The sequence below is a fragment of the Haliotis cracherodii genome, unplaced genomic scaffold (assembly GCF_022045235.1).
Source record: "Haliotis cracherodii isolate W230 unplaced genomic scaffold, xgHalCrac1.p SCAF_9, whole genome shotgun sequence".
Taxonomy (NCBI): domain Eukaryota; kingdom Metazoa; phylum Mollusca; class Gastropoda; order Lepetellida; family Haliotidae; genus Haliotis; species Haliotis cracherodii.
In genome coordinates, this window is record NW_027266343.1 from 35,298,522 (window position 1) to 35,370,461 (window position 71,940).

General features: G+C 42.7%; 2 protein-coding genes and 1 non-coding gene across 6 annotated transcripts; 1 reads left to right on the top strand and 2 right to left on the bottom strand.

Moving 5' to 3' along the window:
* Positions 1-2,128: 2,128 nt before the first annotated feature.
* LOC139452435 (free fatty acid receptor 4-like) lies at positions 2,129-19,382 on the bottom strand. 4 transcript variants are annotated; one of them, XM_071233908.1, is made up of 2 exons: positions 19,028-19,382; positions 2,129-3,431 (listed from the first exon to the last, which is right to left on the bottom strand). In XM_071233908.1, exons 1-2 carry the CDS (start codon positions 19,044-19,046, stop codon positions 2,257-2,259), a joined length of 1,194 nt encoding a protein of 397 aa, XP_071090009.1. In that variant the 5' UTR covers positions 19,047-19,382; the 3' UTR covers positions 2,129-2,256. The 4 variants fall into 4 exon arrangements, with proteins under 4 accessions (XP_071090009.1, XP_071090010.1, XP_071090011.1 ...); XM_071233909.1 differs by lacking the exon at positions 19,028-19,382 and adding an exon at positions 14,086-14,271; XM_071233910.1 differs by lacking the exon at positions 19,028-19,382 and adding an exon at positions 12,331-12,394.
* A 9,300-nt stretch (positions 19,383-28,682) lies between these two features.
* On the bottom strand, positions 28,683-60,340 carry LOC139452482 (lysyl oxidase homolog 2A-like). Its single transcript, XM_071233974.1, has 9 exons — positions 59,687-60,340; positions 44,053-44,366; positions 42,250-42,435; positions 41,482-41,638; positions 40,211-40,351; positions 38,130-38,247; positions 34,294-34,451; positions 32,807-32,901; positions 28,683-30,260 (listed from the first exon to the last, which is right to left on the bottom strand). Exons 1-9 carry the CDS (start codon positions 59,964-59,966, stop codon positions 30,129-30,131), a joined length of 1,581 nt encoding a protein of 526 aa, XP_071090075.1. The 5' UTR covers positions 59,967-60,340; the 3' UTR covers positions 28,683-30,128.
* On the top strand, positions 35,154-35,226 carry Trnar-ccg (transfer RNA arginine (anticodon CCG)). The gene has a single exon. It is a non-coding gene; the product is annotated as a tRNA-Arg (tRNA).
* Positions 60,341-71,940: the final 11,600 nt, after the last annotated feature.

Consider the following 71,940-nt stretch of genomic DNA (forward strand, 5'->3'; position numbering starts at 1 on the left):
AGAGGTACATAATGTCAGTCGAATACCGCGCTTGCATAAAAGGAACGGATAAGTGGTATTTTACTGACGCTTCACTATCCACGGGCGACCCATTCATTTCACACACATTGTGAACAATCTGCAGCATGACAGAAGCGGTGTGAGTGAGTGAGTATGGTTTTACGCCATTTCTAAGCAATATTCCAGCAATATCACGGCGGGGACACCAGAAAATGGGCTTCACACATTGTACCCATGTCGAGAATCGAACCCGATTCTTCGGCGTGACGAGCGAACGCTTTAACCACTAGGCTACCCGACCGCCCCTGGTGTGGAGAGACTTCACACCAGTTTTATTAGACTGTATAGATCTATAGCAATGTGGATGCGTTACACTAACTGTGGTGCCTTGAAACCACTTGAAGCCTAACTCTTCGATGCGAGGATATATTGGCCGAGGTGGCTTGATATATGAAAATTGCAATGAAGCCCTAATACCCCGAACGGGACATGTAGATAAGACTTCAGTGTGAGAAATATTGAGTTCGTGTCCGTAGATATGTGGTAATGTCACGCATGGATGAGTGAATGTTGATTTACGCCGCACTTAACACTATTCAAGGTATCAACATGGGTTTTATACAAGTTTTCGACAGCACAAGAAATGAAAAGAATTCCCACATTGCGACACTCCCCTTGTCCCATGAGCCGACGTTTAGACATTGAGAGTGTGTTGTGTTTAGCGCCGCTTTGGGCAGTATTTCAGTTATATCACTCCCCGAGAAGATCCGGGGTAGAATAGGTCTTCAGCAATCCATGCTTGCTGTAAGAGGCGACTATGCTTGTCGTAAGAGGCAAATAACGGGATCGCAGGGTCAGGCTCGCTGACTTGGTTGATGAATGTCATCGTAACCCAATTGCATACATCGATGCTCATGATGTCAATCACTGGATTGTCTGGTCCAGACTCGATTAGTTACAGACCGCCGTCGTTTGGCCGGAATATTGCTGAGTGCGGCGTTAAACAAACAAAGAAACAACCTTCCGACAAGAATAGCTTAATGGTGATCAAACTAGTACAGACTGGTTAAAACAGGCCTGGAGCAGACACACCCGTTTCTGACAGTGCAAGATTCGAACAACGATTTTACAAAGGTGACCATTCATCCACTCTACATTAGTGATACACGAGCGGGGAAGTCATTCGCACCGCGCATTATTTTCATCAGACTCAGAAAACAAGATTACGAGTGTCGCGGAATAATGTTTATTATATCAATACATTTAACTGATACGATGATATGAGCTTAGTACATGCATGGATGATAATACATCATCAAGAAAACAACAGTGACACGGGGAATGCATCATCGGATACAGAACAGCCAATAATCACGATTAAAGGACATGAGTGAGTGAGTGAATATGATTTAACGCCGCTTTTAGCAATACTCCAGCAATATCACGGCGGGGGACACCAGAAATGGGCTTCACACATTGTACCCATGTCGGGAATCGAACCCGGGTCTTCGGCGTGACGAGCGAACGCTTTAACCACTAGGCTACCCGACCGCCCCTAATCACGTTTAAAGGACATGAGTTTCAAGTGTTTTTTAGCATTATTCCAGCTCTTTCACGGGTTTCATCACTGAGGCCTCGGTGTTATCCTGACTGGAAAAATAACAATCTCATTGAAATCAGATCTTATATATTTGTACTCCTAGACCATACCTTTCTGCATAAAGATCTGAAGACATTTCCATAGGATGTCGCGTCAGGTGAAATTTCTTAATTCAGCCAATTAGCGTTAAAGCTTCTAAATTCTCGGAACGAGTAAGAGAGTGAGTGAGTATGGTTTAAGGCCGCTTTTGGCATTATTTCAGCAATATCACGGAGGACGAGTAAGCGAAAGCATTCAGACAAGCATATCTCATTTCTGTATCTTAAAAACGAATAAAATCGGGGACATCCGAATGCAAAAGAATAAAGCCGCCCTGTTATATTGTGGATATTCTATACCATTGTTGTTTCTTAGCGCAACGGTATCTACACCAAAACAGGTGTACTATAGTGTATATTTGTGTTCTGTGGCGTTTTCCTTTGCAAAGATAAATAAATCCGAAATGAAGCCCAATTATATCAGAAAACACATTTTCAGGTTAACAGATGTAAAGTGAACAGAATAAATGTTTTTTATTTTGACGATCAGAACACGTCGTGTCGAAAAATGAAATAATTTATATAGATTATGATAATCATGATGCATGGGAGATCAAGTCAAGGGTCACGGAGCGGGTTCTGTGCGCATGTCTCTGCCCCATAACTGATAACCTGCACACTGTCATGCTTGTCGGGACTGACTTCCGGTTCCGGATCAGACGACCCTGACCTTGAACATGTGACACAAGACGTAAGTTTCGTCCGCAATCGCTCCATCATAATACCGTACACAAATGGATTGATGCAGGCGTTGCACACAGCGACACAGTATGTTGCAATGAATACTTGAGATGACATGATCATGGTGTCAGCAGCTCCATCATACAGGATGAGGATCATGGAGATGAAGATCGGCGACCACATGATCCCAAACAACAGGACCAAGAGGAAGAGGGTTTTTACAACTTTAAAGTCCCGGATGTCACGTCGGCGTCTTACGTTCAAAGAGTTCATCCATTTGCTCGACAGATTTCTTTGATTTTGTATAATAACGCCCCTTATGTTCCAAAACTTTCTAAAGATTTGGAAATAGCTCCACGACAGGAGAAGTAAGGGCAAGATAAATCCACAGATGCACACAACAGACGTGAAGAGGAAAGACACTTTGAACTTGTTCTGTCGCGGCCACACCAGCGTGCATATGTCGACCTTGGTGGTTCCCATGGGGACACTCCTGACGTTGAAGTAGACGGCGAGAGGGGAGAAACTGATGAAGGCGAATGCCCAGACAACACCGAGGATGAGTATAGATAACCTTGGGGTCAGTCTTGTTCTTGATCGCCGGACAATGCACATGTATCGGTCAATGCCAATCAGCGTCATCGTCCAGATGTCCACGAAGGCGCACACCGATCCCATGTACACTAAAAGACTGCACATTTCCGACCCGAACACCCATTTCTCCGTTATTCGTGTCACCGCAATGAAGGGTGCGACTCCAGTGAAACACAAATCAGCAATTGTCAGGTTGCAAATGAAGCATGTCGTGGTGCCTCGGTTTCGTCTGTGTAGCACGAGCTGCACGAACACAACGATGTTTCCGACAAGGGAGATAACTGTGAGTAGGAAGAAAATCGTGGCTTCAAGGCGGCCCAGACTCGGAGATGTTCGGTTGAATTCGGAGAAGAAGGTGAAGAAGCTTCTGTTTCCCCAGCCGTGCACGACGTCGACGTCGAAGAAGTAGGAGGAGTTGAGGTGGCTGTATTTGGAGCCCTCGGCCACCATAGTGCTAGCTGAAAGTAGACAAATGTATTATTCAAACCGCTCAATAAACTGATGTATTTGCGTTATGATGGGAGTCTCTGTTACATTGATATTAACGATGGAACATATGGGATGAGGCGGTATCAACCAAAATGTACATAAATGGTTATAGCTGGGAGTATAAATATACGGGTGGCCTAGCCGTCTAACCGTAACTCTTTGTTCGGCAGAAACATATGATTTTGGTTCGAATCCCATCCGCCCGAACATGTTTCTAGGTTCGTCGGTACCAAAAACGTGTTCGTGGGTTGCAGTATGATATGCGTCAGTATTAACCAACAAACTGATGTTCTTGAGTATAGCTAGGAGTCTCTGTTACATTGATATAAACGTACAGCATTTGTGATTAGTCAACATACTAATTTCGTTAAGCAGAGATGGGAGATATTAACATATATACGATGCGGGGGCACGGGTGGCCCAGTCGTTTAAGGCGCCGCGATTCGCTGTGCAGAGTTGCGTCCCTTAGGCACGCCAGAAACCTAAGATTGTGGGTTCGAATCCCGGTTCGCCCTGATTATGTTTCTAGGTTTGTCAGCACCAAACCCGTGCTCGTGGGTTTCACCGAAGTGGTAAACGCCTAGGACCTGCATCACGTCGGGCTTTCCTCCCACATTAAGCTGACACGCCGCGATATAACTGGAATAATGTTAAAAGCGGCGTTTAACCCAACTCACTCGCTCACATACGATACAAGGTGGCCCAGTCGTTTAAGGCGCCGAAATTCGCTGTGTAGAGTTGTGTACCTTGTACACGCCAGGAATCTATTTTTCTGGTTTCGTGTCCCTGTTTCTAGGTTACAAAAGCGGTAAACGTCTAGGACCTGCATCACTTCGTGCCTTCCTCGACATTAGGCTGACGTGTCGTGATATAACTGGGATCCTCTTCAAAGCCAACTCACTCACTCACTCACTCACTAATAACATACAGTACACTCATGTACAGCGTATAAATAGGAATCTCCGTTACATTGTCATCCATATCACGTTACTTAGTTATGTCCAAAATATCATCTGTGTTCCACGTGTAGTAATCTCAGACAACATGGTCTGCTGGAGAGCTGCAGTGTATCATTTCTAGTCTGTAACATGACAATGAGATCACGAAACTGGAGGAACCTTTTGTTACCATCGCGTTGTGCGAGCGAGCTCTAATATTCTTTACACAGATATCGCATTAAGCATACGGTCTACTAGACTTAAATCTCGTCTCTGAAATGAACATATTTTACAGAAAAAAGTTCTTAAATTATAGTTATAAAATATAATAAAATGGAGCCCAGAGACTTTCTCCCCGATACTGCAATAATTAAAACAAACTCTTGCCAAACATTATAGACTTGGATGGGTTATATTGGATTTATTTGTTTCAGGCTCTGTATGACAGACGAACGGTCTACCAGACCTCAACAGGCATTCTTCATGTATGTATCACCATGGGAAGTCTGTAATTGTAGGTTTATTTATAACACTATTAAAGTCTGTTTTACAATCCGAATGCCAAAGGTCCTCAAGTGCTTATTGAGGCATATGCCACACGCAGGCTGCAGAGGCTAGCAGGTGATGCATTTTGACATGTAGCCCAAACTCGCCCTGGAAGTACGGCATCACCACCTCCTCCCCTCACCTCCCCACCCAACCCCACCCCACACACTTCGGCGTCTCAAGCGGGTGAGGGGTAACTGACATCATTGCAATTCACATTTTTGTGAATAAAGATAATTATCATGAACGATTAATGTGACTTCAGTTTGTTGCGATGTTTCCCGATGTAATTTAAAACGATCTGAAACTTGGTCAATTATTTGCAATTAGAACCGGAATCTGTGGTCTGAGTTGATATGCACACCCAAAAACTATCACGACTATCCCTAGCGCACCCCTGTCGGCTGTACCTTGCACGTGGGCCCGCACCTTAAAAAAATGCCTTATTTACGTAAGCCGTTTTGAGTAATTCAATTAACGTGACGAAATTAGATACTTTAAGTAAATTAACTGTATACAATAAAACAATCTGCGTAGAACCATGGGTTGTGAGTCTATACTGGCCTAGAATCACCACGGTCAGACAAGCATTGGTTGTGAGTCTATACTGTCCTACAATCACTACGGGAAGACAAGCATAGGGTTGTGAGTCTATACTGGCCTAGAATCACCACGGTCTGACAAGCATGGGGTTGTAAGTCTATACTGTCCTAGAATCACCATGGGAAGACAAGCATGGGGTTGTGAGTCTATACTGACCTGGAATCACCATGGGAAGACAAGCATGGGGTTGTGAGTCTATACTGGCCTAGAATCACTACGGTCTGACAAGCATGGGGTTGTGAGTCTATACTGTCCTAAAATCACCATGGGAAGACAAGCATGGGTTGTGAGTCTATACTGTCCTAGAATCATCATGGGAAGACAAGCATGGGTTGTGAGTCTATACTGTCCTAGAATCACCATGGGAAGACAAGCATGGGTTGTGAGTCTATACTGTCCTAGAATCACCATGGGAAGACAAGCATGGGTTGTGAGTCTATACAGTCCTAGAATTACCACGGGAAGACAAGCATGGGGTTGTGAGTCTATACTGGCCTAGAATCACCATGGGAAGACAAGCATGGGTTGTGAGTCTATACTGACCTGGAATCACCATGGGAAGACAAGCATGGGTTGTGAGTCTATACTGTCCTAGAATCACCACGGGAAGACAAGCATGGGGTTGTGAGTCTATACTGTCCTACAATCACCATGGGAAGACAAGCATGGGTTGTCAGTCTATACTGACCTGGAATCAGCATGGGAAGACAAGCATGGGTTGTGAGTCTATACTGTCCTAGAATCACCACGGTCAGACAAGCATGGGTTGTGAGTCTATACTGTCCTAGAATCACCATGGGAAGACAAGCATGGGTTGTGAGTCTATACTGTCCTAGAAAAACCACGGTCAGACAAGCATGGGTTGTCAGTCTATACTGGCCTAGAATCACCACGGTCTAACAAGCATGGGGTTGTGAGTCTATACTGTCCTACAATCACCATGGGAAGACAAGCATGGGGTTGAGAGTCTATACTGACCTGGAATCACCACGGTCTGACAAGCATGGGGTTGTGAGTCTATACTGTCCTAGAATCACTACGGGAAGACAAGCATGGGGTTGTGAGTCTATACTGGCCTAGAATCACTACGGGAAGACAAGCATGAGGTTGTGAGTCTATACTGTCCTAGAATCACCACGGTCTGACAAGCATGGGTTGTGAGTCTATACTGTCCTAGAATCATCACGGGAAGACAAGCATGGGGTTGTGAGTCTATACTGTCCTAGAATCACCACGGTCAGACAAGCATGGGTTGTCAGTCTATACTGTCCTAGAATCATCACGGTCAGACAAGCATGGGGTTGTGAGTCTATACTGTCCTAGAATCACCAATGGGAAGACAAGCATGGGGTTGTGAGTCTATACTGACCTGGAATCATCACGGGAAGACAAGCATGGGGGTGTGAGTCTATACTGACCTGGAATCACCACGGTCTGACAAGCATGGGTTGTGAGTCTATACTGTCCTAGAATCACCATGGTCAGACAAGCATGGGTTATGAGTCTATGCTGTCCTAGAATCACCATGGTCAGACAAGCATGGGGTTGAGTCTATGCTGTCAATTAGTACCCCTTAGGTACAGTATGACATAGTACAGTCAATTCATACGCCTTTAGTACAGTCAACACAGATCGTATAGTACAGTAGGATAGTGAACAGTCAACTTGCACACATCTAGTACCGTAACATAGAGTGCAGTCAACTCGTACACATTTACTGTGGGACAAAGTACGTCATGTATACATCTAGTACAGTATGAAAGAGTACAGTCAATTCAAACCCTATTAGTACAGTAGGACATAGTACAGTCAACACAGATCGTACAGTACAGTAGGATAGTGAACAGTCAACTTGCACACATCTAGTACAGTATGATATAATACAGTCAATTCATCCCCCTTTAGTACAGTAAGACATAGTACTGTCAACTTGCACACATCTAGTACACTCTGTACGGTACAGTACATGGTAAAGCATAGCACACATATTACTAAAGAGGAGAAATAACACATCCAAACTCGTAATAAAGAAGACTCGAGACCACAGAAAATACACATAGGCTATACGAATAATCTACATCACCAAAGCGGAAATGTACAACACATTCATAATTCAATTAAAGACCAAAACAATAAATAACTGTTCTCCTCGATACGAATGTGGTCCATCAATGACTGTAGTGTTGTGGCAACACAAAGAACCATGATTTCACAAACAGGATCCATTAACGCTGTACATAATGATCGTAAATAAAATGTGACATCTCTCGGCAAGATTAGTCACTGTGAATGGAAAAAGACTTTAGCGTGTCTACATTACGAGTTTAAATTTTTATCAGATTTAAATCTAAATGCTTTACTCTGTCCAAATTGAAATAAGGGGTCGTTGTGAATCATATTGAGCCAAGGGCATATATTAGCTACAGCTTGTCTACATTTCCAGTTGTAACGTTTTACCACATAGGTATTTGTAAAATCTAAATAATTTAATCTTTACAAATGTAAATACGGGGTTGTTGTTCATTCTTTTGCGCCAGACGCATATTTTATCACACAGGCATACAGGGAGTCGCTCGCTTTGTTAAGATTCGCATGAAAGCATAATAATAAATGATATCTAACTGTTGTCAAATATGTTAAACTACGCATGAATAAAGCCAAATGTTCTCTATACTTCCCGTGGTAATGTTTTAGCAAATGTATAAAAATGCATATTTTCCTCTTACGTGTAGTTACATTACAGCGATGACGTCATCTTCCAAGCCATTGAGGTTTCCCTTTCATCTTGCCGAAACCAATACGCCGAAATGAGGATTAATTCACTTTTTGTTTGATATAACACGCTGTATCTTTGATGATTGTGTTTTAAGTCTTAAGTGAGTACACCAATTTGGTGATAGATTACGAAAAAATGCCTTTAAAGAATTCACGATGCATGACGACAGTGCGAGTTGCACAGAGAACAAACACATTTCAGAAGACACCCTTAAAGGGATTTTCATGACAATAAATAAAGAAGAAATCTTGCAAAGACAGTAATAACATAAACTAGAAGTGCGACTATTCACGTCGTTAACATAAATGTATATATCGGTAAACAATGAAAATAATTTCAAAATGCATGAATACATATTCAAAAATCCTACCTCGACATAAACACACATCTGTCCGTGGCGGCTCCACTTGAAACATTGACACGTGACATGACGTCACAAGTGTTTTTGGTGTCAATTTCGTTTCTTTCCGGAATTTAATTACACGCACCTCAGTCAAGCAAATCGCTCACACACAACCATTAAAACTCCACACAAATCTGTGATCGGCTGTGATACTGGGACACTGAACGCAGAACAAACCAAGTGATTATTTTTTTTCCGTTTGAGTGGTTTTATATATACCGAGTGTTTCTGCTTTGTCTGGTCCGGAGCAACTTCCCGTGGCGGCAAGCCGACAGGTTTGCACCAGATGTTTAACAGCCAGAAAAATAAACTCCTAGTCTAAACATACTCAATTTAAAGTTCTAATTTCTCAAGGAAGACATAATTAAAGCTTCGACACATGTTTGTTTATAAACATATGTCTGTCCAGACATTACAAACATTGATAGGTTTTCCATTCAAATGTGATTTAAAGTCAAGGAAGATTGTTTTTACAAGTTGACTATCCCTCTGTCCGTCCAAAACCTCAGATCAAAGGGATTAGCCTACGTTAGAAACTCGATACAGAAAGAGCCTTGCACAAAATGTAACATCGAAGAAATGGCTCTCGCCAGACAGACATGTGTCATGGATTGATAACGTGTGAAGAGTGAGTGAGTATGGTTTCACGCCGCTTAAAACAATATTCCAGCAATATCATGGCGGGGGACACCAGAAATGGGTCTCACACACTGTACCCAAGTCGGGAATCGAACCCGGGTCTTCGGCGTGACGAGCGAACGCTTTAACCACTAGGCTACCCGACCGCCCCTTACGTGTGAAGAGAATACTCAGTTCTACGGTATTGTATCTGACCTGGGTTTATAATATTTCATTCAAAACTTCGATACTCCTTTTGTTAATATTATCTTGATGTTGTGTTGGAGATATGTCAGTACGTTATGAATTTAAATAAGCAAACATCATCACGAAATGTGTTCACACAATTTGGAAATTTTGAAGTTAGTTTAATGTACATGTATATAGGTATGTAGAACTATGAACAATGACTTGGTATTTCATAATAAGTGGGGGCGGTGGGGTAGCCTCGTGGTTAAAGCGTTAAAACTTAAGTTTGCAGTGTTCCGGCGACTGATGTAAGCCTAGTAACGTTTTGATAACGTTTGTCATGTTTTGATCAAATCGATTTTTCAAGTGTATACTTTCTTTTGCCCGGCAGTTTATATTGTGTGCAAAATATGACGCCATACGTCGACATAGAGCAAACACATATGTTGAACCCTACCCTAACACCCTTTTTTTAGCCTCGCCAAAACATATATAACTAGTGTTCAAGTCTGAAACGATTAAATTGCAACACTCACAATTAATATGCAACAATGAAAGTTGTAATATTATATAATATTTTGGCAAGTATTCATAAGATTAATTTCGGCGAACTATCTGTGCAATACACACAGAAATAATTTGACCTGTGCATACTTGTCTAAAAATAATTATCCCGTTCTTGTTTTTAAAATTACTAACATTATTAAAGTAATAAAAAGTTTGCAACATCGGGTAAAATGTTGAATCTTAATCATGACACCTCGAACACACTTGAAAACACTGATAGTTGTCCTAAACCTATTGTTTCTACTTAATCATTATTCTTATTATGCCCCCGTAAAGATGCGGGTTAGAAGAGGCAACTTGATGGTACATGTCATCGTACCCCATTTACGTAGATCGATGCTCATGGTATCAATCATTGGATTGTCTGGTCTAGACTCGATTATTTACAGGCGGCGGTCATATAGCTGGAATATTGCTTAGTGCGGCCTTAAACAAGATACAAACAGTATTATCATGGAGAGAATATGTTTTGTTGAATGCCTATCACCACACCTTGAATATATGTGTCGTCATAAGCATGCACGCAATCTCTCAGCCGGTGTCAGCCATGTTGTATCTGCAAAAACCTGCTTCTTGTAAAATGATCTATGTTTTTGGCAGAGGTTTCAGAGAAAAACATGTTTTCCAAAAAACACACGACGACATTCAAACACGCTGAAGACTTTTAGTGCAGAGGAGCTGAACCGAAGTTACAATATGTCGTCATGCGACTCGTCACTGCAAATGATGAAACGTGTGTGTTGGTTGAACAATGCTTGAGGTAATGAACTGGTTCTCGCACTATAGAGCGTGTCCGCGGATCAGACACACCGTCACGGCCTAGTCTACTCGTCATAGAGTGCTTCCTTCCTGAGCTGCTTTGCCCTAATCAGATGAAACAAGGCAATACACGCGGGATCAACCACCCCAGAAGGAGAAGGGACCGAGTTCGTGATCGGGCATGCCACTTGACATCACCAGCTCACTTATACAATTATCGCATGGAAGTTGATCTGTTGTAAGAAGTCGGCTTCCTGAATAACCATAAATATTTTTTTTTACTTCAACTATCAGCTGTTATTGTTGTATTCAGAATGGATAACATGAATGACCTCCGGATAAGCCTGGTCCCCGCAGGAGACGGAATGCAGTCATCGGGTGGTCATCTGAGTGTGTCCAGACTGGGAGGGTGGCGAGCACGGGGAGGTTCACTGTGCTAGTAATCTGTCTTACAGACCCTGATACAAATATATATCAAATACAGCCCATGAAAGTCTATAATGTTTGGCAAGTCTAGATCACTGCAGTATCAGAAAATGAAGGAGTTACTGGGCTCCTTTTTATTATATTTTTATTAAGATAACTGAACAACTGTTTTTTATGTACGATATGTTCATTTCAGAGACTAGATGTTAGTCTACTGTGCTAGCTGCTAAGACTCGAGTTGTGTATTTGTTTTTTCGTTGCATGTAGATAATGGTGGTACATGTGCTACGACAATGAATGGTATCAACGAAGCATTATAAAAAAAATCGATTAATTTATTTCTCTTCCCCCAAACTTCATTCTCTCTCTCTCTCTCTCTCTCTCTCTCTCTCTCTCTCTCTCTCTCTCTCTCTCTCTCTCTCTCTCTCTCTCTCTCTACCCCTCCTCTCCACTCACTAACATTACTCCTCGCTCTCTTTTTCCCTCCTCTCTCTCTCTCTCCTTCCCTCTATCTCATTCCCTCTCTCCTTACCCTCTCTCATTTCCCCCCTCTCTCCACTCACCTACTCCCTACTCCCCCCTCTCACTCTCGCCACTCTCTCCCGTTACTAATCTGTCTCTTTCTTCCACTCCCTCTCCCCCCCCCCCTCCTCTCACTCTCTTTCCCCTCTCTTTCCCTCACACTCTGCCTCTCTTTAACCTCTCTCTCCACTCACTCACGTTACTCCTCGCTCTCTCTTTTTCCCTCCTCTATCTATCTCTCTCCTTCCCTCTCTCTATCTCCTTCCCCTCTCCCATTTCCCCTCCACTCACCTACCCCCCACTCCCCTCTCTCTCTCGCCACTCTATCCCTCTCTCATTCACTCTCTTTCCATCACACTCTGTTTCCCTTTACCTCTCTCTCTCCACTCTCTCACATTACTCCTCGCTCTTTCTCTCCTCCCCCTCTCTCTCTCTCTCCTACCCCTCTCTCCCCTTCTCCCCCCTCCCTCTCTCTCATAAATTATCGCCACATTCTCACAGTACAAAGTCGTGTTACTCACGTTTTCAATAATAATCTCCTGGCCCTCTAAACGTGTTCACGTTCTCCTATCAACTTTCCTTTCCTTTTAGTGTCAAAGACCAAAAGATCCATTACCTCCAGTTGTGAAAGACGTTCCGTCAATAACTTCATACACAGGCATATGTTCCATTACTGATATCAAAGCTCGTGGGACAATTTCTGTCCAGAATATGATTGACATCTGGTTATGTACAACCCCATCCATATGTCCTGCAAATGCCGACCAAATCTGACATTTGACACCCCGCCTATTGAGTTCTCTTGAAGGCTGGAGAAACACGAATAATATAAACTGTTGTGAAACGCGAGAAGAATTTGTCTCGATCGTGGTCTATTGTTTCTGTGGCTGTAAGGCCAGGGGTGAAGTTTGAGTGGAGAGTGACGGGTTTCGTCTCCTGTTTAAAATGATGCTCGTCCATATGCTGAACTTGCTTGTTTTTCTACTCCGTCGTGTTCAAGAGTCGGTCGTCTGGACACATGAAGTGGTTCGGTAAGGGCTCGCTAAAGTTAGAGGCTCGAATGTCTTGTTATGGGAAAATACTGCTTCAACCTCATACTTGCATTAAAATTATAAAACTTTGACATGAAAACAATAGAAAACCGACACGAAGAGACGTGCCATTTTAATATTCTGGCGCCTGAGGTTTGTCGACGACAGATCACTGCGACAATGCATATAATCTATAGAGTAGGAGCCGAACTATTTTTTTTCACACAACTGCCTTTTTTTCACCAGTGAGCTCAAACACTTTTTTTCATTTATGTCCTGTAATATCTTGAACAAAATACCCGACCCCACCCCACCCCACCCCCCATAAATCCACAGATGATAAGATAGACAGAAAGTTCACTCAATTTCATGATTAGAGATCTAGAGAAGGCGTGTGGGAATACTGCTTAACGTAGAAAGGATGCTGTACATAGCAAAACGGAATATCATATGGTATACATTATAGATGATGATTTCAATTGTCAACAGGTGTGTGACATCTTCGCATTATGTCACTCCAGCGCAGTACATGAATAGAATATTCCAGTGGGAGATAAAACTATCACAACGAAACAGAGTTGAGTAAGATGGATTCTACGTCGTTTTAGAAATATTCCACGTCGACCCCACTACGCTACCCCATTTCCCCCAGTGAAAGATTTGGACAACCAAACGACGATGTTTAATTGAGTGAGTGAGTACGTCTTTACGCCGCTTTTAGCAATATTCCAGCAATATTACGGCTGGGGACACCAGAAATAGACTTCACACATTGCAACCACAGTCGGGAATCGAACCCGGGTTTTCGACGTGACGAGCGAACGCTTTAACCACTAGGCTACCCGACCGCCCCATGCATTATTGTGAAATAGGTAAAAAAAACTATACAGATTATTGAGTTTGTATCATCAAAGCTCAATAAAAAGCAACTATAGTAACGTGTACTACACAAAAGAAGTTAAGGACCACCCGATTCTTTCATTTTACTCTTCTCAATCTGTGATGCCAAGACAGATTAACTATAGCAATATGAAAGAATGGCGTGGTTCTTAACTTCTTTTGAGTAGTATATAGATGAATATGTGTGAGTGAGGTGGGTTTCTCGACGTTTCCGTAGTATTCCAGTACCAAGGGACACCATAAATGGGCTTCACACATTTTATTTATGAGGGGAATCGAACCCAAGTCTTCGGCGTAACGAGCGAACGCTTTAACCACTCAGATGATACTTAAAACGACACTTACCTGTATTCCCCTGATATAACAACTGTAAGGCAAATATCCTGTGATCTTCCTATCACACATAACTACTGACTACAACGGAACTATACACAATCCATGCATCTATAAACCTCTCCTCCATCTATGAATACACCAAGTGCAACCTTTTGTCCCCCTCTGTACCAGACACCATTCAGAATTGTGTACTTTTGAACTGTATCATATCCCATTGACAAGTCTAAAGTTAATTTCGTTCAAACTTCGTACCAGCCCAGGTCACACTGAACAAGACAGGACTAATTACCGCTTCTACTTGAACCGGGTTCCATCGCTTTGGTCAGACTCGACTAGCTTCCCGGTTCGACATCGGTTTGACATCCTCATCAACAACGGCAGACATCCTCTTCACTGCCTGATGGTTAACACATTATCTTAGGGGGACGGGGTACAGATAACGGTGCCGATGGGGGACCGTATTGGATAACCCCTTGGGTAAAGCATGTGTTGAGGGGAATCTTTTGGTGAATGAAAGATGATGCTGACGTTAGTTCTGTTTTCCTCGTTATGGCGTAGATCAAGTTGACGTGTCACCCTAGATGGTGTGAATGGGATGGGGTACTTGTATTGGTTGTCACTGTTGAAGGCGTTAGGAGAGGAAAAATGGAACTGGCTCAAAAAAAATAATAAAAGGACTATATAACTACAACAAACTACCACATGAAGCGTATCATATCAACGTTACACGCTATACATCATGAGAACAGAATCAGAAAAACCTCACAGACTTTGCGAAGTCTTTAAATCTTGGAATAAAACAAAATGTAGCAAAATGAATACCGTTTGAAAACTAATGATTGTGCCAATTCTAATATGAAACTAATTACTTTCATTGTATACATACACCCAAAAGTTCACTTCCGGGTCGCCATGCCGGAAGACGACTGACAACATTATGCGCCTTAAAGCATGTTTTACGCAATTGTAGACTATACTCAATTTAATCTACACAGTAGAACACTTGCATAAGTTACTTTCAATGACTTAAATGACTATAATGTTGCCGTTCCCTGGGCTGGACTAGCGACCTATTTATTGCTGAAGCTTATTACTTGCAGAGTGTCGGAAGCTGGCTCGCCCTGAGGTGTTTTTTGTCTACTTTCCCTCATAGAACTTCAAAACACAAAACCTTGTTCCGCTACGACACCCACTTCCTTGTTGTGTAGGGCAAGGAATGTTTTAACTCCGTGTGATTCAACATTATTGTTTAAGTCAGATACGTGGCTTATCCTGGCGAGGTTATCATCCCTATGAAAATAATTAATATAAAAAAATATATACAATCCCTGCATTAAACTATGATAGATAATTTGTTTGCTTAACGCCGCACTTAGCAATATTACAGTTTATGTACGGTCTGTCTGTATAGCATCGATTTTGGACCACAGAAACCAGTGATTGATATATGCAACGTCTCTCGTCGTCGGATAGACTAACGCTTAGTCTCTGAAAATATATAATTGTGATAGAAATTAAAAAATTCATTTAAAATTAAAAGGAGCCCAAGTGAGATGGGTGATCCGATCTGACCCTTTGGGAAATCTAGACTTGCATCATTTAGGGCAAAATCATTACACTTAGGCTTGGGCGGAAGGAAATATAATACAGTTAAGGGAGTGTGACTAGCCGTCGGGGTACAATGACACAATCAGTTAAGTCACTGACTCTGACCAACCAAAAAAATGGCTTGATAATGGTCATCACAATGTGACGGAACACAATCTTAAAATAATGTTTCTAGCTTTTACTCGCTTGGTCGTAAGTGATTGAGTATTCGAGCCATTGATCTACAGATAAAAGAATTATTTGAATAACATGATTTTGGAATAAAATAGATTTGATAAAGGCGAGGTCTCTTAAATTTGATTTCTACATTGTCACCTAACTGCACGTAATTTCAAACCCAAGTATGTTATCTTTTATACAATTTGTCTCCTGGTTAATCCTGTATATGTGCCCCACCGGTGGCACCCGTCATAAATACACGCAAAGGCAGGTCAATTGTTCACGAGAACATATGGTACAAGTTAAAATAGAGAATTACATCAAACATAATTTCTGTCACTGATGCGTCAAATTTGGAAATGTGCCCCATATGTCTATATTGAACTTTTTTAAAGTTTTACTACTTCTTAGACCCTGAATGTTTTAACTTCGATCAAACAACTTATCATGCTAATATATTCATGTTGTACTGAAATTAAGATATATGTTTCATTAATATTTACTTGAACCATGCTGTGTGTCTACTTAGTGTCATTCCCCTGCCATGTGACTCTAGTGCCTGTTTCCGTCTTCATGTTCAATTCCACAGTTGTAAATTCCTGGAATTGTTGGCCATGAACCCTGAAGTTCTAGTGCCGTTGTTTCATTTACAGGCGCCATTTCATCTTCCAGTAAGACGTCATCGCCGACATACCATGACGATCAGAGGAATGTTATGAATGCTAAAAAACCTTCCCTAAAACACGAATTTATTTTTCTTCAAATCATAAATATCTTACGTATTTATGTAGAGTCAAATTAAGTCGACATCTTTTTTTACAGATTTCCCCAATAATGTTTAATCACGGGACGTAGGGACCTAGAATAATATAGAGTGAATCTGGAATTGATGAAGTACGTTGATATAATACTACCGTTGGAACCTGACACCGAATGAAAAAGCTGCGACTGTGGAATATGTGATTTTGGGTAGACAATTCCAAGAAACGCTCGGTGACATGTTTTGAAAGAAAACACATAGGGGGTATGTTTTGTCTGTACGGCGCGACGATTCCTGTTAATATCAAAGACATGTTATGGTAAAAGGTTCTTTTCGTGTTCCGTGTCATCTAGTTCTCCGAGGGGCAAAACAAACGCGGTCATTTATTTTTTAACCAAGAACTACTTTTTAGTTGTTAATTAAGTTACGTTCACGAAGGAGCGTTTCGTGAAAAAAAACACAAATATAAATGTAAAGCGGAAGTGATATGCTCCTAAAGGTTAATGTACATAACACACGACGGATGTGAACTGAGCACACAGTCATGCTGCAGATAAGCAATTACACGTACATGGACGATTCCTTTGTGAACATGTGCTGACTAAAGGGGACGAACCACGGATGTGAGTTTCATCACACTGTTAATTGTTTGGTTCGTACAAAAAACTTTCGCAAGAGGCCTGAGCAATGTTAATTAATACAGAATAAGGTCGCAATGAGGTCTGATTTTGATTTGTGCAGAAACAGGTAGCACAGGTCTAATATTAATTTGTGCATGTTTTCGCAATGGCGCCTAATATTAATTTGTGGATATTTTCGCAATAAAGGTCCAATACATATACGTGTATATGAAGACGCTTACACCGTGCTTAGACTGTCACTTTGTAATGAAAACATTTCTTTAAAATAATTATAATTCTTTTTCTTGGAAAGAATCTTTCCTCTTCTGCTGTGTTCATATCAAGAGAACTAGACTTGGTTAGTTTGATCTAGACTTGCCTATGCTTTTATTAAAAGACAATGCCTAAAAAATATAAATTCCACAGTCATGGTGCAGGACGAACAGCCCGCTCTATGTCTTAGCATGAATAATCGTTGAATAAATAATGGAATGTGCGTTATGCTTAACAATCGGGGCAGTCGGGTAGCCTAGTGGTTGAAGCGTTCGCTCGTCACGCCGAAGACCCGGGTTCGATTCCCGACATGGGTACAATGTGTGAAGCCCATTTTTTATGTCCCCCGCCGTGATATTGCTGTGTTATTGCTAGACGCGGCGTAAAACCATACTAACTCACTATGCTGACCAATCATAGAATAAACAATACCACGTGCGTGATGTTTTCCCCTGCACTATGTCCTAGTATGGGTAATCGTAGTACATAGAATGTCACGTGCATGTTTACACCCTGCACTACATATTACAATATTTAGGGGGCACGGGTGGCCCAGTCGTCTAAGGCACCGCAATTCGCTGTGCAGAGCTGCGTCCCTTGGGCACGCCAGAAACCTAGTATTGTGGGTTCGAATCCCGGTTCGCCCCGATTATGTTTCTAGGTTTGTCAGCACCTCGTGGGTTTCACCGAAGTGGTAAACGTCTAAGACCTGCATCACTTGGGGCTTTCCTCCCACATTAAGCTGACACGCCGCGATATGACTGGAATAATGTTAAAAGCGGTGTTAAACCCAACTCACTCACTATTAGAATATTTTCAGTAGCACAGATAAAGAAACTTTATAACGTAGCTTTACTCTGATAACTTACTATTCTGTAACATGTAAGTGCTGATTAGACTGAAGTAAGAGGGTGCTTGTATCAACGTTAACATAGACTCCTCCTACACACAATTTGATATAATAACGCTGGGATTATGTTTCTCCCATATGTTCAATGTTATAATGTAACACGACTATGCATGCATTCATCTACGTATGACCAAAGGTTTCTCGTTTGTCATTCATTAATTTTTCAAATCATATTCATGTGAACCGACACAAATACCACAACCAGCTTCAAACATGCGTGTGTGTGTGTGTGTGTATGTATGTATGTATGTATGTATATATATATATATATATATATATATATATATATATATATATATATATATATATATATATATATATATATATATATATATATATATCACGCATGACATGTACGTCTTCACATATGTATGTATGGTAGAACACGTGTTTGTATTTACTTATAACCATCCCATATGACTAGTAAATGTTTCGAAGTACAATTTAGGAATCGAAAACAAATATATCAACCAGATATGAAACAATAGACTTCCAGAATCACAAAAAAGCATTCATACTGAACCATACAATAAATGGAGTAATATAGAAACACAAATCAAACAACACTTCTGTCTGATATTCAGTGCTAAGTTGTAAACAGTTATAATGTCAAATCCTCACCTTCTGTAAACTCATACATAGGAAATCACGTGTACGTCAGCTTCTCTCAGTCACAAAACTTCAAAGCAAACTGCATTCAAATCCAAGAATAACGAAACTTCGCACGTCATTTCATCAACAATACGTGCTCTGTCAATGAACATTTCCACTGAACCGTGGCTACACCTGCTCTGTGCTCGCTCAGCCGAAGGTGTGTCGCGTGACGCGGGTCACAGCCAAGGTGTTCAACACGTGTGGAGGAACGACGGCACTGATGTGAACTGGTCTGTCGCTTCCTCTTCCAATAGCTACCAGGTGCTGCCGCCTGGCTCTGTAGCACCGCGTGGAGGACCTTCTGGACGGCGGCTGGTCGACCGCCACTGGCAGGGCACTGAGGGGGAGTTTGGGTGCATTTTGTAAAGGTCTACGATGTACTGTAGATATTCCATTTGCTGAAACGGATGTTCTGATTCTCTGGTATTGTCTTATAGACTTTGGTGTATCTTTAAAATTGTAAATGTTAAACAAATATTTTATCAGTAATTATTATTATATTTTGGCATATGGCATAAATATTCAGAGTTGAGATGAAATGGTAATTAACGTCGCGTCCAAGATTATTGTGTGTGTGTGTGCTTGTACTAGTCCGGACTATTCATATTGCTAGCCCTCTGAGATATCATGCCGCACTCAGACACAGTATACTCACTCCGAGCCGAACAGTACTTGTTTTAGCCTAACGCCAGACAGGATACCAACAAATACAATCTTTTAACGTCTTTTGGGCTAACGCAGCCGGGGATCGAACCTAGGAACTTCCGCTCTCCTGGCGGACGCTCTACCACTAGACCACAGAGGCGGTCTAAATATTCGAACGGCTTCGAACCCACCAGTGTCATTAACTGAACGGCAGTGATATAACTGAACATTGTTTAGAGCTCACTGATGGTGTATCTTTCAGTATCAGGCCGGCCCGTGAACATCCGGGGTAGAATAGGTCTTCAGAAACCCATGCTTGCCGTAAGGGGCGATTAACGGGATCGGGTGGTCAAGCTCGCTGACTTGGTTCATCCCAATTGTGTGGATCGATGCTCATGATGTCAATCACTGGATTGTTTGGTCCAGAATCGATTATTTACAGACCGCTGTCATATAGCTGGAATATTGCTGAGTGCGGCGTTAAACAACAAACAAACAAACAAACAAACCGACAAACACATATTAACTTTTGATCGTGGTCAAATTCAATACACGTATCCAAGCGGACAGTAGAAGCTACGGACAGACGCACTATGAAACGCAGCTTCGAAAGCTGTTTGCATAAAACATTCCACCTGCACTTCGCACACTGAACGCTAAAGATCAGCGTAATCATCATTTTTGTTTACTGAAAATACAAATGAAGTAAAAATAAACTTTGATAGTTAGCTAGATGTCGTCATTATGTTCAACAGAATTGAAGAAATATTCTATCAAATCGCTGTTTACTGTTTTAATGTCATTTCACTAACCCCTTTCATTTAGAACGACAATACCCTTGCCCCACTCGCAATAATGTTCATATACCTTGACAAACCACTACATTGAATACCTCAGAGGCATGTTGACATATATAATAGCGAAAACACTGTTTCCATATATAATCATAAGAATTCAAAGAATCCATTGTACGATTTCCAGAATCCTAAAAATCATATATCAAAAGCTGTGTTTATGAATCACTATCAAAATTGTGATGATACCAGGTGTTCGCAAAATGATGAGCGTATCCTGTGCCACAGGTGGCACCCGTAACAAACACATGCAAAGGCAAGTCAATTGTTCACCTGAAAAAACACATGAACATATGGTACATAAGTCAAAATAGGGAATTGCATCAGACATCATTTTTGCCACTGATGTGTTAAATTTTGAAATGTCCTCCACATATCTACCATAAAATATTTTGAAATCATTACTGAGGCCTTGAATGTTGTAACATTGATCAGGGGCGGTGGGGTAGCCTAGTGGTTGAAGCGTTCGCTCGTCACGCCGAAGACCCGGGTTTGATTCCCGACATGGGTAAAATGTGTGAAGTCCATTTCTGGTGTCCCCCGCTGTGATATTGCTGGAATATTGCTAAAAGCAGCGTAAAACCATACTCACTCACTCACGGTAACATTGATCAAACAATTTTTGAGTAAGAGTGGGATGAAAAAAACATGTTCTTTGGAGATCTCTTGGAGCATATCGGACATAAAAATAGACACATAATCACGTAAAACCATTGTCAATTGTGTTAGAAAATAACTATGATACGAGTGAGTGAGTGAGTTGTGGTTAACGCCGCTTTTAACAGTATTTCAGTTATATCACGGCGTGTCAGCTTAATGCGGGAGGAGAGCCCGAAGTGATGCAGGTCACAGAAGTTTACCACCTCGGTGAAACCCACGAGCACGGGTATGGTGCTGACAAGCCTAGAAACATAATCGGGGCGAACCGGAATTCGAACCCACAATCATAGATTTCTGGCGTGCCTAAGGGACGCTACTCTGCATAGCGAATCGCGGCGCCTTAGACGACTGGACCACCCGTGCCCCCACCATGATACGAAATAAATAGAATGGGGATTATAATACACAATGTGGCCTCAACAGAACGTTATCAGCAAACACCATGTGTTGTACATCATGTCCCGGCGAGACAACGATTCTTGGTTATGCAGTCGGCATCTTCCTATGTCACAACCAGAATCCCTGTTGCAGCGAGAGAAGTAGGATGATCAGCAGTTACTTGTGGGATTATTTACTTGCAGTTAATCCTGATGCTGTTCACGTCGAACCGTCGTTACATCAACTTTTATATAGGGGGATCATCCATTACGACGGTAACAAATCCTGCTCCATTACAACTACTTATTGATAATGTTAACATTAGTCAGTTGGAGATTAAGTGGACAAGACAAGGCTATTGATCACATTTGAAACTCGGGGCTAAAGGTGGGTAGGGTCGGTGTGGTCGAGCAGTAGTTAGTGTGTATAATCTCGATTTCGTTTCCTCAATAGAATCGTAGAGTTTTCACTAGATGAATTAATTTATCAAATATATCAAATATTTTTTTCAAATTGTCATATTTGTAAATATGATCAAACATGTATGTACAGCAGTAACAATAATAACCAGGTGAATCTGGGATGCGACCCCAGTATCAGAGGATCCTGACTTTGTTAAAAGGAGTCGGTGTAAAATCGTTCTTGAAAAAATAATTATGCTTCAGATTGTTGAAAAGAAAGAAATTGCCTGCCACAAAAAACCTCATCGTTTCAAGGTGTTTTCCTTTTTTTAAATCAGGCTTATGGTTTTAATTGAAAAAATATATCTGGTTTTGTAGCTGTAGCTGAAAAAACAACACTTATATCCCCCCGACTTTGCACCCTTCTTCATAAGTGTTGCCAGAATGCTTTTTGAAGAATATTAAAGGAATGTGTAATTATGTTCCCTGGTTTTCAAACGTACGTCCGTACGTCCGTACGTCCGTACATACATACATGCAGGCAGGCAGGCAGGCAGGCAGACAGACATATTTCGAACAGAATTATAAGTAACAATCCAGCATCATTGAAGGGAATTTATGCTATTTCATTATCAACCGAAATGTTTCAGGTGAAAGGACATTTATCAAATCTTCACGACAGAATTCGTCTAAGGACATCGACTCAGCTGAACAAATACACTCCGTCTCGTGGCCCACCACGATGTAAACACGGCCTGATTCTGTGTATTATGATAAAGTCCCCCTTGTCATAAACCTCTGCAATTAGGGCGGCAAACGTAACGGCAATATGGCGTTGAGTGCCGCCATAACGCTATCAAAGTAATCAAACCTGGCGGCACTTCACTTCAAGTAGCCAACCCGAGATGTGGCCTGACCCAGCCAACCAGACGAGTCCCGGCCTTATCTTGTAAACTAACATCTATCGTAATATTGTGATGCAGTGTTAATTAATTGGTCGAGATCGTGGGGCTGTGAGATATAGCCTCAAGAAAGAGCACTGCAAACACTGAAATGGTTCTGAGGGTACTTGCCATTCATCGTAGTGAATATTAGAAGTGTTTCTAGTTCTTGTTTTCCGTCTGTGAACTAGCTGAAGGAGACGCTGCAAGCTGGCAATCTTGCTATATTTGTTTGATTGTGATTGTGCGGAAATGATGAGTGTCTGTATCATTGTGTCAATTGATGATATGGAATTAGCATAAGTGTACATACCATTCAGTCAGTCAATCGTTGAGTACAAACAGTAGTAGAAGTAGTAGTAGAAGCAGTAGCAGTAGTAGTAGTAGTAGTAGTAGTAGTGGTAGTGGTAGTAGTAGTAGTAGTAGTAGTAGTAGTAGTAGTAGTCGCAGTAGTAGTAGTAGTAGTAGTAGTAGAAGCAGCAGCAGTAGTAGTAGTGGTGGTAGTAGTAGTGGTAGTGGTAGTAGTAGTAGTAGTAGTAGTAGTAGTCGCAGTAGTAGTAGTAGTAGTAGTAGTAGTCGCAGTAGTAGTAGTAGTAGTAGTAGTAGTAGTCGCAGTAGTATTAGTAGTAGTAGTAGTCGCAGTAGTAGTAGTAGTAGTAGTAGTCGCAGTAGTAGTAGTAGTAGTCGCAGTAGCAACGGCAGCAGCAACAACAATTGCAGTAGTAGTATAGTAGTAACAGTAACAGACATACAGTACATTTGTAGTGGTACTAGTAGTAGTAGTAGTAGTAGTGGTAGTAGTAGTAGTAGTACAGTGACAACAGTAGTAATAGTAGTAGTAGCAGCAGCAGTAGTAGAACAGTGACAACAGTAGTAGTAGTAGTAGTAGCAGCAGTAGTAGTAGTAGTAGTAGCAGCAGCAGTAGTAGTAATAGTAGTGGTAGCAGCAGAAGCAGTAGTAGTAGCAGCAGCAGCAGCAGCAGCAGCAGTAGTAGTAGTAGTGGCAGTAGTTTTTGTTGTTGTTATAATAGCAGTAGTGATAATAATAACAGCAATACTATTAGTAGCAGGAGCAGTAGAGGATATATAGAAGTGATAGAAGTGGTAACAGTGTCCTTGTCCTGTGCATGGTCCAGATGGCAGTTACCACAGATCGTCATCAGTCTTCATCCATCAATCTATCACAGGCAGGTACAGGAGTTAGTGAGTGATCATGAGTGAGGGACTGCTGTCGGCCGGATACGCTAGTGGTTGACTGCATGAACACCTATATCCCTATATCCTCGTGGCCCTAGTGCGATGAAATGCCACCACACAGTGTAACCATAGGATTCTCAAATAAACCCTACGAAACCCATTAGATTCAATAATAATATACCATATAACATATCCGCCAGTGCCAAAGAGTTGATCATTGTGGAATACGTATCTCTGTTACATGATGACTGTAACAAATTCAGAACAAAGACGAGACGTGGAGATTCAAAGATTATCTAAGCACCCACCCACCCACACCCACACAAACACAAACACGAACACACCCTGCGTATTAAAGAAAATGGCATCGTCAGATAACGTAATAGACGAGCCATGTAATGTCTAAGAGGCGGGACCCCCAATGTTATTATATACATGTATCTCTCCAACGTAAGATTAAATCACCTTTCAGCAATGACTGAAACGTCCCTTCCCTTATTTTAGTTTCGTATCGAACCTTTTTAAGTCTTATCACAGTTTTGATTAAACAATTTTGATATTCATGGAATGTCTTCTATCTTCTAAAATCAGTAATTCGCATCTTGGCTGTCGGTATATATAACTGATTGTATTATGATGAACTTGCTGTAGGCCACCGTGTTTCATCTTTCAGCGGGTCTCCCTCCCCATCTAAATCCCTCGTACCCCACCGTTCCTGCTGATGCGACATTGGCACAAAGCGAAATAAATATTTTCTATATTCCCGACTTCTGAAACCGTTGTCCCCAAATACCCTGTATAGCTGTACACAATCTCTACCCTGACATAGCGCCGTACACACTCTCCACCATGACATACCGCCGGACACACTCTCTACCCTGACATAGCGCCGGACACACTCTCTACCCTGTCATAGCGCCGTACACACTCTACACCCTGACATAGCGCCTTGCACACTCTCTACCCTGACATAGCGCCGTACACACTCTACACCCTGACAAAGCGCCTTACACGCTCTCTACCCTGACATAGCGCCGTACACACTCTCCACCCTGACATAGCGCCTTACATACTCTCTACCATGACATAGCGCCGTACACACTCTCCACCCTGACATAGCGCCTTACACACTCTCTACCCTGACATAGCGCCGTACACACTCTCCACCCTGACATAGCGCCGTACACACTCTCTACCCTGACATGGCGCCGTACACACTCTCCACCCTGACATAGCGCCGTAAACACTCTCTACCCTGACATAGCGCCGTACACACTCTCCACCCTGACATAGCGCCGTACACACTCTCAACCCTGACATGGCGCCGTACACGCTCCCTACCATGACAGAGCGCCGTACACACTCTCCACCCTGATCTACATAGCGCCGTACAAACTCTCTACTCTGACATAGCGCCGTACACACTCTCTACCCTGACATAGCGCCGTACACACTCTCAACCCTGACATAGCCCCGTACACACTCTCCACCCTGACATAGCGCCGTACACACTCTCTACCCTGACATAGCGCCGGACACACTCTCAACCCTGACGACATAGCGCCGTACACACTCTCTACCCTGACAGAGCGCCGGACACACTCTACACCCTGACATAGCGCCGTACACACTCTCCACCCTGACATAGCGCCTTACACATTCTCCACCATGACATAGCGCCGTACACACTCTCCACCCTGACATAGCGCCGTACACACTCTCCACCCTGACAGAGCGCCGTACACACTCTCCACCCTGACATAGCGCCGTACACACTCTCCACCCTGACAGAGCGCCGGACACGCTCTCCACCCCGATATGGTGCCGTGACCATACTTTTCTCTGACAGAGCGCCCCACTCATACTTAACCCTGACCAATCGACGCACGTATACTGTATGCATACTCTTACCCACATAGCGCTGTACGCCTACTTTACCCTGACCTAGCGATATGGTACATTCTACCCTCATATAGCACCCTACGAACACTTTTAACTCGGGGATGTGTTCGACCTCTGTGCGCTGAGTCGAATATGAGGAAAACTCTGAGGGTGGCCGAGGCTGAATTTCTACTTCAATCAACGAGCGTCGATATATTTGTTGTCAAAAGACACGAGAACGAGATCTTGTTTATTTTCCTGAGTCATCATAAAGCATTATTGAGGTTAATGAGGATTTAATTTGAAAAGCATGTTAATATTTAAGACCGTCTTACCATCAGGGAACATCCCTTTGAACGATAAAGTACTGTCGGCACCTTTGATGGTTTAGAGAAGCATCTTAAAATAATAAATATAATCAGTGTGCAGGAGAGGATACCTCGTGTTACGTCACAATAGAAAAGTGATGTCAAATTGTAACGTTGTCAATCTATGACGTAATACAGATGGAAGGTTTAGTAATCCAGAATATCAGATTCACCATACACCACGAATTCGACGTGTTGGTGTTTATTTAGTAATGTCTATTAAATTAATGTAAGTAAAAAATTGTCTTCAATAGAATATTGTGTATCTCATGCTAATCAGTCGGCAATCAGAAAGTCGACCAGACAACCGATGAATATTTTATGGAATCCGAGAAGAGACATTGTCGCGCTTAGATTAATTATGACACTTTTTGTTTGCTTTTGTAAAAGTGATAATGCGACAAAGTCCCTTCAAGGGTTCCATAAATTCATTGATTACCTGGTCGATTTTCTGATTTTACCCTACATATTCTATTTAACAAATCGACAATATCCCTTCTAGGATTCCATAATATTTAGAACAACTATATTTTTGACCATGCCAACTGGAAATGTCTTCAGAGATTTCACTCTACCCTGACATAGCGACGTACACACACTCTTTATTTGATGATAAATAGGGGGCGATCGGGTAGCCTAGTGGTTAAAGCGTTCGCTCGTCACGCCGAAGACCCGGGTTCGATTCCCGACATGGGTACAATAAGTGAAGCCCATTTCTGGTGTCCCCCGCCGTGAGATTGCTGGAATATTGTTAAAAGCGGCGTAAAACCATACTCACTCACTGATGATAAATAGGCATATCGAACATCCGTCTCATCGTGGCCCTTCATGTCTCCCCGACACCACCACAAGCCGTAGTGATGCGGGGGGAGTGAGGCTGCAGTGCTGGGGCGTGGCTCTCCAGACCAGCTGTGTCCATGCCATGTCGTATGAAGACGTCAGGTCTGGTTGAAAGTTTCTCCCAGCATTGCCCAGCTGGTGGCGCTATCATCACACACGACTGCCACTCTGGCATGAACCATGACTATCTGTGCTGATAACACAACAAATTGCCTTTTCGAGAAAAATATATGTTCGTGTTAGGTCACCACCGGTGTCGCTAAACCAAGATGTTTCTGATATCGTCAAGGATAAAGTCTGGAAAAGTGCTGAGTTAACGTTGATGCTTTGGTTTTTTTTGTGTTAATGATTGTTATACTGGAACAACATTAGCCATATTAAAATAAATATTTTTGGGATTTCTTAATTTACTGTAACACGAGAACAACAAACAGTCTTAGTGATCCTTTCTCCCATAGGTTGGGTGGAAACATTTTGCACACGAGATAAATTTCGAAATGTAGGGATTAACCTTCAATATTTAAAGTGCCGGGCAAAGAATGTATACTCCCATTGTCATTGATTGTTTGACGGTGGCTAAAAACGTGACCAACAAGAAATGGTTATTCGATGGTGATGTGTTTGAAACGGGTTTCATGGCTAAGTAGTGTTTTGTATTTCGGATACTATTTTCAACCCAGTAATATTTTGATAACGTTTGTAATATTTTGGTCAAATTGTAAACGTTCTTCTGCCAGGTAAATTTTAAATATGTTTAGAAATGTATGGATTACCCAATACTACGTGTGTGCGTGCGTGCGTGCGTGCGTGCGTGCGTGCGTGCGTGCTTTTGTGTGTGTGTGTGTGTGTGTGTGTGTGTGTGTGTGTGTGTGTGTGTCAAAACTGGCATTTACTCCAAGAACTACAGCTATCGTATTTACAAATATATATCAATATATATCAACGAAAGAAAAAAATCCAAATGGAGCCCAGAACAATCCTTAATTTCAGGCAGAGGCAATCTAGACTTGCAAAAACATTCTAGACTTGAGTTGGACTCCTTCTTTAAATTTTACTACCATAGGGTCTGGAAGACAGACGAATGTGTAGCGGGAAGCAACTGATTCCAACCAAATATGCACATCTTCTCTCGTTTTAATAACATTGTCCTATCTCCAAGTTGAATAGTAAACAGGGTATGGGACACCATGGGGCGGCGACAGGTTTTCTTATACGTATTTCAAGTAGGTTGCTCGGTAAGGGCCGCTATATGTTATCCCGAATGCGAGTGCTGCTGTGCGCTCGTGCATAACTGTGAACTGAATAAACGACATTGGCTGCACGTCGTTGTCCCCAATGGCTTATTTACGACCCACCAACCTCATAAACAAAAGCACTGGCATATTCTCACGTAACAGATGTGGTTTACATGCGACGTTTCTTCAGAACGTTGGAATGGAAAAAGCTAAATGTACACCATGACTTTGAACATTCATTTTTATTTGGACTAAAATACAACCGATCCATGGCTTATGTGTAGAACAACATCTTTGGTATGAATTGCATAACGATGAATTGAAAATTATTAATGGGCTTGGTATTGTGAAGGTATCAACCCGCTTCGTCTAACTTTTGAAAATAGGTAAACAGTAGCAATTGGACAACCCAGGTATAGTCCGGGATGAATGACTTTGCTGGTTAGATAAAGTAAGCATGTGGATCAACCCATTTTACTGTGAACAGGGATGCACGAAATTGAAACAAAAAGACACTTTTTTTCTTCTAGACGACCCGGATTGTAACAATGAAGCCTTTTTACGCAAATATGGAAAACTTTAAAACATTGTGATGAATAGAGAGTATTAGCCGGGTGTTTCCGTGTATAAACATATGAGTGTCCGAAATAATCATATAGGGTCTTTCTTAAAATAATCGATGTTTTAGACGTATTTTCAGTCAATCAAGTAACTTTGGTCACCGCGTATGAATACAATGTTTGTGTTAACTGCTCCGATTATCGTACAGTACAAAATGATTTGCAGCCAGGTTTGGTTTAAGAGTATTTGGAACGTCGGTCAATAACATACTGATGACGCAGATACTACATCGACGTCTGAAGGTGACTCATTTGCATAAATATCGGATCGTTATAACGCTATCCATTATATGATAAAATACCTTTCTTTAAATACTTGTAACATTTGGACTTATAAAACAAGTATGAATGTATAATAATGTGTTTAAAAATATCGATGTATTTAACTTGACTCGAGCAAGCTCTTGCCCCTAAATGAAATTGTCACATGTGCAGTGTCGTTGCTTTCATCAATGACTTCTAAAATCTCTTAATCTCTTATATATTTAAGTACACTGGTGTTGGTGCAACTGGTCAAAAAAAGTTATTTAGAAAATTTAGAGTCCATAATATTAACAATATTAACGTTTTGTTTTGCTTCGTAACATTTTAATATGTCAATTCTCGTAGGTCAAACGTGGTCCTTGCCATATCGTTAATGTTCTCATATAATGTAAGCATATTTGTTTAGTTCAGTTAAGTACATTCCATAATTGAATGAAGAAGAAAGCGATTCGTTATTTACTTCGCTGAGTATATTCATACAATGCATACGTACACAAACCAGCATTTAATGCCAGTCTGCGGTATAGTCTATTCAGTGGATGATTAACATACATACTTTGTACACGTCAATAACTAAATTCTCCATGATTAGTTTAACAAAATCATTCTAATCCTTTTCAATTGCAGGTATACATCGACACAAAATGATACACGTGAAACGAATACAATGGATTTAATCAATAAACGACATCTACCTGAACCGGATATACCTAAAGTAATTCGTCTACAAACGCTGTCGCCGGAAGATTCCAAAATCACAGTGCGCATGAGCGGAAGTGACGTAATCAGTCTGAAAGTAAACTTTGGAACTCGCAGTTGAATATTCTGGCGTTGTAGCCGGAGTACCACAGTTCGCACGACGCAACGTTGTTGTCGAAGTCCGATTCAGCCACCATCAGTGTTGGGTTCACCTCCATCTGTGGAGATGGAATTGAATTTGTGAAATAATAATAAAATTATTATATTTGTGAGAGGCGGAATATACACGCAGTCAGATCTGGTTCGATCCGTGGTAGCTCTGGATCAGAATAGGTCCTTGTAACCGATGTTTGATCGTTAGAATAGGTCCAAGTGACTTATGCTTGGTGGTTTGAATAGGTCACCATAGACATATGCTTGATGGTTGGATTTGGTCCCAAGTAACCTATGCTGAGTGGTTAGAAGAGGTCCCCAGTGACGTATGCTTGATGGATGGATTATGTCCAAGTGACCTATACTTGTTTGGTGATTAGAATATGTCCAAGTAATCGATGTTTGCTTTCTAGAATAGATCCCCAGTAACCGAGGCTTGGTGGCTAGAATAGGTTTCTAGTGACATATGCTTGATGGTTGAAGTCCCAAGAAATATATCTTTGGTTGTTAGAATATGTCCGAATAAAATATGCTTGGTGGTTAGGAACGGTCCCCATTCACCCATGCTTGGTTAGAACGACCTTAGTAACCTATGTCCGATGGTACATGTATGAATACGCCCCAAGTAGCCAATGCTTGTTGTGAGAGCTAATTGAATGAGATGGTCAGTCTCGATGACTTGGTTGATTGCATATATCATTGTATCACTAGATTGTCTGGTCCAGACTCGATTGTTTACAGTCCGTCGTCATATAGCTGGAATACTGTAACTACGACGGTGAACAACAGCTTTGAAAACATGTATCAAATTCACGACAAAATAGTTTTGAAACTATATATGTACATAAATACTAATATATTATCAACATTTGCCACACGTTTTCTGAACAGAGCTTTCCTTTTGCACATTCTCACTGCGTTACTATAACCTTGAGAACAAACTCGTCGGTTCCAAATTACAATATATTAATATATTTCATAGATGGTCCCCATTGTCCAATTATAATACGTTCATAGACTATTGTGGACCGAAGTGAAAAGATGTATGTCCTAACCTTCATTTTGCAGAAGATTAAAAGACAAAACCCTCTATTATAACATTTATTGCAAACTAACATCAGGGCAACATGTGTTATATTGTATTGTCTAATAAATACAGTTTTAAAAATCGTGTAGGCCGCGTTATCAGACGGCCATCAGTTGGCCACTAAACAAAGAAATCTGAAAATATAATAAAGAAAGCAACCTGTTTCTTATCTCGCGAGTATATAAACAAAGTGTATTTTTTATATTTTCTAAATCTTGACAGAAATTGGGGGGTCGAGTGGGTCGTGTCATGGCAATAACACACGATCAGTTCGTTAGGAAACCCAACCGGCGTGAATGAGGCGCGACGTCTCAGTATCTCCTCTTTCTGCAATCAAGTATAATGGGGTTAAACAAGGGTGTTCTTCTACAGCAAAGTACAATGGAGTACTGTGTATGTTTCTAGTTGATCTTTTTTAAGTCAGAACAGGTTGGGTAACGCTGAGTCCCAAAACGAGGAAAGGAAACGAAGGAAACACGATCGTGTTCAAACTTGAACGATAACCTTGCGACCGAGCATTAACGAGGATATTTTAGGTGCGCTTCGTTCACATTGTGGCCTGAATGAAGCCAGTTGTGACGAGTAAGATCAATGCAGAAGTTTTGTAGGAGCGAGAAATTGAGTGATAATAGTTTTACCCAGCTTTTGTGCTATTTGAATACGACAATACATTGTTCCAATGTAGGGGAGATAACCCGGGTTTTCTACAAGACGAGGAAACGCTTGTACACGGCTGTCATAAGAATTGACAATACTGTGCATCATATGTAAAAGGTGAGGTCAGGTGAAATGGGGTTTAACATGCGTGTCCAAGATTATTGCACTTATATAGCGACGTACATGCACGTGTGTGTGTGTGTGTGTGTGTGTGTGTGGCTGCTTCTACTAGTCCGGACTGATGCCGATTTTATAGTGCTAGCCCACTGAGATACCATGCCGCAGTTTAACATGGATACCCCACTCAGACACAGTATACTGACTCCGAGCCGATCAGTCCTTGTTTTAGCCCTTTAATGCCGAGCGCCAGACAGGGTAACAACAAGTACCAACTTTTAACAGTATGGTATGACGCGGCCGGGGATCGAACCCCGAATCTTTCGCTCTCCGGGCAGACGCTCTATCACTAGACAATGGAGGCGGTCTCAGATGGAAATTACACAATTACACATTCATATGACACAGGTTAATTCAACAAATAATAGCTGCACTGAATACAATAACTGTATGGAATTGCAAAGACACCAGCTGTTCGTATTATTGAGGGTGGCCCTGTCATCTGAGGCGCTGCAATGTGCGGGGTTGCGTCCTTTGAGTAAGCCAGAAACAAAGAGTGGGTTCGAATCCCGGTTCGGCCCGGTTATGTTTCGTGGTTGTCAGCAACATACCCATGCTCGTGAGATTCACCGGAGTGGTAAATGTCATCCCACATGAAGATGCCACGCCGTTATGTAACTGGAATACTGTTCAAACTGGCGTTGTAAATCGAACTCACTCAACCACTTGGTTGTGTAGGCGACCTCTCACCTGGAACCTGTACTGTCCGGGTTTGATGTCGGTGATGTCGATCCACTGACAGTCGATGTCGTACATGTAGTTGTCGGAGCAGTTGACGGACAATCCTGAGAAAGAAGATTAAATGGCAGGTGAACACGTAACCTTAAAGGAGAGAGCTATACCTCAGCTATCATTGTATATCTAATTATCTACATCGCTACAGTTCGCTGTGCAGAGTTGCGTCACTTAACCATGCAAGTATCCGATTATCGTTAAATCCCAGTTACACCCGATTATGAAGTCTGGTCTGTCAAGACCATTGCTTGTGGCATTAACTGCCAATCGTCATTTTCGATTTCCATGCCACATGGATTTGATATGCCGTATCTAAGTAATCGTTGTTTAAAGTAACTTTAATCAATTTTTTTCATCAACCCACGAGTGAATGGGAGTAAAAGCCTGGCTGTCGCTCATATGCAAATTGGGTACGAACTTTTTGAAGCGCCGTAAAGGCACCAGTGAGTTCCCAACCAAACAAGTCGCAGAGACAACTACCATGCTGATATTGTACCCTGCTCTCTACCCACCTTGATCTCGGAAACCCACCCTGTTCAACCTGGACACCACTCTACACCTGTCCTCTACCGACCCTGATCTCGGAAGCCCACCCTGTTCAATCCGGACACCCCTCCACACCTGCCCTCTACCCACCTTGATCTCGGAAGCCCACCCTGTTCAACCTGGACACCCCTCCACACCTGCCCTCTACCCACCTTGGTGTCGGAAGCCCACCCTGTTCAATCCGGACACCCCTCCACACCTGCCCTCTACCCACCTTGGTGTCGGAAGCCCACCCTGTTCAACCTGGACACCACTTCACCCCTGCCCTCTACCCACCCTGATCTCGGAAGCCCACCCTGTTCAACCTGGACACCACTCCACCCCTGCCCTCTACCCACCTTGATCTCGGAAGCCCACCCTGTTCAACCTGGACACCACTTCACCCTTGCCCTCTACCCACCCTGATCTCGGAAGCCCACCCTGTTCAACCTAGACACCACTCCACACCTGCCCTCTACCCACCCTGATCTCGGAAGCCCACCCTGTTCAACCTGGACACCACTCCACCCCTGCCCTCTACCCACCTTGATCTCGGAAGCCAAACCTGTTCAACCTGGACACCACTCCACCCCTGCCCTCTACCCACCTTGATCTCGGAAGCCAAACCTGTTCAACCTGGACACCACTCCACCCCTGCCCTCTACCCACCCTGATCTCGGAAGCCCACCCTGTTCAACCTAGACACCACTCCACACCTGCTCTCTACATGCCTTGATCTCGGAAGCCCACCCTGTTCAACCTAGACACCACTTCACACCTGCTCTCTACATACCTTGATCTCGGAAGCCCACCCTGTTCAACCTAGACACCACTCCACACCTGCCTTCCACCCACCTTGATCTCGGAAGCCCACCCTGTTCAACCTGGACACCCCTCCACACCTGCCCTCTACCCACCTTGGTCTCGGAAGCCAACACAGTCGAACTTGGGCACCACTCCATCCTGACAAGCCGAGTCCTCCAGACAGAAGCTGGCCTTCTGACCTTCCGCTAGCCTGTTGCCGTGCTCGTCGATCACGTCGTAGTGCGCAAAAACCTCCATACTGTGATAATGCCTAAATAATGATAATAATAATTATAAAGAACATGATGATGATATGTATGTTATTGTCGTACGTAAACTTCAGTCCTGAGGCTTGTGAAAAGTGCGGCAACTCACAGCAGTGAGCGAGTTAACATTATACATCGGCACATTCGGGACCAACTCATGTTATTCGGGACAAGCCGAATAGCGACTCGTGCCCCTCTCGTGGTTTTTTTTTGCGACTGGGTGGGCGCAAACGGACATAGTAAAAAGAATTCGTTGCGTAATGATTCACGTATATTTCCCCCATTTAATATATATTCCAGATGCTATTTAAAACACATCGGGACCGGCGGTATTTATACAGTATGATTGAACACATTTAACTGTATCTTGGGAATATTTTTAGATGTAAGACATGTCTATATAAAAAATGATGGTTTCTTCGACCGACGTCCTTGAAGTTATACGCGCATTCTGATTGGTTTGTCTTATTGTCGCACATAACATTCATCAATTGGGGGACGAGTCTTCTTGCAGGTTACGGAAAGGGGCGAGTGGTGACGAATGAGCATCGGTATATAGCGATGATAGAAACACCAGCAGCTAGTAAAACAACTTTGGTAATCATAACACTATAATTTTGATGACAATTATAACAATCGTAATCATCACGGAAGATATCATCATCATTAGATAGATTGACTAAATGCCTTCCATATAAACTTGCGTAGACCTTGTGGCCTAATGGACAAAGCGTCGGCCTCCGGAGCCGAAGATTATAGGTTCGAGTCCCATCAAGGTCGGAAATAATGGTCCACTTATTTAATTTTACGGGAACACGGGTGGCCAAGTCGTCTAAGGCGCCGCAATTCGCTGTATAGAGTTGCGTCCCTTGGGCACGCCATAAACCTATGAATGTGGGTTCGAATTCCGGTTCGCCCCGATTATGTTTCTAGGTTTGTCAGCACCATACCCGTGGTCGTGGGTTTCACCGAAGTGGTTAACGTCTGAGACCTGCATCACTTCGGGATTTCCTCCCACATTAAGCTGACACGCCGTGATATAACTGTAATACTGTTCAAAGCGGCGTTAAACCCAACTCGATCACTCACTATTTAATTTTACAGATTCTAATTTTCAAATCAAACTCTGAATCGCCGAAAAGAGAAAAAAAAACGTGGTGTTGAAATGTTTGAATGCACGAATGTAAAAACGTCAGAAGAGTAGAAATGGATAAGATTTAGTAGAAAGGCACATGTATCATTCTTTTAAACAACCTGGCATATGAAGTCTAACTCATCGCCCTATATACTGTTCAGTGCGCACGTGGTTTTAAAAACTGATGGCAAATATGGCCAGAAAACTATGGGGCCAAGGTGGGGACACTGTGACCGGCGACAACCTTCTTGCAGTCCAATGTGTTCAGTCTGGTTCTGGGGGAGAAGGATGTTTCCTTTCAGACCGTGTATAACACTTAGATACTTCTTTGTGCAATAATAACCCTCAGCTACCGGAGAACGATTCTGCCCATGTGTCGGAAAAGGTTACCGGAAGCTGCAAGGTCACGACGCATGCGCAGAAGTAGTGTTAGCGACGGAATTCGACCTAAGGCGGACATTATGATGGGTTACGACTATTGCTGGCGACACAATACGAACTGTAACATTTCAGTCGGGACATCTGGAACGCGGGCTGATCGATCTGGTGGCAATTGTGGAACGAGAACACGAGAACACACGAACACCTGTTTCTCAACACAGCTGTCCGTCCACGGCGGGAAGAGTCAACCACGGAGAGTTCAGATTTAAATTGATCATGATATTATTGACACTGTTACAGCATGGTGATTAATGAGGTTATTTATAAATTAATTATATATACCATCATCATATACATATTGTATACTCCCCAGGGAGCTGAGAATGGAAATCGCACGCTGATCCATTGATCGTGTAATGATGTAGCGGTTTGAGAAGGCTATAGGGCGTGTATCTAGCGCATTATACATGTGCACATAATTATATACGTGAGGGGGCACGGGGGGCACGGTTGTTTAAGGCAATTCACTGTGAACAGTTGCGTCTCATGGGCACGCCAGAAACCTATGATTCAGGGTTCGAATCCCGATTCGCCCGGATTATGTTTACAGCAACATACCGGTGCTCATGGGTTTCACCGAAGTGGTAAACGTCGGAGACTTGCATCATTTCGGGCTTTCCTCCCACATTAAGCTGACATAACTGGAGTGAGTGAGTGAGTGAGTGAGTATGGTTAAACGCCGCTTTTAGCAATATTCCAGCAATTTCACGGCGGGGGACACCAGAAATGGGCTTTCCATGTCGGGAATCGAACCCGTGTCTTCGGCGTGACGAGCAAACGCTTTAACCACTAGGCTACCCGACCGCCCCCGACATAACTGGAAGAATGTTAAGAGCGGCGTTAAAACCCAACTTACTCACTTACTCATATACGTAACGGCATTTAAAGATGATGCGTGAGTTTTTCATGTTGGAATCAGCAGTGCTCCATATTTACCCAGGTGGCCTGTTCAGAGCCCGATAAACCAGTGGCTGACATCATGAGCATCGACCCACTCCGGCAGGGTACAGTGACACACAATCAACTAGAACATACGCTGTGATCAACCGATTCTCAATACTCGCCATGCGAGATGAAATAGTACACACGTTCCTCTAAAAGCAGACGGGTTCCATTCCCTATATGTCTACAATGTACGAAGCCCATTGCTGTGTTCCCCGTGATGCTGTTGGAATATTGCTAAAAGCGGCGTAAAACAAAACTCAATCACTAATTCTAGCGGCTGCTCCTCATCTTCCCGAGTCAAGGGCGTTAACTGACTATAAAAAGTCCAGTTTCCACGGTCAGTCAACGCCCTTGTCCGGGAAAATGACCTTACCTGCTCTATGGAATCGGTTTCGGCAGACTGTCAAAACTGATTATTCTCTGGTGATTATTCTCTTAATACTTTGGATATTGATGCATCGCATCGTTTTGTTTCTTGTGACCTACATTTGACCTTCATGGCGCGTATTGTTGTTTCATGTGACGCTCATGTGGCATTCATGCCGTTCAACAATTATAGATCACTCAACGATATGCATCACGTGACTTACATGTGACGTTTACACCACTGAACGATATGTATATCACGTGACCTACATGTGACATTCATGCTACTCAACGATATTTATCACGTGACGTACATGTGACATTCAAACCACACAACGATATATCACGTGACCTACGTGTGACATTCATGCTACTCAACGATATTTATCTCGTGACTTACATGTGACATTTACACCACTGAACGATATATATATCACGTGACTTACATGTGACATTCATGCTACTCAACGATATTTATCACGTGACGTACATGTGACATTCAAACCACACAACGATATATCACGTGACCTACGTGTGACATTCATGCTGCTCAACGATATATATCACGTGACGTACATGTGACATTGAAACACAGAACGATATATATATCACGTGACTTACATGTGACATTCATGCTACTCAACGATATATATCACGTGACGTACATGTGACATTGAAACACAGAACGATATTTATCACGTGACTTACATGTGACATTGAAACCACAGAACGATATTTATCACGTGACTTACATGTGACATTGAAACCACAGAACGATATTTATCACGTGACTTACATGTGACATTCATGCCACTCCCACGCCGACTTGGCTCTGTATGGGCGGAAGTCCTCGAGACCCTCGTTGTGGACGACTGTTGAGAACCGCAGCAGACGTCTGTTGTGAGCGTGCCAGTCTGCAGATACAAGATGTCCTTGGTTACGCTTGTCAAACAACAGTCATGCCATTCAAACGCCTCCGCATCTCACATACTGAATAACATCAAGCCACAACATCACTGTACCACTGCCTCAGGCGAGTTGTGGGGGCACGGGTGGCCCAGTCGTTTAAGGCGCCGCGATTCGCTGTGCAGAGTTGCGTACCTTGGGCACGCCAGAAACCTATGATTGTGGGTTCGAATCCCGGTTCGCCCAAATTATGTTTCTAGGTTTGTATGCATCATACCGTGCTCGTGGGTTTCACCGAAGTGGTAAACGTCTGAGACATGCATCACTTCGGGCTTTCCTACCACATTAGTGAGTGAGTGAGTGAGTATGGTTTTACGCCGCTTTTAGCAATATTCCAGCAATATCACGGCGGGGGACACCAGAAATGGGCTTCACACATTGTACCCATGTCGGGAATCGAACCCGGGTCTTCGGCGTGACGAGCGAACGCTTGAACCACTAGGCTACCCGACCGCCCTCCTACCACATTAAGTTGACACGCCGTGATATAACTGGAATACTTTTAAAAGCGGCGCTAAACCCAACTCACTCACTCACTCAGGCGAGTTGTGTGCTTGAGCGTGTTGTTCAGTTTATTTACATTCACGTGTAGCTTTCCAGCCTCATTAAATTTGTTATGTGACTTATTCACTCCATAGATACAGATGTTGCCAAAATCACTCAACGTAATAGATTCTATTTGGACACATGTAACAGCAGATACGTTTTAATATTGACTGACTTACATAGATAATTGTACTTTTTCTTATTAAGGGGCCATGGGGTAGCCTAGTAATAGCCTAGCGTTGGGCTCGTCAAGCCGAAGACCCGGGTTTGATTCCCCACATGGGTATAATGTGTGAGGGCGGTCGGGTAGCCTAGTGGTCAAAGCGTTCGCTCGCCACGCCGAAGACCCGGGTTCGAACCCCGACATGGGTACAATGTGTGAATCCCATTTCTGGTGTCCCCCGCCGTGATATTGCTGGAATATTGCTAAAAGCGGCGTAAAACCATACTCACTCACTCACTATAATGTGTGAAGTCCATTTTCCGGTGTCTCCCGCCGTGATATTGCTTAAAACGGTGTTAAACCATACTCACTCACTCACTCACGCACTTTTTCTTATTTTTCTGACGTTTGAGGCAGGCCTCGTTTTATGGCTGATTGGCTTCCATGTCCAAAGAACGGTTCGCTGTATCATCAGCTTCTTCAATCACTCAAAATGATGCCATTCCTTTCTAAGGCTGATATGTACTTTTAACTGGCTTCCACAGGGGATATCGCTTGGGTGTGATCAAGCGATATCTCCTAGGATATATATATATCTGCAATGAAATTGCAGCCCAATGCTTTGCTGCCCATTTTGACGTCATCGTTATCATGACGTCACAACACAAGACATCACTAATATCTCTGCCTTTGAAGTGTATGTACTGTTTACACTCAAGACACTGGTTAATACTGTTTACAAACTGAAATAGTTGGTAAATAGATTTTGGATGATCAATAGAATCTCAACCTCGTGTCTTTTAATATCAAATATGTTAACACGAGTCAATAAAATGCCAGCCTCGGAGTTTAAAACTTTTATGGAATCGTGTTGATATATTTGACACGAGGGTGTGATTCTCTATGTATTCGGCGTTAATGATTTCAATTTCTTGAATGGCGTTTTAAAGAAGGTTTCTTACTTTTGCTTGTGTTTCGGACCACAGTGAACGACGTTAATGACTTCAATTTCTTAAATGGTGTTTAAAAGAAAGTTTCTTACTCATGCTTGTGTTTCGGACCACAGCGTACGACGTTAATGACTTCAATTTCTTGAATGGTGTTTAAAAGAAGGTTTCTTACTTTTGCTTGTGTTTCGGACCACAGCGTACGACGTTAATGACTTCAATGTCTTGAATGGTGTTTAAAAGAAGGTTTCTTACTTTTGCTTGTGTTTCGGACCACTGCGGCGGAGGTCGCCAGACAGTTCTCCTCCATGGCACACTGCAGGTAGTATAGGGGCCGGTCTGCCAGTCTCACAGACTCCTCCAGGATCTCAAGGTCAGGGATGAGGTCGGGTAGACCTAGGAGATAAGTCAATAAAGTATGGAGGGGCGAACATCGATGTTAATGGCTCGTGTTAAATAGGAACTACGACCAGAGCCCCGCTCCACAAAGCGACGGTAGCGTTAAGATGATCTAACTCCCATACTTGAACATAGGCTCACGACAGGTGTAGTAGATCGCTTTGTAGAACGGGACTGTGGCCTCTTGGCTGCCTCGGCTAAAATCCACACAATACGAATTTATATATTAATCGGATATGAATCGTGTATTTTTCGTATATGTCAATAGTGTATGAAAATGGCTTAGTTTTCAATGGGCAACATGTCGTGGAACATCGATCTTCTTTACTGTGGTTCAGAGCGAATGAGGAGCATTTGTGACGTTGTCAGAACATGTGGCACATGAATTGAGTGAGTGAGTTGGGTTTAACGCCGCTTTTAACAGTATTCCAGTTATATCACGGCGTGTCAGTTTAATGTGGTAGGAAAGCCGTAAGTGATGGAGGCCTCAGACGTTTACCACTTCGGTGAAACCCACGAGCACGGGTATGGTGCTGACAAACCTAGAAACATAATCGGGGCCAACCAGGATTCGAACCCACAATCATAGGTTTCTGGCGTGCCCAAGGGACGCAACTCTGCACAGCGAATCGCGTCGCCTTAGAAGACTGGGCCACCCGTGCCCCCTGTGGCACATGAAGGAGACGTGGGCAAATAGTCAAAGGCGCATCGATAACCATGGGTTCGAATCCCAGATTCGCGCTGATAATGATACTTTGCCAGCACCATGCCCTTGTTTTTCACAATTGTGGTAAACATGCAAGACCTGGAAAACTTTGGCTTTCCCCCCGCATGAAGCTAACACGCCGTGATATAACTGAAATACTGTTCAAAGCGCAGAAAAAAACTCACACACTCTGATCGGTTGCGCATATTATGATTTGACTTAACGTCGATATAAAATAAGTAGGTAGCCGAAATTATCAAACATCCTCTTGTGAACTTTTTACCACTTAATTCCAAACATATACGTAATTATATAGTCTTTGCGAACACTGAGAGTGTTGTGGCTATTCTTTTAGTTTGAAGAGTGTCGCGACTTTTCTTTACTTACGTTTGAAGAGTGTCGTGGCTTTTCTTTTACTTACGGTGAGTGCACACGATGCCAGCAACAAGATTGGGTTTGGAACATGTGACCCCGACGTCTGTCCGAATCTTCTCACACTGGTCCAGCCGCATCTCCCGTCCCTTACACTTGATCTGATAGTAGTGTTTGTCCAGGTTCTCCCCGCCGAAATAGTTCACCTGTATAATGACGTGTATATTTGCATTGGTCACACACATGGTGAACGCCGCTACACCATCAGTGTTTGTTTGTTTGTTTGTTAGTTTGTTTGTTTGTTTAACGCCGCACTCAGCAGTATTCCAGCTATATAACTGCGGTCTGTTAATCATCGAGTCTAGACCAGACAATCCAGTAATTGACATCATGAACATCGATCCACGCAATTGGGATGCGATGACATGTATCAACCAAGAAAGCGAGCCCGACCAACCGACCCGACAAGTATAGTCGCCTTTTACGGCAAGCTTGGGTTGCTGAAGACCTATTCTACCCCGGATCTTCACGTGTCAGCCTGATACGAAAGATACACCATCAGTGAGCTCTAAACAATGTTCAGTTATATTATGGCCTATCAATTTAATATGAAGGGAGCTATGTAAATCTCTCTGTAAATCTCTCTAAAGGAACCCTAAAGTCTCTAATTTCAGTAGAGCTGAATAGGTGATGGTATATGCTGCTCGATCTGATAAGGGGTTGGGAATGGAAGAAAGGTTTCGTTTTCTATAAGTATATATATGTTCTACAGTCTGTATGACAGGCCACTGGAGATATATCCTACACACGTCATCACCTGCAGTGCTTGTTTGCCGTACGTCTGACCGATCTCCCTGCACGCTACCATGGCCTCTCTGATTGACCACTTCTCCCCACAGATGGCACCCCATTCGCTGTGCTCCTCCTTGACCTCTATGCGACCTTCCCAGTCGTATCTGCCACCGACCATGCGCATGAGCAGTCCCGGTTCGGAGGAGTTGGTCTGAATGTACAGATGACACCAATTATCATATGTAAGTAATAATAATCAACAAAGGTAAAAAAAATCAATACTTATATGTTTCTAGGTTTGCTAGCACCATACCCGTGCTCGTGGGTTTCACCGAAGTGGTAAACGTCTGAGACCTTCATCACTTCGGGCTTTCCTCCCACATTAAGCTGACACGGCGTGATATAACTGGAATACTGTTAAAAGCGGCGTTAAACCCAACTCACTCTTGACTCTAAAGATAAAAAAATATTTCCCTGTAGAATAGAGCTAGCTTCAGCTGGCTAGACTTGCTTTTGTATGCGTTTCTAGATTATTATTATTTTCATAAAATAAATATATTCCACGGTCATGGTGCAGGACTAGTAGCAGTTCCCAATGAAACTATATAGATCACCTTATAAACACATTAATATTTAGAAGAATAGCTGTGCTCCTGTGCAATATTTCATCCATTGTTGTTGCATTTCACATCAACCACGACATAACTTAATAGGGTTGGGGCGCTGTTCTATAAATCTTGACCAGGGGTTACTCCCGCTGTAGTATTCTTGGAACCGTTGTACAAAGCGATCTTAGCGCTAAGGTGGTCGTTACCCCCATGCCTCAACACAGACTTAGGACAGTCGTAGCGCTAAGGTTGTTTTGTACAACGTCGCCCAGAGTAGGACTACAGCGGTGTGCACCGTACTCCTACCCTCCGCCTTAAAAAAGCATTCTGTGCATCCCTGATGCTTTATAACTGTTCCGATAAACGCAAGCCGCTTTGCGGGTTGTGTTTGTTTGTTTGTTGTTTAATGCCGCACTCATACAGCAACTATATTACAGAGGTCTCTAAAAAATCCAGTCTGGACCAGACAATCTAGTGATTGATGTTGTGAGCAATGATCCACGCCGTCTGGGACACGCAATCAAGAAAGTCAACGAGTCTGACCACCAGGGTGCCGTTGTACAAAACAACCTTAGCGCTACGACTGTCCTAAGTTTATGTTAAGGTATGGGAGTTACGATCACCTTAGCGCTAAGATCGCTTTGTACAACGGCACCCTGATCCATGGGGGGCCTCGCACGACCAGCAAATGTTGCATGATGCCTATTCTGGCCTGGTTCCACGTTGGGAGGATCACGAAATACACCCTTTCTTTGCCAAAGAGCTACATGTGTCTGCGCGGTCAAGGAAAAAAGTCGATTGCAGAATTTGCAAAGCACGTGTACCGCCAACTCGGCGTCAAAAGTAGTTTTCCAAATCTTTTCCTGCTCTTATAAAGGTGCTCACATAATTTGATGCACTTCGCGAAGTGAGACCCGTTTTGTCACAAAATAGACATATATTGATTATCGATCAGGTCATTTGACTGGATGCTGCTATTTCGTTTGAAACAAATACAAGTGACATGAGAGGTGGAAGCTGATTGGCCAATAGGAGGGACACAGAAGGGACATAACTCATAATGGTCATTGGTGGCGCTACGATCGAGCCCAGAAATTCAGCAAGGGTGGCAACCGGACTTTTACAGTAAGTTAACTCCCTTACCTCGGGAAGATGTATATCTCGTTCAGTATACTATGCGTTGCATAATACATTAAAAAAACAAGTTTGCAGCGACTCACCGATACGGCCGGCGCATCTGCCTGGAGTTGTGACTTTTGTAGAAGGCGATTGTCTCTGTCAATTAAATACTGTATGTGTTTTTTATTAGCTTGATTTTTTTTCGGCGTGATAATCTTCTTCAATGTTGTTGTTGTCGTGGCTCGAGTAGTTGTTGTCGTGGACACTGGGGTCGTTGGATGTGGACGACATACGACGCCAGCTGAATGAGTGCTCCCATAGCAGCCACGGCGCATGCGCCCCCACCCCAGGAACATGCAGTATTTCAGTTTGTCTTCATATCCGCTGCATCTCACATTTGACATCCATTTCCTGTCTGAAATGGAACGTATTTGAAACTATTGAGCACATAAATATGTCAAACTAACAGTCTAAATTTATTCAACTTTTTAAAAACAATTCTCTGCAAAAAAATTTTTAAAAGTATTTGCTAGGAGGACCCTAACTACAGAATCTGAATCTGGCATGCGAATTCCTTGCCCCCTTAAAAGTATCCTGGAATTCAAGAATGGTAGGGCTGGAACTAAATGAAGCCCACGAATAGGGACGGATCATTAGACTCTGTGTGTGTGTGTGTGTGTGTGTGTGTGTGTGTGTGTGTGTGTGTGTGTGTGTGTGTGTGTGTGTGTGTTTGGGGATGGGGGGTGGGGTGGTTGGGAATTGTTCAAAAAATGTCTGCAAAGATGGGAATTTCAAAAAATTATTTAGACTCAAAGGTTTAATTAAACATATCTGATTATACAGCTTTAGCTGAGAAAATATCCAGTCACCATACAAAACCCCACACTGACTGCACCGACTGAAAACCTTTTCTGCCTATGAGATATCGCATACGCGACAGTAAATAATTCCTAGTGTAGAGATCAACAGACCCAGGAAAACACATATCATAAGGCCATATTGAAGACGAAGACACATACTATCTTATGTGTTGGAATATTATTTGATACCATACAATAACATGACAAAGTATGATTACGAAAGCGTCTAGCCCGTAGGAATACATATCTCGGAACAAGGTAGCGACCTTGCAAACAGCTGGCCAACCACAACCACCAGAAAGTACTCAAAAGATTGCCAAGCTCGGGTGAAAATGTCTGTAAACAAACTGACTGGTCTGACAAAAGCCAGTTATAAAGTGGCACGTTTTTATCAACTAAAATGGGTCTCTTCAAACCGCGATGTGACAGAGACGCTTGGGCGGGAGGGGTATCTCTCTCTCAGTGGGATCATTCACACATTCACACATTCAGGGCGACAGCATATGGCCATTCCAATCATTACAGCAGTCATAGTGATAGTCACCTTGTCACCGATATGGTTCCCTGTCGCCAGGCTTGTCTGGAAGGCCCTTGATGAGAAGAACAGATCAGCAGACGGGAAACAAAGGGAAACAACTCTTTGGTAGGGGAGGTAACTCTTTATTCCGAAAAAGGTAGCACGGAGCGGAAGTATTATTATCCTCATGTTATAACATGTAACTTCACTCTGTGAAAATGTTTTTGATATTTTAAGCAATAAATATAGTCTCTTGATCCGTAAAAAACATCATAGGAATAGCTGACTAACAAGCCCTGTGAAAACGACTTGAATCAATTTGTTATTATTGCCAACTTCTCCCGAGCCTCCTGAATGATGAGAGGTGATGTTATGTCAAATGAAACGCTCAAATGAAAGTAGGGATGGTTACAAGCCGATTTGAAGTTGTATTCATTCTACAAGTGCCATGGTTCAGTGTGGGAGGGATAAGACAATCCATGCACAGAGAACTTGAGATATGCTTCCTAGACCTGTGAAGATCCAGGGTAGAATAGGTCTTCAGCAACCCATGCTTGCCGTAAAAACTCCTGAGTCATCAGCCAATCAAAGCAACTATCACTGGAATATTGCTCAGTGTGGAGTCAATGAACAAGCAAACAAAACAAAAAACAGCCAGTATGGCGACAATCCCAAGGAGTAATGGTCCTGATGTGAGTGAGTGTGATTTTACGCCGCGTTTAACAATATGTCTGCCCTGTGGCTGCGTGACACCATTTAGAAATCAAACATGGATCCAGTAGTATCAACACGCACACGCACACGCACACGCACACGCACACGCACACGCACGCGCACACGCACACACATATACATATACACATACACACCCACGCAACCACGCAACCACGCACGCACATTCGAACACACTGAAGTTAAGAACTCAAAAAGTGTCCCCTCCTTTCCTGAATCCGCCTTATAATTTTTTCAGTCAATCTTTGCAAAGCATTAACTGCCAACATTGATCAATGGAACCATTAGCTCGGGGGAAGAAGCATATAGCTTACAGAAAACAACACCAGGCACGTAGAAGCAATAAATCACGTTTCTTAAAATGACTAATTGCTTGTTATGACGTATGAGCCTCGTCTAACATTGGAGTCGTCAGGGAAAATAGAAAGAGAAAAAACGGGCGTATGCATTTCAAACCAAATAAGGACGAAAGTCAATAAACTAAAACTGTCGAGAAACAGTTTGACAACAAACTATTTACATAACAACTGCTCCTTGGGAAAAAAACTGAGTGTAATCCTAGCATTAACAAAACAGCTGCTCTGCTTCTACATCACGATGTCTTTGGGTAAAAATATTAGTTGCAACACGATGTGATTGACCACGTCACCGAGTATATAACACCATACTAGGGTCCCGTCTGCGGAATGTTTGGTTTTAAAACAGTAATCTTGTGGGTTTAGATGGGTGGCGTCAGCTTATCTCAACTGGCGCAGATCGTGTTGTGGGAACTCTTTACAGCGCGTTATGTAACGAGCGTGTACTGGAGCTCGGTGACATTATGCCTCAGGAATGTCTTCTAAACCTGCCGCACTTCCTGTTATCACGGGCGGTTCCGCGAGTGTTTCATTCATCGCAAGAGTTCATTCTATTTGAGTTCATTGAAACAATATACTTTTTTTAAATATTTGTACGGAAGCCAATATTTTTTCATTGAAATTTCAAGATGTTTTGTTGAAATTTCAAGATATAAACTTGAATTTTCAACTGATTGTCTTAATATTTCAAGATCATTATCTTGAAATTTCAACTAAGTATATATCTTGAAATTTCAATTATGAATCTTCAGCTGAGTTTCTTGAAAATTTCAATTGATGTATCTTTAAATTTCCAGTTGGTATCTTGAAATTTTAAGTAACATATATTTAAAAAATGACTTCCGTAATATTGGATATCTTCACGAAAGTTTTAAATGTACTTGGTTATGGTTATGATAGTGAGAGCGTTAGGGGTGGACGCCATTTTGAAAAGTATACCAGTCATATCACAGGGTGTCAGTTTCACAGAAATCGGAAGTTCTGATGACTATTAGCATACTTTGTGCTTTTTTATTAAACACCTCTCTGCATATAAACAAAACACTAGAAAAAAAGTGATCATAGAAATATTCACACACACACTTTTCCAAAAATGTATCAGTGCTTGAAGTGTAAGTAAGATGTCATAGTGGATAATTGGTTTTCCTCATTGAGTTTGCCAATATAACTAATATAGATGATAGACTTGCGAAGATCCGGGGTAGAATAGGTCTTCAGCAACCCATTCTTGCCGTAAAAGGCGGCTATGCTTGTTGTAAAAGGCAACTAACGGGATCAGGTGGTCAGGCTCGCTGACTTGTTTGATGCATGTCATCGATCCCAATTGCGGAGAGCGATGCTCATGATATCAATCACTGGATTGTCTGGTCCAGACTCGATTATTTACAGACCACCCGTCATATAGCTGGAATATTGCTGAGTGCGGCATAAAACGCCAAACCAGCCACCCAAATATAGATGATAATGCTGTTGTCGATGATGTGGCTGTAGTAACCGTTGAAGCTGATACAGCTAGAATATTGCTGACTCTGCAAACACACTATTTACTTGCTCACTTACCAACGCATGCTATGAATGAGTTGGCCGAGCTGTACTGTAGAACCTTTCCTCTCGATATTAGGAGCAGGGCGTAAAAAGGTAATGATGTTAAACCGCCTTCCGCATATAAAATAGATTTTATGTTAAAAAAATACATCGTGGCAGAAAAGAAATTTACTCTACTCCGGTTGCGAAAACGTCAAACGGCTCATTTTTAGATGTTTGAAATGTCACATTTGTCGTCGACCTGTGTAGTTTCTGCGTGTTTTTCCAGTACTTTGATACTCTCTAGATCTGTTTAGATTGTTTAAAAGTTCAGTTTTAATCTTCTGATGTTGCTACTTCACTTTTATACTTTGTTCCCCAGGAAGCCTGTTAATGCTACTTCGGCACAATTCTTTGATTCCGTCTGAAATTCCACCTACTTCCTACCAAAATGTTACCACATGGACTGCATTCCAGTTGTATTTCCGGTTTACATATTTACATGTCACCTGCTGACGTACTTTATCGTTGCGAGAGATTCATCTACGAGAACACGCATTGCTTATGTAACAGGCATACTTCAAACCGGAAGTGACTCCATGTAGTGGCGTGTTGCCACAGCTGGGGACTATCGCGCATGTATAAGAAGTCCGGTGTGTGATATTTGTCTCTCATATCACTACGCCGCGTGGGGCAAGTCACACAATGGCACGCTGGTGGAATTTCTCTGCAGAATACTTTTACTGACAATCAGTTCAGTTGACAAGCAATCATTACGCAATATTTTCAATTACATCGGAGCCAGTGGCGGACCGTTTTAAAAGTAGGCCATTTCCGCTAGAGGGCGTTGATCTAATTGAACCAGTTCATGTTTGGTAGCACACCTTTACAAATATGTCGCTTTATTTGATGGAAATGGCAAAAACAGAAAGGGTCATAACTGTCTTCATAAATCTGCGGGAATTGGGGGTGAAGACATGAAAAAGTTGGAATTTCTAACTGAACTGAAACGGACAACGAAAGAAGGAATGGGGAAGATGTATATTTATAGCTTGCAACTGTCAAGTCATAAAAAAAACCTATAGAGCCTTGTGTGACATATGAAAAAGAATTTTCTGTAAAATATTTCGTTTTATGGAAGCATAAAGGCAAAACTGATTGATTGCTTAGACAATCAAGTAACAGGAATTACTTGCTATATATATAATAAACATGTGAAGTACGCCTGAACACCTGTTCAATACATACTATGACAGTGTTTGAAACCTACTTCATCCCACAGAGTTTCTTTTTATACGGGCCCTGCCATGTCATGTACTGCTATTGCAATAAGAACATCCTGCTCTTAAACCCTTTTTTAAAAAAAGAATTATTTTAAATCCATAAAGTCGGCGTTTATTGTGAAAAACATGTTATATAGTGTTCATTCTACCATTTCTTTTTTACGTTGGCAAGATATATCAAGTGGCAAGATTGCATTTGTAATGCAGGGTTGTGTCCCTTTGTTTGTGGGATCAGCTAATTTGGGTTCCAAACCAAGATATCCCGATTATGAACATTTGTTCACCTGATTATGCCGGTGTTCATTGGACTTTTATAGAAATAACACACGTCTACGACCTACTCTACTGAAGGTGGTAGGTTAGCCTAGTGGTAAAAGCGTTCGCTCGTCACGCCGAAGACCCGGGTTCGATGTCCAATTTGCCTCAATTACTAATGCCCATTTCTGGTGTCCCTCGTCGTGATATTGTTGGAATATTGCTAAAAGCGGCGTAAAACCATACTCACTCACTCACTCATGCGTGTTCTTCAGCAACCTCCACGACGCAAATAGACGTAAAGATGTAAACCTTTCACTCCCTCACAAACTTATTTAGTTGAATAATGCTCATGGTAAGCAAACATTTGACCAAATACGTGTCTCAAGAGAAGAGAAACGTGGTACGCACTTGTTCAGGGCCCTAGAAGATATAATGTTACGCCGCAGGATTTTGTTCAGAGGTCGATAATAATGTTATTTATGATGGTGGATACTTAACCATGGCCCTATTTCGCACACGAGCTCCAGGGGGGAAAGGGTTACACCCTAATATTTTATTCAGGACTGGAAAAGAGAAAAGATTACTCATTTTTTATGCCGGGCTCGAGAAAATATAGGTTTAACGCCCTAGTATATTGGCAAGGACTAGGCAAAGAAAAGGGTACGCCCGGACGCTATGGTTAGGTTTCGAGAGGAGAAAAATGCTTTGCTCTTGTTCGGGATTAGAGAAGAAAACGGTGTTACGCCATTGTTCAAAAGTAAAAAAAGTGTCGTATGTCGAGTCTATACATAGCTCCTCGCTAACAGGGAATATAGGTACAGGTTGAAACAACACTGCCACCAACGTCTCACTGTCCCGGCCTGAAGCCGACAATAGACTGCCGTGGAGAATGTCTCGTTGACTGCTTCGAAAACATTCCAGGTCATTGACCGTGCATAAATGTGTCACCCGACCAATCCAGATTAACTACCCATGCTGCTGAGAACTATGTCACGACCGACGGAACCGTGACAAGAACCCTGGGTAACAGATACGTTATATGGCAGTGACGGACGTGACCATGCAGAACCTAAACATGGTCCAGTTACATGAGCAGACCCCCTTCTATCATGTCCCATGACAGATTAACTATGATAATATGAGTGAGTGAGTGAGTTGGGTTTAACGCCGCTTTTAACAATATTCCAGTTATATCGCGGCGTGTCAGCTTAATGTGGGAGGAAAGCCCGAAGTTATGCAGGACTCAGATGTTTACCACTTCGGTGAAACCCACGAGCACGGGTATGGTGCTGACAAACCTAGAAACATAATCGGGGCGAACCGGGATTCGAACCCACAATCATAGGTTTCTGGCATGCCCAAGGGACGCAGCTCTGCACAGCGAATCGCGGCGCCTTAAACGACTGGGCTACCCGTGCCCCCTATAACAATATGAAAGAATCGGGTGGTCTTTATATGTAATAGTATATATGTGTCTGTAAGGTGTTTTATAGAATAACTTTTAGTCTCTGAAATCTTATATTACACAATAGCCTTCTTGACTCTAAAAGTATATAAAAATTCCCTAGCTTGAAGTGGCTAGACTTGCTTTTGTATGCGTTTCTAGATTATTATTTTTCTATCAAATAAATATATTCTTAGGTCATGGTGCAGGACTAGGTGTTTTATCATGCAGTCGTATTTTTTAAGCTTTATCACGCGGAAGTAATGACGTTTGGACAAAACAAATGGTTTAGAGATTGAGCAACAAATCACTGCCAGATCACGAAAGGCAACACATCGCTTAATTTCGGTGACCCGACATATAATGATCCGTCTGGTTTCAAAGTCTGCATCATTCGTAGCCTGAATCGCACGATGATGCCGTCTCTATCTGACGTTATTTTTAGACATTGAGGAAATCCCCTAAAGTAGTTCTGTATTACTCCGCTCGATTGACAACGTACATTCGTCACCACTCGCCCCTTTCCGTAACCTGCAAGAAGACTCGCCCCCCTATCGATGAATGTAATGTGCGAAAATACGACAAACCAATCAGAATGCGCGTATGATTTCAAGGTCTTCGTCAAAGAATCCCTGAGAAATAATTGTTGATTTTACATATGTCTTGCATCTAAAAATATACCCAAGACACAGCTAAAAGGTGTTCAATCATACTAACTGTATAATTCTGCATGTCCCGATGTGCTTTAAAGTGCATCTGAAATATATATTAATATATGGGGAAATTTATGTGAACCATTACGCAACGAGCTGACAATTGGTTTAGGTGTGCCCGTTTGCGCTAAGACGGAACCCGGTTGGTTGATGCATGTCATCGATCCCAATTGCGCGGATCGGTGCTCGTGATGTCAATCGCTGGATTGTTTGGTCCAGACTCGATTATTTACAGCAAGCAGTCATGTAGTTGGAATATTGCTGAGTGTAGCGTTAAACAACAAACAAACCAAACCTGAAGAGCGGCTGTACTAAAATTCCATCGTCCTACCGTGTGTGCTAAAGGTGACAAAGAGAACAGTGTTCAATGGTTGTGGTTACAAAGAATTCCCCTCTTTCTATCTTTCTGTTACAATGAACCTACCGGACAGGTCAGTCGATCTCTCCATCTTTCGGCTGTATAGACTTTGAGTGACAGTTAATCAAGGTAGGACGTATCTGAATAAAGATACGTCAATATAGCTGTACCACCTGTACCCATATGTTTTAGACATTCGTATCACCTTCTCACCACTAACAGACTATACTCATATTCTCTTCACCTCTCTGACATACAGACAATGATTGACACGTCTACACCCACTGGGACTAAACTGGCTTGTGGCTTCCTTAACACACCGATGTTCTTTATGATATTATTATTTCCCGCCACGAGGTGGAAGGGGGATATAGCGATGGGTGTTGTCCGTCCGTCCGTCAAGTAGAACTCAAAAACCATGGCAGATATATTAACCAAACTTGTCACATATGTAGGTCTAGTGGTGAACTGGTTCCTTTTGATAGCTGGGAGTTTTGAATAAAAAAATGTTTCGAGTTTCCATGGCAACGTCTTTGACTTAGACTGAAAATGGCGGTAGTGCTCCTTTCCGGAGCAGATCTTGAAAACTTTACAATATCTCTTGCACACAACCGGATATGTCATATTGGCGGGGATATGGGTATTACATGCTTGTTTATATTTGACTAAGTCCAAGACTTTATTTAGGGGCTTGTGTAAGTGTAGGAACAGACAGACATGCAAGACATTGGCCTAAGCGGATGAGCATGTCACTGAGTTGTCATGTTGCCAGACATGTATGTGGATGGTAGCTGCAGGCTAGATTTGACTTATTCATTAGCAAAACTTTAACGATTTTCAAACATGAATAACTAGATAAACAGAATAAAACAGTAACGCCCTGATTGGAGAGCAGTAAATCAAAGTAGTGTAAACATGGAAAAATTGTAAAAGCAAACACTGTGTGTCCGGTCATATGGCAAGACTACAACCTCAGCATTCTCCGAGGCACTGATGGGAGTGTTGTGACTGACTCCCACTCAGTCCTGCCAGACTCCCTAGTGTGCCCTAGCCCGTAGGGTCTTTGACAGTTAATCTCGTTTACAAGTTCCCCATCTGGTAAAGTTACGTAAGAGTTCTCATTATATATAGAAACGCTAGACGTTCTTTGAGAAAATGTAATTGCTCCCCGCGCGGGACAGCACGTAGCTCCTGAGTTGGCGATTTTCGTCTCAGTGGGTGTAGCCGTGTCAACCATTGTCTCGTATGTGGTGCCGCCGACTAGTTGATGGCTGAGTGAGTGAGTGGGAGGGACACAAGTTGTCTTCATATGCTAGATCTCAAGTCGTCAGTGTGACGTACCACACACAAGTTGTCTTTATATGCTGGATCTCGAGTCGTCAAAGTGACGTACCACACACAAGTTGTCTTTTTATGCTTGATCTCGAGTCGTCAAGGTGACGTACCTCACACAAGTTGTCTTCATATGCTAGATCTCAAGTCGTCGGGGTGACGTACCGCACACAGGTTGTCTTCATATGCTGGCTCTCAAGTCGTCTCAATGGAGACAGGAATAGAATAGGAGATATTACATGCTGACAATTCATTTCGAGCATAGGCCCACACACGTGACCTGTTGCAGGTACAGGTCACGAATATGGCGATGCATTACCTTTGTAAAGGACTGCCTCCTTGGTCTTGTGGTAGAGCGTCCGCCCGGAGAGCGGAAGGTCCGGGGTTCCATCCCCGGCCGCGTCATACCAAAAGACTTTAAAAGATGGTACTTGTTTTTACCCTGTCTGGCGCTCGGCATTAAGGGTCTAAAACAAGGACTGGTCGGCTCGGAGTCAGTATACTGTGTCTGAGTGGGGTATTCATGTTAAACTGCGGCATGGTATCTCAGTGAGCTAGCACTATAAATCGGCATCAGTCCGGACTAGTACAAGCAGCCACACAAACACACACACGTACATGCACGTCGCTATATAAGTGCAATAATCTTGAACGCGACGTTAAACCCCATTTCACCTCACCTCTTCTTTGTAAAGGCACCAATGGGCCTTTTCCAAGTGTATTCCACAAATATATGTCATAATATGTAAGCATATTATGACAATGATGACATTGATATCCAATATCCAGGTGTCCAATAAATAAAAAACGTGAACAGATCCCTGAACATCCGTGATGACACCAGGGCCCGCTTGCACAAAGCGATCTTAGCGCTAAGATGATCTTAACTCCCATACTTTAACATAGGCTTACGATGGTCTTAGCGCTAAGATCGTTTTGTGCAAGTGGGCCCAGGTGTTCGTGAAAAGGGTAAGTATGCCCTGCTCTACCGGTAGCACCCGCCACACAAACACAAACACACACACACACACACACACACACACACACACACACACACACACACACACACACACACACACACACACACAATTTGCATAAAAATCTATGAGTTTGTTGCTTGACATCCAAAGTACCCCTGCCATGCGACAGCGACTTTTAAACAAACCAGACAATCAAGTGATGGCTATCCAGAAACACGATAGCGCGTTTAAAGATTTTGTTGAAACAAAAAACGATATGTTGACTTTAAATGAAGCCTGTACAAATGCAGATATCCTGCTTCTCACAACTAAACAAAGATTTTTTAAGAAATAAAGTAGGCAATTCGGTCATTTGCAATCTGTCCATGTTCATAACATTAAAACATTGAGAGAAACATAAGCAATGATGCTGAAGTAAAAAGGGTCATTCATGAAGTGCTGACTTGGTTGTTTGTATTCCTAGGCAAGGGTGTAGACGCTTTTGTAATATTTCCGTACGTGTGTTTAAAACAATTCCAAACAAACATCCAAGGGTGTATACCCATGGTTTTCGCGCTGACTATCATGCCGCAATTATTCTAAATTTAAAAGGGGGCGGTCGGGTAGCCTAGTGGTTGAAGCATTTTCTCGTCATGCCGAAGACCCGGGTTCGATTCCCGACATTGGTACAATGTGTGAAGCCCATTTCTGGTGTCCCCCGCCGTGATATTGCTGGAATATTGCTAAAAGCGGGGTAAAACCATACTCACTCTAAATTTAAAAGCACAGCCTAATAGAAACCATTTCAAAAACGCTGCTTCCACTGATGTGACATGGATAGACGTGTGCGGGTTTCCCTACTACACAAATCCATTGTTCATCAAGTGAGTTCGGTTTAACGTCGCTTTGAACAGTATTCCAGTCATATCACAACGCGTCAAGTCAATGTGGAGGTTTGAGAAGTCTACCACTTTGGTGAAACCCATGAGCATGGGTATGGTGCTGACAAACCTAGAAACATAATCGGGGAGAACCGGGATTCGAACCCACAATCATGGGTTTCTGGAAATCCAACAGGACGCAACTCTGAACAGCGAATTGCGGCGCTGGGCCACCTGTGCTCCCTCCTCATCAAGACATCTATCATTGATCATCTGATGTCTGTATACCCATCATCTATCTGTCCGTCTTTCCAAGCATCTCTATGTACGTACATACCTCCATTGATGGTAAGATTGGTGGAATGATGGATCCCCATTTAAGTCTCACGCCAAGCTTGTGATACAAGGAACCTATGCTATCTCGAAATATCCACAAAGCAGGCGACGAATGTCGCCACAATATCGATAATATCGATAAATAGAAACATACCTGAGTTGCGATCGTGAATGTTATATGACCATCATTAAGAAAAGACAATAATATTGAGACAGATGTTGTTGACCAGACAAATAACCTGGGCTCACTTGCACAATGCGATCTTAGCGATAAGATGATCGTAACTCCCATACTTTAACATAGGTTTACAATAGTTGTAGCGCTAATATCGCTTTGTGCAAGTGGGCCCTGTTCTTGACAGAGAAGAGGACAAGGGCAGGAGGCAGTGGAGCAGCAAAGACTTCAACTAAGGCACAAAGCCATCTTAGTGGTACAGTGACTGAAACACCGTGTTTAAAGCCGAGGAACCCGATGAGCACGCTTTATACAGCTGGTCCCAAGTTCTTGAGGATGAAAGATGGAGAGTGTCCTGTTACCATAGTGTCCTTTACCATATGCTGTCCTCATTCATATGCTGCTGGTATTACATTTGCTGCACATGTTCCTTTTGATGCATGGTGTGCACTTGCAGACCTGATGCAGTGCACTTGCAGACCTGATGCACCTATTCCTGGACTTGACCTTGAACTTATTGCATTCACAAATGCAGTCATCGTCAAGTTGATATCATCCTTCTGTCACGTAACACACAAGCGGCATATAAATAAAGATTAAGGGACCGCCCATTTGATAGTTGGGGGATGCTGTCATTTTGTATGACGACTACATATATTTTAAGCTAAAGCTGAACAAACACGTATTTGATTAGGATTGTCAGCCTTAATATTTCATCAAAAGAGCCTCTTGCAACAAAGTACTTTTTATGACAGAAAATAACAGGTTGGAGTATAAATAAGTTATGAAGCATTTTCGGGGACAATTTATTTTTTCAAGCCAAGTCGGAATTTCTTCGCACCATGTGCTTTCAGTGCTCTATTGATGTCAATGAGATTTTTGATTTTGAACATTTTCCCTCCTTGCATCTAGGCTTGTATTTGCTGCACATGGTGTGTGCAACAGAACATGCATGTTAAAGGGATGGGTGGGAACCTCCACTTGGTTCAATGGTTGTACTTTTGGACGACATTCTTTTCATTCTTACAAGTTTTTTAACGTCGTGGCTCATGGGAAACCCGCAGCCAGATTATGTTACAAGAGTGTTCGGCAAGTAATCAAAGGTTTCAAGTACCCAGAACCACCTTGTGTAACCGTTATCAATGGGTGGTTCCGCCAAGCGCTGTAAAACCACACTTGGTTTACATAAAGACAATATTATGTTTCGTAAGTAAATTTCATAACAGCTGTGTATAATTCCATCAGAAATACAGACGCGATTTTTCGTGTAGATTAAATTCTTTTCTCACTGAAGGTCCACTGATAGTATATTTTTGTCACTGTGTTAGATCGAATTTAACAATGAACATTTCAGAATAATCAAGTGAATGGGATTCTGATCCGGGTTATAATAGATCTATAGATCTGGGCACTCTATTTTTCTAAACAAGGTTGTCAGACTCCGTTTGTTTGTTTGTTTGTTTGTTGTTTAACGCCGCACTCAGCAGTTTTTGACGCGGTCTGTAAATAATCGAGTCTGGAACCGAAAACCCAGTGATTGATATTATGAGCGTCGATTCAAGCAATTGGGATAGGATGACATTTATCAACCATCTCTGACCACCCATTAGTCGCCTTTTACAACAAGCATAGTCGCCTTTTACGGCAAGCATGGGTTGCTGAAGACCTATTCAACCCCGGAGCTTCACAGGTAGTCAGACTCAGTGACTTGTTGGGCTGCGGATGATACGACAGGGTGGAATGTTGTTCATAACATCAACCACTGGTTTTGTCTCGCCCAGACTCGATTATTTACATGCCATTACTTAGATGGAATATACTCGTATATTGCTACAGAACAACAAACAAAACATTTTGACCCAAGTAATATTGAATATTTGTTATTGTATTATTTTCATATACATTTTTGGTATTGTCGGTGACTGTTCGTAGGTTTCACCAAAGTGGTAATCATCTAAGACCTGCGTAACTTCGCGCATTCCTCTCACATTAACTGACACGTCGTGATATACCTGGAATACTGCTCAATGCGGCGTTAAACCCAACTCACTCACTCACTATTGTCGGTGAGACTCTTCCTCTAATGAGCCACTAATGAAACTTGATATTATCTTATCTATAAGCACACAAAACGAAACTGGAGAATATGCATAGTTTGCATACAATGAAATCGCAGACTATGCAAATCATTTGAGTAAGTCCCTTGACATTCCAACGTTTTTCATAATGAAAAATAATCGAAAACAGGAACGTTTATAGCCGATTAATTTTCCCCGTCGACATTAATGCAAAGTGACGTGCCCAGGCGGGTCAAATCAGTTATATAACAGATCCCTCCTGCGAAATCGACAACATGTTCTTTGATAGATGTCAGGACGCACGTGGCCTCCGACATTCCGCACATTATAGAGTGGGAGTGGGCTGGTAAATAATGTGACCCACGTGGTCTTACAACGTCGCCATAGACGGCCACCTGTGACGTGACGTCATTACGTTCACTGACGGTGTTGACATAGCCAGAGACAAACGACGGCCCACGTGACCCAAGTTGGTGTGTACGTGTGAATATTGTGTTCTATATTCCGTTCGATTTTTTTATTTGAAATGTGTATCAATTTGTTTACATATTCGCTTTAACAAATCACGTCTGTTCGAATTGACTATGAGTTAATATCAAGCACGTATGTATAATGTTGCGCACATAAACTAGAACAGACAGTTTTAATTCTTAGCTTGATTGTTAACAGACTGTTCTATTCTGTTAACGCTGTTCTGGTCTGCTAAGGCTGTTCTATTGAGGTGTGCTCAGTAATGTTTCAGGTGCATAAATGTCATTCGCCTTCACGAGTACAGTAACGATGTGTTCACCATATATATTCACGTACACGAGCACTCAAAGACTGCTTTTTGTTCGCAAAAACGCTGACTCGCAATCAGCCAAATTTGGATGTTTCCAAAGTGCAGTGTGCTAAAACCACTCGAATGGATATTTAAATTAGGAGATGGACACCTACGCTCCTCTTATATAGAGTTTGCTGTAAGTCAGTTTATAGAGTTTCTGCAGATTGTTGTGTGTGATGGGTCCCTCACCCCGAAGCTGGAATATTGCCGAGTTGGGCGTCAAACAACAAACAACAATCAGACTATTTGGGTTGGAATCAGGAGTGATCAAATGCGAGTATTAATACCCCTAATGCTTTGACGTTTTAATGTTGTTGTGTTGTTGATGTTGCTAGTGGTTTAGTTGACATTGTTGCAATTTGACTATTGATGCGATTGGTATTATGTCCGGTGTTTCTTACGAAACATAATGTTTGTGGTGCATCTCATAAATACTCCGACGGGATAGGGAATAATACGTCATATTTCTTCAAAGGCTGATACCAGACAAAAACTAAATGTATATGTACATTTGGGGGGATAAATGGCAATTTATGAGTTCTAGCAAATGCAGAGAGGTACTCTGCTGTAAAGTTTGCTTAAACCCTAAAAAAAAGTCTCAATGAAAAACAAAAAAACATATGAACAAAGAAAAACATGTTTGGCTGTTTTGTATGTTGTAGTTGAATAACAAGGAAAGCGACAAAACATTTTCAATAGTCACAAAACATTTCTGCTGAAAGCAGAGTCCATTATATAAGGCGCACTGAAAGCGGTGGGGTAGGCAATGCTCATCATTCGAAATATTCAATGACTTCCTTTGAAATGTTCCTCGTATCCATATTCTTTCATAGTCCCTAACGGTTTGACCTCTTTGTGCTTAAGCTGCTGCGAGTAGTATTTGTGATATTAATAATTGGATGGTGAACAATATGTTCACAATAGGGGCAAAGATAACGTTGCTGGAAGCAGAAGGTAAAACGACATTGTAATTGATGTCGTTGACAATGATTTTAACTGGGGAGATGTTTTTGGATGACGTTAAAGCATTCAATTATTGAAATTCTTCAAACAATTCTTTAGAATTGATTGTCATTACTTAATAATAATAATCAGAAATGACCTACTTGAGCCTTTTCCGAACTGACTGCCATATGTAGCCTTGTATGCCTCCAAGAACCCAAGCTCTTTGCAGACGACATCAGCATCCTTGAAGTCCCATTCTTTGTCACAGATGGCGCCCCAAGAATGTCTGTGATAAACGAGTACTGTCCCTTCATTACTTTCGTTGCCCCCGACAATACGAACGTCGCCGTTCCTAAAGCGTGGCCCCCGTCGTCGACCCAAGGCAACACATATTGTCACCAGAAAACACACACAGGAAAATACACAGTTGTATATATTCATTTTCCTGTTGATTCAGTCCAATCTCGGGTATTTACAGTAATGGCTAACAGACGACAGTACAGAAAGCAGACGACAGTGGAGTAGCAGACGACACGTTCACGCGCGTTCTTCAACCGAACTGAGCAGACGTTTGGCTTGAGTTGGGTAGGTCTCAATGAAAAAAATCTTTTCAATGACAGTAATTACTATTTAGACACACCTCCGTTGCGTAAGCAGTTCTCTTGCCTGTTTTCATGATACGATGGTCCAGCTATTATCTCGGTTTGCTCGCCATGACATTCCTGCGACCAGTTTCCTCCCTTCACCACTCAGCAGCACACTAAATTTAGATGCCTTGCATTTGTGGTAGGCCCGCCTGCTCCCTCCGTAGTATGGGTAATACGAGAACGGATTTGCTAAGACATTCTTATACAAGAAAGTATCCAACGGTGCTCAACTGTGAGGGATGATAAACAGGTTTGTGGACCGAGACACCCAACCACGCCCTATCCTAGAAAATACATTGTTTTGAATGATGAATTCAATATTCAGAAAGGTCGGATATGGCTCTGTTTAAGACAGAATGTCGTAAAAATATAACGAGCCCCATTCATAGATTTATAGCGGAGTAGCTCAGCACCCAACTCACCAACCTACACTGGTAGTAGACTCTTGAACGGCTTTGGTATATATACTGTTACACACATTATCGTTATCGTGTTATCCCTTCCTAACAGTGCACAGCTATATATCGATATATATCATAAACAGTGAATTCCATTTACTTCGGACGGTAGCGTTCGCGCTAAAATCATCCGGTTCAACCCAGTCTTAGTCCTGCGCCATGACTGCAGATATATATATATATATATATTCCACAGTCATTTTTATTTAATAGCCAATAGCCAAGGCAAGTCCAGATCAAACTATGAAAACAACAGAAGCGGGGAAAAAATAAATAACATTAAATTTAAAGAAATGTGTATATGGACACGGTGTTAGCCTAGCCTATTCCTTGTAATGTAACTTTGTATACATATAAAAAATGATTTAAAACATAGCAGTAACTGTTCGGAAGATGGGGTGTACGGATTAACATCGTCCGGATCTACTGAATCTGTTACTCAACAGGTAAGAGTATGTGGTTACCATGTAAAGTGTGGCTTGTTATTTGAAAAAGAGATCATCATTCAAATAAAACAGATAAATAATACAAATCGCTGTATGGCTGGAATATTGTCCTTTAACTTAGACTCACTCAAATAAAAATATTTCTAAATAATCTTTCTATTTACATTCTCTTATTCATAATTTTAAATATTAAATATTAATCATGGATTAAAAGGCATATGCATATTGTTATTCAATAAAATATTTAAATGTACATGCCAACATAGGAAAAGACGTTGTTTGAAGATTTGCTGTTTCTTCTGTTTACTTCCACTCGCTTAGACCTAATCTTCGCCTCAAAAAAGCATTGTATGATTTTAAAAAAAACATCAAAGTGAAATCCCCCGTAAATAGATAACTTTCCACCCAAGACAAAACCACACAGGTGACTTATATGTCAGGTAGTGTTTTCCTTCAACAAATGTGGTGCGAGAAAAGAGGCTAGAAAGACAGGTGCAAATAATTGCATGAGATCATTACAGTTTTGGCTGGTGTAGAAAGGACTAATGTTTATTTGTATGTACAACAAAACGCGCATACAAAACCCAGGGGGCTAGAAGCTCGCCCTGCCTGACTCCGTCCACAGCTGTTTTTCATAACATCCCAGAATGCCACAAAAATACTTTATTTTCGTTTCTTATTAAAGACGCAATTCTCTGATAGAAAATATGCTAGGATGGTAAAAAATAAAATGGCGTGACTACAACCATCGTGTCATTGTCTTCATGAACTTCAACAATGTTAAACATTTCCGTTTCCAGGCAAAGTGCTGTGAACCACAGGCTGGCCTTCCTTGTTCCAGCAGTGTGAAGTGGTCGTCTCGGGGTAGAAAATAGTTTTCAAAGTGGGAATGTCTGTGTTTTCACCCCCGATCCTATAACGGTTCTCCCTCCAATGTCTGACGTCTCATTGCATTGCCCTCGGCTAAGTGTCAGAAAGATACATTTATTGTAAAGCAAATGTTACCTATTTATTCTTCATTTCAAGTGGTATTTACAAATGTATACAAACTTACCTAGCTTATTTTACATTAAAGAATAAACTGAAAATAAATGAGTTTTAACGTCAGTAGATTATTGAAGGCGACACAATGTCATATGGAGACCTCGATGTTAAGACAATTTGTTATCACAACGAGTTAACAGTAATGACTATTTTGTCAAAGATTCATTCCTGTCATTTAGGTTCGCGAGGTGAATAAGGTTTGCTTTCCAGATTATTGCACTTATTTACCAAAGTGTATGCAGGTATGTGTCGGGGGGTGATGGTTAGGGTGGTGCTTGTTCTAGTCCCATAGTCCCGACCAGTGCCGATTTTATCAGCTTAATGCCGAGCGCTAAACAAGGGTAACAGCAAGTACAGTCTATTTAACGTCTTTTGATATGACACGACTGGGATCGAACTCCAGGGCCCACTTGCACAAAGCAATCTTAGCGCTAAGATGATCGTAACTCCAATACTTTAACACAGGCTTACAATAGTCGTAGCGCTAAAATCGCTTTGTGACAGTGGGCCCTATCCCTCCACTCTCCGCGGAGGCGTTATAACCACTAGACAACGAAGCGGTTCTTTCATTCTTGTCAACTTGTATTGATACAACATAAATTCTGATTTTTATTGACTATTAAACTTTATAAAAGCAGCGAGAGGCTTCAGATGGTGAAGGTTCCACACATTGCCGTGCAGAGTTGCGTCCCTTAACTGCCAGGATCCGTTTGCCATGGGTTCGAACCACTGATTCTACCCTTTATCCATCTTGGTCGGTCAGCTCCATTCCCGCTTATGCGTTTCACCAAAGTGATTAACATCGACAGTGTTATGTTTGGGATTGCTCTGACATGAAGAGAGTGAGTTCATTTAATGCCGCATAAACAGTATTTCAGTTATATCGCGTCGGAGAGCCCAACATTATGCAGGTCTTAGACGTTTACAGCACTTTGAAAAACCAACGAGCACGGGTAGACAAACCTAGAAACATTATTAAAAATCTAGAAACATTATCAAGGAGAGTGTACGATTTAAACCCACGGCCATAGGATTCTGACACGCCTAAGGGACGTAACTCAGCCAAGCTGTCTCTAACATTTGGCTTTCACACGGTGGCATAACTGAAATACTGTTAAAAGCGACATGATACTCGTACACTCACATGGATATAGGTTTCTGTTTGTCAACACGCACACCTCCTGGGTCAGCTATATTGAAGTTTCCTATCTGTCAGTGTGACCCTCACAAAGACACCACGGTGTCTGTGCATTTGATATCCTCACGATCACCACTGTACAGGGAGTTCACAGATCTACTTCTGATTACACGTGGAACCGGCTCTCGGTGCATGTGAATGGAATCTGACTTACATGTATGTAGGTGCGAGGGCGTGGCATTGACAAACGCACGCACGCACGCACGCACGCACGCACACTCACGCACACACAAACACCATCTTCCCGAGGCAAGGACGTCAACTGGCCAAAAGGTCCAGTTTCCACTCTTGCTGAACTTGGCTGGAATTCCGGAGTTACATTTTGCCTGGACAAACGATATCTTTCAAATATGTTCATGTTTTTAATCCAGGTGCGCGCAAACTGGTGATCGAGCCTGGAAATTCAAGCTTAGTTTGGCAAAGATGTAAAACTGGACTTTTATTGTCCGTTAACACCCTTGCCCCTGGAAGATGCACACGCACGCACGCACGCACGCACGCACGCACGCACACTCACACGCACACGCACACGCACACACACACACACGCACGCACGCACGCACGCACGCACAATGTATGATTGTAAATGTTTGCACAACTGGTGGAGAGATATGTGGGCGGGTGGTATTAAGTTTCCAATTTATTACCAGATTATTCAGATACATCATTCAAAACATATAATAAATGCACTTATGCGCCAAATTCCATTCATAAAGTGAAAGCTCAGGGCGCTACATCATTAATACCCCGGTCAATGGATCAGTGCGCACTCGAATTTCATTCTCAGCTCCCTGTGGATCATACAACGCAACCTGTCTGTGAGGCTCTAGAAGGTTACTAGTCATGACAGAAGGAAGTAGTCTTAGGACACGCCTAAGATCATGCTGGTGTTAAGGGTGATTCGAATTAACGTCCAACACAATCAGTACAGTGGGAGTTGTGTTTGCTGGACCCGTGAAGACCTGGGTTAGAATAGGTCTTCAGCAACCAAATGCTTGTCGTAAAAGGTGACAATGCTTGTCGTTAGAGGCGACTAACGGAATTGGGTGGTCAGACTTGGTTGATGCATGTCATCGTATCCCAATTGTGCTCATGATGTCAATCATTGGGTTGCCTGGTCCAGACTCGAATATTTACAGACCGCCGTCATATAGCTGGAATATTGCCTAGTGCGGCGTTAAACAACACACAAACAAAGCTTAACGCCGCACTCAGCTGTATGCTAGTTATGTGACGACGGCCTGTGAACAACAGTCTGGACCAGACCATCCAGTGATTGGTATTATGGACAACGATCCACGCCGTCGGGTACGATGGCGGGCAATCAACCAAGTCCCTGAGCCGGACCACCGATCCAGATTGTCGCCTATAAGCATAGCTAGGTTGCTAGGATCAATGGGGCCAATTCTGACCTGGATCCCCGAGGGGTCTCAATGCCTTGTACACGTAGGTGTGAAAGGATGCGTTTTTCAATTTGACCTCACAGTGACCGATCGGTCACCTCCCCTCAGCAGGACGTTTTTCACGAATGAATTCTTTTTAACCATTAAGCGTCCACTTTCTGGGGACATCATCGCTCCACTGACCACAGGATTGATACCTAACACTTAGATCTGTGACCAACTTCACTGTTGACGGGTCATGACCGTATGGTAGACGAGCGTATAAGGTATATTAACAGATGAGGTGAGGTGAAATGGGGTTTAACGTCGCATTCAAGATCATTTTTATAGCGAGGTGCATGCACGTGTGTGTGAGTGTGTGTGTGTGTGTGTGTGTGTGTGTGTGTGTGTGTGTGTGTGTGTGTGTGTGTGTGTGTGTGTGTGTGTGTGTGTGTGTGTGTGTGTGTGTGTGTGTGTGTGTGTGTGTGTGTGTCTGTCAAATTGAACTAGCCCGGACTAATGCCACTCAGTACCCCACTCAGACACAGTATACACTCTCCGAGCCGACCAGTCCTTGTTTTATTCCTTAAAGCCAGACAAGGCAACATCAAGTACCATATTTTATCGTCTTTTGGTATGACGGGGATCGACCTACCTTCCGCTCTCTGGACAGATGCTCAATCAGTTACACCACGGAGGCGATAACAACAACGGGTTAATAAAATGAATAGATAAATTTACAGGACTCTAAAGGCATATACTGTCAGACAATGATATAAATTGTTAAGGCAGTATACTACACACAAAGTAACATCCGCTCTTTCATCGGATAGTTATGTTTGTGATGTGTGTGATTCATGGGCACATCATGTTCACTGACTTAATCATTGCAATGTGAATAAACAAAAACCCGCCCCTGAAATAATCTACAGAATTATTCCTGGCGAATCTTGCACGCGTGGTGGAGCTGTAATTCTGCCAACCTGACGTCATGCTGATGTTCAAGAGAGTCCTGATTTTGCCGCTGTAAGCATATATTACCAAAGGATAGGTCTTCAGCAACCCATGCTTGTCATAAGTCGCGACTATGCCTGCCGTAAGAGGCGACTAAAGCAGCTCTCACACTTTGCCGAGCTCTGCCGAGCCTAACTCGGTTAGGACCCGGGAAGAGACTACATATATACGATTATCATACGAGTACGCTACGAGTGTTACGAGCCCCATAGGAGTCCAATAGGAGTCTAATAGGAGTCTATTAAGAGTTGCATACGATCTCGATACGAGCTGGGCGAGTTTGGTATGACTTTGGTACGAGGTGGCTCGGCAATAAATTTTGCAGATGATCCCCATACGAGTTACAAATGTATGTACTAGCACCACGAAGTCGCCACGAGGGTACTACGAGTAGGACGAGTGTGTTACGAGTTTCTTAGGAGTTGGCTGGCGGCCCGAGTGTTTTGAGCAGTTCCCAAACTCTCGTAGATCAATACGAGGTATCCCGAGTTACCCCGAGTTTAGTACGACCTCGCCACGAGCTCCATACGAGTAGCCTCGAGTCAGCTCGGGTCCATACTCGGGACGCAACTCGGAAAAGTGTGAGAGCCCCTTTACGGGATTGGGTGATCAGGCTCACTGACTTGGTTGATGCACGTTATCGTATCCCGATTGCGTGGATCGATGCTCATGATATCAATCACTGGATTGTCTGCTCCAGACTCGATTGTTTACAGACCACCGTCATATAGCTGGAATATTGCTGAGTGCGGCGTTAAACAACAAACAAACAAACAAACAAACAAACCAAAGCTCAGCCGGTAAGACAAACTCGATAACTGATAATGTTTTCGTGTTTGCTTCACTGACTGTGGATAGGACAGCTTGAGGGACCCTTGAGGGAGCGTCTGGATGTCTCCATATATTCTGTTTTCTGTTGACGGTGGGATAGCCTGGTTGTTCCATCTTTTGCTAGCGTCGCCGAAGGCCCGGGTTCGATCGTCCACATGGGTACAATGTGTGCAGCCCATTTGTGATGTAACTCGCCGCAAAGTTGCTGAAATATTGCAAAAGCGGCGCGAAACACTACTCACTCACTCATGCTTCACAAGAGTAACTACTCGCTCACTCACTCACTCAAGTTTTGAACAATTGTATCCCGCTATATCTCTATGCGTTCCTTCACGTTTAACATCTCGACATACCTATTGCTTTCTCTCCACTCCAGTTAAAGACTGTGTCTCGATGTTGCCGTGTAGTTCGGAAGGCACAGGTGGCACAGATGTGTCTTGCGTCGCGATTAACCGTGAAGAGTCACGCCCCTTAGATGTGCCAGAAACCTATGATCGTGTGATCGAATCCCAGTTCGCTGAGATTATGTTTCTAGGTTTGTCTGCACCATAACTCTGCTCATGGGTTTCACTGAAGTGGTAAACGTCTGAGACCTGCATCACTTCGGGCTTTCCTCCCAGGGGGCGGTGGGATAGCCTAGAAGTTAAAGCGTTTGCTCGTCACGCCAAATTCGTCGATTCCCTACATGGGTACAATGTTTGAAGACCAACTATGGTGTCCACCGCCCTGATAGTGCGGGAATATTGCTAAAAGCGGCGTAAAACCATACTCACTTTCCTCCCACATTTAGCTGACACGCCGGGATATAAACGGAATACTGTTAAACCCAAATGACTCATTTACTCACCTCAAGTTCGACATTGCAAGCGTGACTTACATTTCGACGTTGCCATGTTCCACTACACGTGGACTGATATGGCACAACACGATGCACGTTCAATCGCCAGACTTGCCGGATGCGATTTTCTGCGCAGCTGCTGACAAAATGTCAACATAGATAAGTCAGGGTCATGTTGCAGATGCTGAGCTTGATATTTAGCTGGCGGTGGTGGGATGGCAGGAGTGGGTGTACAAAGAAACATGGAATGCCCGGGCATTTTATTCGCGTATTAAGTGAAATATTTCAAGGTTGTGCGTGTTTACAATCTAGGTTATTAAAATCCAGGCTGGGTGACTGTGTAACAGACGAGTCCATCACGTGTCACGGTGCAACTGTACGCTGGAAACAGGCTCCCAGATGATTAAAATGCAAACAAGTGTTTCCTCGTATTTTCTTACATTCATTTTCTAACGTAAATAACACACTGACAATTTAGAATACATTGCACATTTTGCGGCAGCTCGAGTAAGTTTATTTCACGAAATTTGATATGTCGTACCAGGTCTCTCTCTGTCTCTCAAAAGTGGTATATCATCAAAAGTGGTGATTATTATGATTATTATAATCCCAGAAAGGGATGTTGGGGTTGTAAGGATCAATTGCTGGTTCAGAAAATGATCCTTGAAGAGGCTAAAACTTACCACCGTATCCTCTCACTGTGTTGGATAGACTGCAGAAAAGCTTATGATTCTGTACCTCACGAATGGATTTTGAAGTCACTGGAATGTATTGACCTCCCCGAGCGACTACTTGTTTTACTCAAGTCTTTAATGAATTGCTGGTGAACTCAACTCAACAGAGGGAGGTGGTGTCTTCGGAACCCATTTCAGGGCGATTCTTTCAGTCCTTTGCTTTTCTGTTTGTCATTAAATCCTTTAAGCTTTTTGCTTAGCAAAGAAGAAGGTTATCACCCTGGACCTCCTCAGCAGAGATCCCCAACACCCCTTACTCACCTCCTTCACATGGATGACCTTGAACTCATTGCCAATGGAGGATCCACACTCAAAACACAGATTCTCCTTGTCGAGTCATTTTCTAATGATATCGGCATGTCCTTTGGACTCGACAAATGCAACATTCTTCATCTGAAACGTGGCAATTTCCTGTCTACCCACTACTGTGATTGACAAGATTGAGGAAAACATGGCAAATATGCCGACCTCGCTTTCGAAATGTCATGTTTGCATCCCAAGTACCAAGTTGTCCGACTCCCCATTGTTCCCGGTGCCTTAGGTTTGGTACCTCCTAATCTGTTGACTGACATTGGGAGAGAACCCAGATATGCTGCTAGGAATACAGCCCTTCTGACAATCTGGGTAATGCAGAAGGATGCAGTGTTTGACTAGGCAGCACTTCCTGGGCAGCGTGTAGAGGGGGCAAGGGTCCTGAGCTGATGATGAGCCTAACTAGCCTGACTGAGCCAGGATCACCCATTTCAATCTGTAAATAATAATAATAATACAATCAACACAATCAACACCCAGGTACAACACAATCAATACCCAGGTACTCAGAAACAACACAATCAATGCCCAGGTATTCAGAAACAACACAATCAATACCCAGGTACAACACAATCAATACCCAGATACCCAGAGACAACACAATCAATGCCCAGGTACTCAGAAACAACACAATCAATGCCCAGGTATTCAGAAACAACACAATCAATACCCAGGTACAACACAATCAATACCCAGATACCCAGAGACAACACAATCAATGCCCAGGTACTCAGAAACAACACAATCAATACCCAGGTACAACACAATCAACACCCAGATACCCAGAGACAACACAATCAATGCCCAGGTACTCAGAAACAACACAATCAACACCCAGGTACAACACAATCAATACCCAGATACCCAGAGACAACACAATCAATGCCCAGGTACTCAGAAACAACACAATCAATGCCCAGGTACTTAGAAACAACACAATCAATGCCCAGGTACTCAGAAACAACACAATCAATACCCAGATACCAAGAGACAACACAATCAATACCCAGGTACCCAGAGACATAAAGAAGGGCAATATGTACATGATGGGACTCAAGTAGTCTTGGTATTCTGTCTCTGTTTTGTCATTTAAATCGTAGATTCGTGGTTGTTGCGATGTATGTACAATGGGATTTCAAAGAGGTGAGGTGAAATGGGGTTTGACGTCGCGTCCAAGATTACTGCACTTATATAGCGACGTGCATGTACGTGTGTGTGTTTGTGTGGCTGCTTGTACTTGTCCGGACTGATGCTGATTTATAGTGCTAGCTCCCTGAGATACCATGCCGCAGTTTAACATGAATACCCCACTCAGACACAGTATACTGACTCCGAGCCGACCAGTCCTTGCTTAAGCCCATTAATGCCAAGTACCATCATTTAACGTCTTTTGGTATGACGCGGTCGGGGATGGAACCCCGGACCTTCCGCTCTCCGGGCGGACGCTCTATCACTAGACTGTTGATGCCATCGTGACACGCGATGGTCAATTAGGTTAAATGGTGAAACGCAGTTTAGAATGCAATATTAATATTAGATAATTGGTGAGTGTACATGTATGAACTAGTTCGAAGGGAGACAACATTCCAGCAATATCACTTGAACGACACCAAGCTTCGCTTATTGTGAATTATCGAACTCTTCAACATGGCCAACGAACGCTTCACAGTCGGACTAGCAGTGGATATTTGAAGTTAGTTGTCATATTTAAAAATTGGTCATCGTTGCAACGTAATATTATATTCCAGATCGGCCTGACCTCGGCTATCTCTCTCACATGTCGCTGTTTTTTGTGGGTCAATATTTGAATGTGGTATCAATTGTGTGAGCAGAAACTAAGCTTGATATTTGACCTTCTGGCGCTACACCTAAATTCGCCACAGTCCAAAAAAACTCTCAAGTGCAACATACATGCATACCGGCACGTAACCACTTTACTAGGTTTTACTTTACTACACTTTACCACCACACTTACTTCTAAAGAATGTCGTCATTGTCTCAATGCCTGAGTGTTAAGTATTTTAAGATGACACTGATTTTATTAAATATATTAATTTACATGTCCTGATTTGATAGCAGCTATATATGCAAGACATCGTCTACCAATATTTGCTCTCACAGTTTTCACAATCATATATTCATGGTGGCACGGACCAGTGAAGATCCGGGTTAGAAAAGGTCTTCATCAATCCATGCTTGTCTTGTCGGGTTGTCAGGCTCACTGACTTGATTGATGCATGTCATCGTTTCCCAGTTGCGTGGATCGATTCTCTTGATACCAATCACTGGATTGTCTCGTCCAGACCTGATTATTTACAAACCGCTGTCATATAGCTGGTACAGTCAGTGAGTGAGTGAGTATGGTTTTACGCCGCTTTTAGCAATATTCCAGCAATATCACGGCGGGGTACACCAGAAATGGGCTTCACACATTGTACCCATGTCGGGAATCGAACCCGGGTCTAGGCTACCCGACCGCCCCAGCTGGTACAGAAACACAGTAGACATGGGTTGTAGTGTCCGTGTAGGCTGGTACAGTAACACACACAGTGGACATGGGTTGTAGTGTCCGTGTAGGTTGGTACAGTAACACACACAGTGGACATGGGTTGTAGTGTCCGTGTAGGTTGGTACAGTAACACACACAGTGGACATGGGTTGTAGTGTCCGTGTAGGTTGGTACAGTAACACACACAGTGGACATGGGTTGTAGTGTCCGTGTAGGTTGGTACAGTAACACACACAGTGGACATGGGTTGTAGTGTCCGTGCAGGTTGGACCCATGTTTGCCGTAAAAAAGCGACTGTGCTTGTCGTAGGAGGCGACTACTGGGTCGGGTTGTCAGACTCTGACTTGGTTGATGCATGTCATTGTATGCCTATTGCGTGGATCGATGCACATAATGCCAATCACTGGATTGTCTGGTCCAGACTGGATTATTTACAGACCGCCGTTATATAGCTGTAATATTGCTGACTGCGGCGTTAAACAACAAACAAACAAACAAACTGTGCAGGCTGGTACAGTAACTCACACAGTGGACATGGATCGTGGTGTCTCTGTAGACTGGTACAGTCGTACACAAAGTGCCAGCTAACACACGGCGTTGTCACAACGTTGTGGTAAGGTTGTGGATTGGTCACGTCGTGATACAACGTGGTCTGAACTTTTCTGAATAGTTTTCTGGAGTTGTGAAAAGGGATATTTTCATTGCAGTTAACATAAGGCTAGATATTTCACTGCAGTGAACATAACACTTTGACGGAACTATTGTCACACAAGATTTACCTCCCTTTAGATTGTCTCTCTTTATCGTATGTGACCCGTACCCAAACTGTTGACGTCCTTTTTACGTTAGTTCCACATTGACAAGAGTGAGTGAGTGAGTGAGTTGGGTTTAACGCCGCTTTTAACAGTATTCCAGTTGTATCGCGGCGTGTCAGCTTAATATGGGAGGAAAGCCCCAAGTGATGCAGGTCTCAGACGTTTACCACTTCGGTGAAATCCACGA

Excerpts from the sequence above, each read along its gene's own strand:
- LOC139452435 (XM_071233907.1), bottom strand. The coding sequence starts at position 8,741 with ATGTTTCAAGTGGAGCCGCCACGGACAGATGTGTGTTTATGTCGAG. Across the intron at positions 3,432-8,695 it reads AGATGTGTGTTTATGTCGAG|CTAGCACTATGGTGGCCGAG; the intron begins GTAGGATTTTTG and ends GTCTACTTTCAG.
- LOC139452482 (XM_071233974.1), bottom strand. The coding sequence starts at position 59,966 with ATGAATATATACAACTGTGTATTTTCCTGTGTGTGTTTTCTGGTGACA. Across the intron at positions 41,639-42,249 it reads ACGGCAAACAAGCACTGCAG|GTGAACTATTTCGGCGGGGA; the intron begins GTGATGACGTGT and ends GTCATTATACAG. Across the intron at positions 38,248-40,210 it reads GGTCCGAAACACAAGCAAAA|ACTGGCACGCTCACAACAGA; the intron begins GTAAGAAACCTT and ends TTGTATCTGCAG.